This window comes from Bos mutus, chromosome 12 (assembly GCF_027580195.1).
Source record: "Bos mutus isolate GX-2022 chromosome 12, NWIPB_WYAK_1.1, whole genome shotgun sequence".
Taxonomy (NCBI): Eukaryota; Metazoa; Chordata; class Mammalia; order Artiodactyla; family Bovidae; genus Bos; species Bos mutus.
In genome coordinates this window covers 14,767,763-14,839,851 of record NC_091628.1, presented here as the reverse complement: position 1 = coordinate 14,839,851, position 72,089 = coordinate 14,767,763, and the positions used below count along the sequence as shown (strand labels likewise).

Genomic DNA, 72,089 nt, shown 5'->3' with positions numbered 1-72,089 from the left:
GTATAGCAGAGTGAGTCAGCTAAGGTATACCTAATCCCCCTCTCTTTTTTGGATATCCTTCCCATTTAGGTCACCACAGAGCACTGGGTAGAGTTCCCCATGGTATACAGTAGGTTGTTAATAGTTATCTATTTTACACATAGTAGTTTATGTATGTCTATAGCAGTCTCCCAATTCATCCCCTCCCTTCCCCACTTGGTATCCATAAGTTTGTTCTCTACATCTGTGTCTCTATTTCTGCTTTGCAAATAAGTTCATCTGTACTATTTTTCTAGAGTCCACATATCAGCATTAGTAGTAGTAGTATTTGATTCTTTGTGACCCCATAGACTGTAGCCTTCCAGGTTCCATGGGATTTCCCAGGAAAGAATACTGGAGTGGGTTGCCATTTCCTTCTCCAGGGGATCTTCCTGACTCAGGGATGGAACTCGTGTGAAAAAATGTTAGTGGGTATTAACAGGACTAACACATTTCCTCTTCCAGGTCACAGTTTTGAACTTTACCCGGGGTGCCCTGGGGAATTTTGTCTTCCTTTATTCCAAAAGGTTTGTTTCAATATCAATTGTATGTAAATGTTCAGGCAGGTCTGTGGGAGTGTATTATCTCAGGTGGTTCAGCCTTTAGTGGTCTTCAAGCCACCTTCATTTGCATCCATCACACTCCTGACTGTGAGGACCAGTAAGGGATTTGGGGATAGGAAAGTGAGAACGATCCGCTAAAGTAGCATCATTCTTGAGGCGCATGGGCTCCGTCTCATTCCAGAGGGGGACCAGTTGATGGAAAAATGAAAGACTGCAATTAACTGCCTGTGAGCCCCCTGCTCCACTGGCCTAAGAATAACCATCCTAGGGTCCTTTCCCAAGGATGAGGGTGCAGAGTCAAGGTAATTGGAAAGTCATTCCAGACATCACACGTGTATTCTAGCTCCCAGAGAGATCCTCCGGTCTCTGTGAAATCCAGAGGGATTTCTAAGCTCTTGAGAGGCTGCCAGCCTCAGCATCATGACATAAGAGGAAACACATCAAAAGCAAGGATTTGTAAGTCCCACCACCATCCTTCTCACTGCATCTCCTCAGCACAGGATGACTCCTGTGGCCTTTTAAAGGCTGGATTGTGGTGTCATTTCCAAACGTGCAAATAGTCTAGAGAGAAGCCCCATGGAGAAGAATGAGGAGGAAAACGTCACCCCACTCTCTCTCTTTCAAATGGGAGGTGGAATTGTAGACACTGAGCAGTGTCCTCAGGAAGAGAGAAGACATTTACCATCTCACTGGCTTTGAACTCTGGCGAGTCCAAGATCAGATAAAGTGTGCCTGAGAGGTAAGATAGATCACTTCAATATTCAGTTCTCTGAAATATCTACAACTTAATTAAGCAACAGGGTTGATCTTGGAGCTCCTTTTAATTAAACTTTGCATCTCTTCTCTCTGCTCTGTGGAGGCATTCCAGGGTAGCATTTGGCTTGGAATGAGCAGTCATTCTGGCCACCCACCATGGTTCAGAAAAGCCCCATTGCAGAGTTAACAGAATTCTTAAATGTGAATATCATCGACTTCATTTTCACTCATATTCAGAAACTTGCATTAGGGTTAATGAAACTCATGTGTTATTTCATTTATTCTTTTGTGGGCTGTCTGCATAAAATATCTGACTCTACATAGAAATCAGATGTTGATTAAGTTTCAGGTCAAATTTCAGTCCTTTCATCTATAAAATGGTGTCACAGTTCTCACTTTTAATACAAAATTATGTTACACTTTGGGTTAGGACATGACAAAAAGAAAAGTTTATGACCATGTGTGGCATGCTGTCTAAAGCATGGTAGCCAGAATTCATGACAGCTGGGACACCAATCGCCCTGAACAAAAGTGAGGGCTCTGCCACTGTAGAAATTGCTTGGGTCTAAAGTAGGTTTTACTTGTTTATTTATTTGGCCATGTTGTATGGCTTTCGGGATCTTAGTTCCCCAACCAGGAACTGAGCTTCTGTAGTCAAAGCGCCAAGTCCTAAGCACTGGACTGCCAGGGAATTCCCGGAAGTATCGATTTTAAAGGTGAGAGTGGAGAGAACCCCATGTAGGGTAAAAAGAACATCAAATTATTATGTGGATGTTATTCTCATAAACTACTCATGCTTTTAACTGGGAGAGGGCTTTGTACACATGTAGATTACTGATTGAATCCCTGGTGGCTCAGCTGTAGAGAATCTGCCAGCAGTGCACGAGACATTGGGTTCAATCTCTTGGCTGGGAAGATCCCCTGGAGAAGGAAATGGCAATCCACTCCAATATTCTTGCCTGGAAAATCCCATGTATAACCATTTTCTGCTCCATAAAAACATACTTCACCAAAACCCCATTTCAGTCAAATCCCCTACACATATATATGTAATTCAAATGCCTCTGTCTAAACTCTTAGGGAAAAAGTGAATCAGGACAGCATAGATTTCAGGTTGGAAACAAAAATACCTCATTAATTCAGATTATTAAACTACAAGATCAACCACAATGTGGTTAAAAATATTACTGTAACTTTTCCAACAGATTTTGTTATAGAATGTCCTTTCAGAGTGTGGCAAAGCAAACTCCTTAAAATTGATCACCAGAATTTAAAAAAAAAAATTTGCAACTTGGGAAGTCTGGCAAAACTCTTTTGCTCTACTGTATGTTGGGAAACTTCATTTATTTTACAGCTAATGCTAAATACATCAGAAGTAATTGCATTACTGTATATATATACACATATACCTCCCTGGTGGCTGAGACAGTAAAGAATCTGCCTGCATTCAGGAGACACAGACTTGATTCCCGGGCCAGGAAGATCCCCTGGAGAAGGGAGTGGCTACCCACTCCAGTAGTCTAGCCTGAGAAATCCCATAAACAGAGAAGCCCGGTGGACTATAGTCCATGGGGTCGCAAGTGTATATAAGAAATAAGAAATTTTAAGTTGGGAAGGAACCAGGAGGGTTTTCAAAGCTGAGTTTCTTCTTTCTGAATACAACCATATGATTCATTGTCTTTTTCCTTCTCCATACAAAAAAAGAGTAATTCTTGTTGCTCTGTGTTACTGTCCTTGAGAGTTTGCTTCTAATCACTTAGCCAGTCAGTTCAGTCGCTCAGTTGCGTCCGACTCTTTGTGACCCCATGAATCGCAGCACACCAGGCCTTCCTGTCCATCACCAACTCCTGGAGTTCACTCAGACTCACGTCCATCGAGTCAGTGATGCCATCCAGCCATCTCATCCTCTGTCGTCCCCTCTTCCTCCTGCCCCCAATCCCTCCCAGCATCAGAGTCTTTTCCAATGAGTCAACTCTTCACATGAGGTGGCCAAAATATTGGAGTTTCAGCTTTAGCATCATTCCTTCCAAAGTACACCCAGGGCTGATCTCCTTCAGAATGGACTGGTTGGATGTCCTTGCAGTCCAAGGGACTCTCAAGAGTCTTCTCCAGAACCACAGATCAAAAGCATCAATTCTTCAGCGCTCAGCTTTCTTCACAGTCCAACTCTCACATCCATACATGACCACTGGAGAAACCATTAGTCATAAGCAATTCAAAAAAAAATTTATTTTTATTTCTATGGGAAAACAATGGCCTCTCTAGAGTGTGTTTTGCTTCAAAACCAACTGTCAAGATTATCTACATCATTAATGAACACAAGTGGCTTGAAATGTTATACAGGGAAATCTGTTCTTCTTAAGAGCAAGATCAGGAACATAGCAACAAAGAAGATAAACCCTTTCATAATAATAAATGAACAACCACGGGAGAAAAAGGCTGAGATCTCTTTCTAGTGCAAAACAAGGAACTAAATTATTAAAGGAAAAGAGCTATTGTTAATCCTACAACCTGAAATGTAAAGTGGATCATTTTACTGAGCCTCACCTTCACGGTAATTTTCTAAACTTTTGGAAAATGGAGTTTCTAAGGAAGGCATTCTGAGTGCACAGATGTAACAGACTTTACTGAGTAGATGCAATCAATGTTAGGATTACTCATCAACATCTTTAGCTAGTGGAAGATTTGGGTAGCATAACTTTATGTAGGTCAAAAACCATTAAAAATGAACTCCAAAGTCAAATAACAAAACACAAGTGATAAACACTTTGAATATTAAAAATGCAATGTGAATGTAAGAAAGTATTGCTGCTACTGCTGCTAAATCACTTCAGTCGTGTCCGACTCTGTGCGACCCCACAGACGACAGCCCACCAGGCTCCCCCGTCCCTGGGATTCTCCAGGCAAGAACACTGGAGTGGGTTGCCATTTCCTTCTCCAATGCATGAAAGTGAAAAGTGAAAGTGAAGTCGCTCAGTCGTGTCTGACCCTCAGCAACCCCATGGACTGCAGCCCACCAGGCTCCTCCATCCATGGGATTTTCCAGGCAGGAGTACTGGAGCGGGGTGCCATTGCCTTCTCCAAAGAAAGTATTCAGATCAGATCAGTCGCTCAGTCGTGTCTGACTCTTTGTGACCCCATGAATCGCAGCACACCAGGCCTCCCTGTCCATCACCAACTCCCGGAGTTCACTCAGACTCACGTCCATCGAGTCAGTGATGCCATCCAGCCATCTCATCCTCTGTCGTCCCCTTCTCCTCCTGCCCCCAATCCCTCCCAGCATCAGAGTCTTTTCCAATGAGTCAACTCTTCACATGAGGTGGCCAAAATATTGGAGTTTCAGCTTTAGCATCATTCCTTCCAAAGTACACCCAGGGCTGATCTCCTTCAGAATGGACTGGTTGGATCTCCTTGCAGTCCAAGGGACTCTCAAGAGTCTTCTCCAACACCACAGTTTAAAAGCATCAATTCTTCGGCGCTCAGCTTTCTTTACAGTCCAACTCTCACATCCATACATGACCACTGGAAAACCCATAGCCTTGACTAGATGGACTTCTGTTGGCAAAGTAATGTCTCTGCTTTTGAATATGCTATCTAGGTTGGTCATAACTTTCCTTCCAAGGAGTAAGCGTCTTTTAATTTCATGGCTGCAGTCACCATCTGCAGTGATTTTGGAGCCCAGAATAATGAAGTCTGACACTGTTTCCACTGTTTCCCCATCTATTTCCCATGAAGTGGTGGGACCGGATGCCATGATCTTCGTTTTCTGAATGTTGAGCTTTAAGCCAACTTTTTCACTCTCCACTTTCACTTTCATCAAGAGGCTTTTGAGTTCCTCTTCACTTTCTGCCATAAGGGTGGTGTCATCTGCATATCTGAGGTTATTGATATTTCTCCCAGCAATCTTGATTCCAGCTTGTGCTTCCTCCAGCCCAGCGTTTCTCATGATGTACTCTGCATATAAGTTAAATAAACAGGGTGACAATATACAGCCTTGACAAACTTCTTTTCCTATTTGGAACCAGTCTGTTGTTGCATGTCCAGTTCTAACTGTTGCTTCCTGACCTGCATACAAATTTCTCAAGAGGCAGATCAGGTGGTCTGGTATTCCCATCTCTTTCAGAATTTTCCACAGTTTCTTGTGATCCACACAGTCAAAGGCTTTGGCATAGTCAATACAGCAGAAATAGATGTTTTTCTGGAACTCTCTTGCTTTTTCTATGATCCAGCGGATGTTGGCAATTTGGTCTCTGGTTCCTCTGCCTTTTCTAAAACCAGCTTGAATATCAGGAAGTTCATGGTTCACATATTGCTGAAGCCTGACTTGGAGAATTTTGAGCATTACTTTATTAGCATGTGAGATGAGTGCAATTGTGTGGTAGTTTGAGCATTCTTTGGAATTGCCTTTCTTTGGGATTGGAATGAAAACTGACCTTTTGCAGTCCTGTGGCCACTGCTGAGTTTTCCAAATTTGCTGGCATATTGAGTTCAGCACTTTCACAGCATCATCTTTCAGGATTTGGAATAGTTCAACTGGAATTCCATCACCTCCACTAGCTTTGTTCGTAGTGATGCTTTCTAAGGCCCACTTGACTTCACATTAGTATTATATCAAATATAGGGAGAATGAGAATGTACGGCCAGAGCTTGGGATTCATTTTTAGATGAAATTCCAAGGATATTTATTCTAAATGAAAATAACCAGCAAATTTGCCCCTTGCCATTGAGTTAGAAGAAAAAGAATGAGAGGAGAAAAGGAATTAAAATGTGTATGAGTTGGGACTCTATTTGCAGATAACAGTAATTCAACTCCAACTAACTCAAGCACAAGGGGAATTTATTGGCCCATGTCAAAGTGAAAGTCCAGGAGAGCTAGGCCCATGGACACAATCATGTATCATTTGGCCCCTCTCTCTCTCTTGAACTTCTTTTCCACTACCAATGCTCTTTCTTCAAGAGATAGAAAAATGGTGTGCTAGGGTTCTCCAGAGAAACAGAACTAATGAAATGTGTGTTCAGAATCTGAAGGATGGGCTGGTAGCCAATGTTGAAGTTCAAATTTCTCTTTCTTGAGGGAGCTCAGTCTTTTTTCTATTCAGCCTCTCAACTAATTGGATGAGTACCACCTACATTATGGGGGGTAATCTGCTTTACTCAAGTTCACCTATTTAAATGTTAATATCACCTGGAAATACTCTCACAGAAACTTCCAGAGTAATATTTGACCGTATATTTGCTCACTGTGGTCCCGCCAAATTAGCACCTAAAATTCACCATCACAGGTGGCTTTCAACAATTCTTAGCATTCCAAATTAGCAATTCAGGAAGATAAAGCATCTTCTCTCTCCTAGTATCCAGACCAATCTCAAGGAAAGACTCTGATTAGTCATGCTTTTATCCCAGGACCATCCTTGAGCCCAGAAATGCCCACTACTGTGATTGACAGTCCCAGCAGAACCTCATGGAATGGTAGAGGGGAATTGCAAGTATTTTGTAACTGTTCGGTCATATTACCCACTGAGCACATGATCATCAGGACATACTGAGCCGTCCTGTATGTGGACTGGTGCTATGTAAATTTCCATCCTGTGCAGAGGTCACATTTTGGGGAAAGGTATATGCGGCTAAGGTTGTAGGATAAGAGGAGACAGGTGGTAAGGAATAGGCAAGGAAGAGTACATCTTTAAGTAAGGAGGAAGAAAGTGTGTTGCAATTATAGAATCTATAACCCATATACTGCTCATCACTGAAACTCATCCTAATAGGAAAGTTTGACAATAATGGATGCCCTTCTCAAATTAGATAAAATTATTTGTATTCTTCTTTAGTCATAAATCCCCAGGTTGAAAAAAAAAAAAAAAAATAAATCCCCAGGTTGATTCTTCCCTGCTCGTCCAGTGGCTAAGACTCCATGCTTCACTACAGGGGCAGGGCTTCCATCCCTAGTTGGGGAACTGAGATCCCATATGCTTCATGATACAGACAAAAAATAAAAATAAAACGTTAAAAAATGGAGTCCCAAGTTTCAACATGTGGATATAATTTGGGCTATAATATAAATTATATGTTCTTATCTCACTAGCTATCAGTTCAGTTCAGTTCAGTTGCTCAGTCGTGTCCAACACTTTGTGACCCCATGAATTGCAGCATGCCAGGCCTCTTGGTATATCTGAAAAGTTGTTTAAATTTAGCTATTGATATCTATTTAAAAGTGATATAGAGATTGATGGTTTTGGAAAACTCAGCAGTGGCCACAGGACAGGAAAAGGTCAGTTTTCATTCCATTCCCAAAGAAAGGCAAAGAAAGGCCAAAGAATGTTCAAACTACCGCACAATTGCACTCGTTTCACACGCCAGCAAAGTAATGCTCAAGATTCTCCAAGCTAGGCTTCAATAGTACATGAACTGAGAATGTTCATATGTTCAAGCTGGATTTAGAAAAGGCAAAGGAACCAGGGATCAAATTGCCAACATTTGTTAGATCTAAGACAAAGCAAGAGAATTTCAGAAAAGCATCTACTTCTGCTTCATGGACTATGCTAAAGTCTTTGCTGTGGATCACAATCAACTGTGGAAAATTCTTAAAGAGATGGGAATACCGGACCACTTTGCCTGTCTCCTGAGAAATCTATATGCAGGTCAAGAAGCAACAGTTAGAACTGGACATGAAACAACAGACTGGTTCCAAATTGGGAAAGGAGTACATCAAGGCTGTATATTGTCACCCTGCTTATTTAACTTCTATGCAGAGTACATCATGGCATCCTGTCCCATCACTTCATGACAAATAGATGGGGAAACAATGGAAACAGTGACAGACTTTATTTTCTTGGGCTCCCAAATCACTGCAGATGGTGACTGCAGCCATGAAATTAAAAGATGCTTGCCCCTTGGAAGAAAAGCTATGACCAACCTAGACAGCATATTAAAAAGCAGAGATGTTACTTTACTTGTCTGTCTAGTCAAAGCTATGGTTTTTCCAGTAGTCATGTATAGATGTGAGAGTTAGACCATAAAAAAAAGCTGGAGGCCCAAGAATTGATGCTTTTGAACTGTGTTGTTGGAGAAGACTCTTGAGAGTCCCTTGGACAGAAAGGAGATCAAACCAGTCAATCCTAAAGGAAATCAGTTTTGAATATTCATTGGAAGGACTGATGCTGAAGCAGAAGCTCTAGTATTTTGGCCACCTGATGCAAAGGACTGACTCCTTAGAAAGACCCTGATGCTGGGCAAGATTGAAGGCAGGAGGAGAAGGGGACGACAGAGGATGAGATGGTTGGATGGCATCACCGACTTGATGGACATGAGTTTGAGCAAGCTCTGGGAGTTGGTGTTGGACAGGGAGGCTTGGTGTGCTGCAGTCCATGGGTTTGCAAAGAGTCAGACATGACTGAGCCACTGAACTGAACTGAACTGATAGTCATCCATGGAAAAAATCTTCCCTCTCAATTTCAGACATACATCTGCTGAACAATAGATATATTTCTATCTTGACAACTTATCTCATCTTTCTTTTGTGACCCACCTCTCTTATTCATTGATTCATTCATTAACTTATTGAATAAAAGGCTCTGTAAAAGATGCTAGGGATAAATGAGTAAAGACCACATGGTTCATACATATCCTATTAAGAAAGCCACATTGGAACAAGCTATTCTATGCATGTGTTAGGACCTCAGGGCACATATTTGTGTGCAGTGGCCTTCTATCCACAGGTTCCACATCTGCAGATTCAACTAACTACACATTGAAAATATTCTAAAAAAAAAGAAAAAGAAAATTTCAGAAAGTACCAAAAACAAACTGAAATTTGCCACTTTTTATAGCATTTACATTGTATCAAGTAATATTAGTAATACAGAAATGACTTAAACTATACAGGAGAATGTTGTAGGTTATATGCAAATCTACAGCATGGTACATAAAGGACTTGAGCAGCTACAGAATTTGTTATCCACAGGGGTCCTGGAAGCATCCCCCAGGACACTGAGAGAGGACTCAACCAACCTCAATCAGGCTCCCTCTGGCTCTTACACTCTCATTTTTTTTTTTGCTTTACTCTTCTCATCTATTTTACTTTTATCTTGCAACATTTTACCTACATTTGAAAACTTCCTAAATCCCTTTTGGAAGAAGACAGAACGTAAATGAAAGAACAGTTCTTATTTTAAAGGATGAGGTCAGCTATTATAGCCGATGCATTTTGTTCTCTTAATGAAATGCTCATCAAAGAACCTTGTAGGTAGATACACACACCAAGTAGAACCTGCCTCACTCTTCATTCTAGATGTTAGATTCTAGATCCCAGAATGGGCAAATCAGATAAACAGCTCTCTTATAGGAATGCTTTTCAAATTTAAATAATGGATGCCTCTCTTTTGAAAAGAAATCATTATCATAAACTTTTGTTACTGGTATTTTTATTATAATATTATCTAAATATGTAAAGTCATACAATGAGATAAAAGCTCTTTAGTTATATAGTTAGTATATAACAATAAAGCAAGAACAAATGTATTAATTAAATATAAGCAAAGTTACACACCTCAAATGTTAACAATTTTAATGTGATTGAAGAATGCCATTTGCAGAAATTAAATTTCAAGTGCAGTTTTATATCCAATTTATGTATCTTTTTGGTTTCCTTCCTGTGTCTTCTGTAGTGCTAATGTGGCTTCAATAACACTATTGTTAATAACTGTTCACCTAAGTGTATTTTTCATGACAGTATTAACATTTTCAAAACTTCAGTTTTTACTTCAATAAAATCTTATCTCATACAGAAGCAAAACTGTCAGTGAGAATCCCATGGATGTCAAATTTCATGTGCAACCGTGACTGATTCATGTCGATGTATGGTAAAAATCATATTGTAAAGTATGCTTTACACAATATTGTAAAGTAATTATTCTCCAGTTAAAATAATTAATTAAAAAAAAAAAGCAGTTCTGTAAAACAATCCACCTCTCTTGAAGATAAAATTACCATCACAGAGAAATTGGAATATGTGTCAAATGGGTAACAAAACCAGTTACTGCTTGACTAAGGAGCAGGAAAATGCTTCACTATATATTTAGTATTGTGCTGGCTACTAATGAATTTTTGCAAGTTGGTACATAGAATGAGGGGATCTGCTTACAAGAGGAGTATATACTGACTGCAGTGGAGCAGATTCTTTTGAATGTAAAACTTTGCCCATGGGATTAATGAATTGACTCTCTCAGCACTTTCCTCTTTTCAAACTCGTGCAGGGTTTTTGTCCGCATAGCATCCTCATTGGAAGTAGACATGCTGCATGGAGATGTTCGGAGTTCCATGTGATTCTGATAATGGTGATTTTTTTTTTTAAGATTATCAATGAAATTAAAATGTAATATTAAAAAAAAAAAAGACTCCAGACCCTAAAGAAACACGCGCAGGCTACAGCTGGAGAAGTACTGCCTTGCAGAATGCTTCTACATCAGACTGACTCCTGGGCGGCAGAACAGCAGCACCCCTGGGTTGAGACAGAAGAGCTATTCCAAGCGCTAAGTCCAGGCTTTTTCCCTTCTTTCCCTCTTCACTGTTTGTCCCCGTGTGTGGATGGGCCACCCACGGCCCATCAGCCCCTGCCCCGGATGCAGAGGGCTCCTTGGCCACCTTTCCTGGAGGATCTGACAGAGGGCTGAGGAACCCTTGGGCGGCGGTGCTCATGATTTAACACGCATGCAGATCCTATAGCTTGTGCTCAAAGGCAGACTCTGACTCCATAGGTCTGGAGTGGGGCCCGAAATTGCATTTCTTCTTCCTTTTTTGGCTATGCTGAGTCTTTGTTGCAGGACACAGGCTTCTCTAGTTGTAGCTCCTGGGCTTAGTTGCCCCAGGGCATGAGGGATCCTAGTTCCCCAAGCAGGGATCAAACCCATGTCCCCTGCATTGTCAGGCAGATTCGTAACCACTAGATCAGCAAGGAAGTCCCCTGAAATTGCAGTTCTAACAAGCTCCCAGGAGCCCTTTAATGCTCCTGACTTGTGGCCCACACTTCGAGAAGCCTGAGTCTAAGGCCTGCTGGCCCTTAGAGGATGTGAAATTTCCATCATTGACCCTAAGTTACTGGAAAGTTGTCTTAAACCTATGTTTTTGCTGTGACTATGGCATTTCGGCTTCTATAAATGGAGCAGAGACTTGCTAAGCAGATTACACAGATTACAACAGTCTCATTTCAACTGAGAGAAAGAACATTTCAGCCCACCCAAAGGATCTTTCTATTATAGGGATTTTTCATACCACTAGTTGGTATGAAGTTATGAGAAGATTAATTACCAAAGACTCAATATAGATAATTCTAGAAACTCTGAATTAATTTTAATTCTACTCAGTGGTAAAAATTGGAACAATTTAGAAGTGAATTGAGTGATTTTATTTTCCTTTCTTGTTGGATTTCAGTGACTGCTGGGTAGCCTTCATTTACTATTATATCAGCCTGCTCCCAGACTGATTGATATTCATGGTTAAGAAGTATTCTTATTTTTAATTAAATATTCTACAGTATTAGAAGAAACTCATGACAAGTTATCTCCCTTCTGTGAAGCCTATGAAAATCTCCTGTGTCAGTTATAAATGTTAGTTGGCTGTGAGTGACAGACAATTCAACCCATTGTGATTTGGATGGTAGCTTACTGTGGTTAGCAGATGGTAGATTACTTTTCTCACATGCCAAGAAGCCTGGATGTAGGTGGCTTAGCATCAGTTGAGCAACTCAGTGATGTCAGGGTCCTGTCTTGGCGATTCTCCTGGTCTTTTCCTCCTCATCACAAGATGACTGGCTCTGTTTTAGACATCAGATCTGCATTTAAGGAAGGAAGAAGGAAGATCTAAAAGCATCAGCCTTATACATTGATTAAACCACGAAAGTCAAACATTTCTCAAAAGCCCACTGCAGACTTTTGCTGACACACCATTGGCCAAAACTATGTCACGAGACCTCTCTCTCCCCAACTCCCAGTGACGAGGCAGAATTCTGAAAAGCAAAATGATGTTTATCTCTTTCTTAGGGTACCTCTCTGTTGGCAGAAGTTGTGATGATTTAAAAAGTATGACAGATACATGAACTTCCCAAAAGGAACCACAGAGTCCAGAGATTTCTGATGAATAAGAAAAGTGGAACATAAAAGAATTCCCTTACCTGACACGCCTTTTAAGAATGTGGGACCAACCCCTAAGGTCATTGGGTCATCATAAAATTCAAAGCATTCTTATGGTTTCATCCCCCTAAATCTTTCACCAAAACTACAGAATTGAGCAGAGAAGATTTTCTTTTTTTATTTAGAGCAGCGTTGGAGCTTCTAGAATGAGAATGTCCAGAAGTGAAATGGAGTGGAATGCAATAGTATAGAGCTCCCGTCTCTGGCTGCACGGTCCTTCCCTGGTCTCATCACAGCAAGTCCCTGCTCCCAGAGGGTTCACCTACTGCTGGAGACCTCAGTGCAGTGGCTTCCCCTCTTCCTGCCTGCCCATATTATTATGCAACCAAGAAAGAACATCGCAAAGATTCCAGGACCTGTTCAGTCTTTACTTTACCTCCTCTTTGTTTCGATGCGTTGATATGATATAGTAGTTTGTGACATTAAATTTTGCATATTTGATTAATTTCTTTGGAACTAGCCAGAGATTCTTGGCTTTAACTATCCTTAATTTCAATTTCTGTTTTTAAACACCAGGGTTCTTAGTGACTCTAAGGAAGGAGCAATGTGGGTGCTATGCATTTGTGTGTTAGGGGAGACTTCTGTTTTCCAGTTTTACTAGGAATTCTGCAATTCCTACCTTTTTTTGCAGAACTGAGATGTTGAATGGCTGCTCTTACGATGTGAGGCTGAACTATCGGTGGATTTCTTAGTTTACTTGTATCAGTACTTCAGGTGGTGCCATACAGGATGCTGGTGCTCTAGATTATAATTTTTAGCCTGGTGCCCACCACCTCCAGACGTCAGCCTCAAACAGGATGAGAAATAGGTAACCATATTTCCAACCTTATTTTCACTGTCTTTAAGGACCTTTGTTACTGAAGAAGTACTAGACTATAATCATGCAAAATTATAATTTGAATAAAAGAAACACATTAATATGTTAATATCAATATATATTAATTAATAAAAATTTACATAATATTTATTATTAACTATATTGCATTGTTTTAATATATTTAATATATAAATATATTTTTGAGATTTACTTGAATGAGTTATTCTTTTTTAAGATTTATTTATTATCTTTGGCTGCACTGTGTCTTTGTTGGGAAGAATACAGGAAATAGCTACCCACTCCAGTATTCTTGCCTAGGAAATCTCATGGACAGAGGAGCCTGGTGGGCTTACACAGTCCTTGAGGTCGAAAAGAGTCGGAGACAATTGAATGACTAAACGACGGCAAATATACAACATATCTTTGAGATTTACTTGAGTAAGTTCTTTTGAAGTATTTCTGTCTTTGAATCTCTGGCTGCTGGGTCTTCGTTGCTGTGTGAGTCTCTGCAGTTGTGGCGAGTGGGTCTGCTCTCCAGCTGTGGTGCGCAGGCTTCTCCCTGTGGCGGCTTCTCTGGTTGCGGGGCAGCCTCTAGAGCAGGCGGGCTTCAGTAGTTGTGCACAGGTTTAGCTGCCCTGAGGCACATGGGATCTTCCCGAACCAGGAATCAAACCCCTGTCCCCATGTCCCCTGCTTTGGAAGGTGGATTCATAACCACTGGACCACTAGGCAAGTCCAATGGGTTATTTGTTTAGAGGTATTTCAGAGAGGACAAGGGAAAAGAATCCAGAGATAGGACCCTGGCAGTAAAGGACTCAGGTCTTGGAGCATCTGTATTGAAAGAGTTGCAGGCAGGGAGTCTGATCTGGGCCACTTAAAGCATACAGTGTGGCTGGAGCTGAGTCTGCCTTCTTCACCAGTTTTTGGCAAGACATGGCAACACCCACATAGGATGAGCAAAAAAAATGCTGCCTGAGGGACCCTGTCATGGAGTAGCTAGAAACACCACAAGTGTCTGGGGTAGGAGGGAGGGGAGGAAGACAAGGGAATAGGGTGGAAGGAGGAGGTGAGGAGCTCCCAGAAAAACTGAATCTGCCCCTCTGTTTTCCTTGGAGGGAACCCCAATATCTTCTATCACTAACTACTTTCAGAGGAGGATTTCCCTGCTGGTCCAGTGGCTAAGACTCTGCACACCCAATGCAGGGGGCCTGGGTTTGATCCCTGGTCAAGAAACTAGATCCCACATGCCCTAAGACCTGATGCAGCTAAATAAAGTAAATAAATAGATATAAATAAATACTAAAAAAATACTTTCAGAAAGTAAAGATGATCATTTCTGTGGAAAGAAAATAAAATTATGAATAAAAAATCAGATTTTTCTGTTTTGTCAACTCTATTTCGATAAAAAAAAGAAAAAATGCATAAGAAAATCAGATTTTCTTTCAATTACCTGATGTAATAATTTTTCAAAAAGAGCAGATTTGGGGCCCAACCTTTCTGCTTTACTTAGCATCAGAAAATGTCCCCATTTAGTAAATGCTTATGATGGTGATAGCGGTGAAGACATCAGTACTTCTTTCTAAACAAAAAAAAAAACATTTCACTAGGAAAGCAATTGAAAAGAGTATGAACCAAATATTTAAAGACTGAAAGAAGCATTGAAAGGGTAGTGTCAGGAGATTTGGAAATGACAAAAATGGGATGACTGCCTAAATACATACAGTGGCAAAAATATACCCTTGTTCTTTAGAGCAGCAAAGATATGTCAGCTTATGGAACAAGGAAATGATGGGTCTCTAAACACTACTTTGATGAGACACAGCTGGTTGGTGACTGTTCTGTGGATAGTATCAGAGTATTTTTATGTGTATGTGTGCGAGCATGTGCTGAAGCGTTGGGAGCCGAATGTAACCACCTGCTAGGGCTTGGGGAATTTTCCCCCGAAATCCATCTGTGGCCCTCAGAACCCTTAGTTGTGAAATCACACTCTTTGCACTGGAAAAGACTTTAAATTTCTCCAGTGAAGTCTTTCCTGACCTTTTTTGAGAAACAGGACTCCTTTCAACCTTATAAGATAAAAATAAAAAAGCTTCAAGGACCTCCATGTACTAGCGGTGATACTTTTAATATCTGTTATTTGAGAAAATGCAGAGTGGCAAAAGACTGTATAGATTTATTGACAACTCATAGTCCACTGGTACTCTATTGACACGACTCAGTGCCTAAATAGCAACAACCCACCCCTGATCACAAGATCATCTGCAAAATTTGAAAAAGAATAGTATATTTACTTGCCAGACATATTTTTCATTCCATCTAAAGCAAAACTTGTCTCTGTGGCTTCAGGCTCTTATAATAACTCCACTGCTCACCAGCCTATCCCTGGAGGCCTTTCATTCACAAACTGGGAAATCCAGCTCCAAGAAAATTACCCTGTTGATGCTCTACAACAGTCTTGCCGCAGCCAGTTATTGTCCAGCCTGTACTTGAAACCCTTCGGTGGTGGGGAACTCACTACTTGAAAAAGTATCTCATCCTGTCTTCGAATCAAGACTGTTAGATGATTAGACTTCATTATCTTGAACTCAAATTCTTACTACTTACATTACTTGTTTCTAACTATTGGGTTGGCCAAAATGTTTGTTCAGGTTTTTCCATAAGATCTTACCAAAACACAAGTGAACTGTTTTGGCCAACTCGATACTTCCTTAGGTCATGCAGACAAATCTAGTCCCTCTTCCATACACAGCCCTTCAAAAACTATAGAAAGTGCTGCTACATTCTCTGAGCTGTCTCTTTTCCAAGCTAAATGTATCTGGTTCCATGGACTATTTCTGAGTTAGCGTTTTGTTTTTTTTTTTAATTTGTTAAATTTTAACATTTGAAATTGATATAGTGACGATACTACCTCTAAATCAAGTCATTGTCCCTTTCCACCATTTTTCATTTCACCCTATTGTAACAGCCCATTTGTTCTCTGGGTTACTGGGGACCACTCCAGATAGGGAAAAATTTAAATGTTGAAGGTAGGAAATAGATATGATTTTATTTTTCTGTGAACAAGAATTAAAAGGAAGAAAAGGGGGTTTGTTTGTTTTGGGTTTTTTTCACCTTGTACGTGTGTGCTTGCTAAGTTGCTTCAGTCGTGTCTGACTCTTAGCGACCATGTGGACTGATGCGTTTCAGGCTCCTCTGTCCATGGGATTCTCCAGGCAAGAAGACTGGAGTGGGTTGCCGTTCCCTCCTCCAGGGGATCAGGAACCAGCGATGGAACCAGAGATGGAATCTGCGTCTTTTATGCCTCCTGCAGGCAGGCAGGTTCTTACCCTGGTGCCAAAAATTTCATTTACTGATTGATGCATTGTGCAGAAGCGGATATGGTGGGAACATGGAGGCTGGAACCGGAAGGTCTGTGTTCAAGTCCAGCTGCTGCCTTGAGGACCTTGGATGATCTTGGGTGACCTTGGGGAAAGCTGTTAATTTCCCTGCAATCTGTTTCATTGTCTGTTAAAGTCAATGGACAGGGAGGCCTGGCATGCTGCGATTCATGGGGTCACAAAGAGTCGGACACAACTGAGCAACCGAACTGAACTGAAAGTCAATGGAGTAATTCAGATGCTTTTAACCCACCTAATGGTTTCGTATTATAACTTATTTCCCTATGAGCTCTCTTACCTAAGGCTTGGTTACCGCCCTGTGTCCCCCCTGAGCTGCTGGGAGGTGCAGGGAGATCCTGAAATTGTGCTACCTCTTCCCTGGCAACTCATTTCTTGACTCTGCTGGCTCCTCGATGCATGTTCTCCTGCTCTGTTTTCACATTCCCTGACACTTTGGTTTGCATTTTTTATCATTTTCTTTAAGTGTTCTACATCTCACTGCCTCCTTCCCAGAAATGAAAAACAAAACAAAACAGAGGTTGTTTTGTCAAAACTTCATCAATTTCCTTCCCCTTCATCATCAAAATGAATGATGTGTTTACCTATCCATCCCTCCTCCTTGTCTTGAAGGAGGTTACATCTTTAACTCCTTCCAGGCCAATCCATCTCCCGTGGTCTTGATCCTCCATTTATAACTCACCTCTTCTCTCTCCCCTTCTCTCTGTTGCTGGCATTTCTCTAATCCATGTACACACCACACACATTTCCACCAGCCCTAAATAGAACACGCCACCTTTTCATGGCCACTGCCGCTAGCCCCCACCTGTCACTGCTGCTGATCAGACCTGGATCCCCATGTCTCTGGGAAGCAGCTGATGCTGGGGCTGGATGCCCTGTGGCCTCACATACCTTTTTCAGACTTTCTCCCTTGACCTGGACCCTGCTTCTGTTTAATTCTGTTGGCAAAGGCCTGCTGCCTGAGGACAGATCCCTGACATAAGGTGGAAAATGATGGAAGAAAGAACAAGGGCTTTGAGGCTCCACAAGTGTAGGTTCAAATCTATTCTGACATTCTACTGGCTCCAGACAGGCACGTGACCTTTCTGAGCCTCAGTTTCCTCATTGTTAAGCAGTACCTTGGAAAGGTGTCCAAAAGATGAAAAAAGATAATGATACGAAACCACATAAAAAGCACATTACTTTTGTTAGTGATAACTTCTCTGGCATGCAGGATCTTAGTTCCTGGACCAGGGATCAAACCTGTGCCCCCTGCAATGGAAGTGTGGAGTCTTAACCACTGGACCACCACAAGGGAAGTCCTTCTTGTTCCCTTCCTTCCTTGTGTGTTCCCAAGCTCTGAGAATGGAACCACCACCCCGCCAGGGACACCCAAAACAGAAAATTCATATACCACGACCCTGTGGCCCCCTGCTCCCCTCCCAACTCTCACTCCATCTGACTCTACATTTTATCCATTTTACATCGTCCCTGTATTTTCACTATGCTTAGTTCAAATTCTCACATTGCTTCATCCAATTTTTATAACCTCCAAACTGATCTCTCTTGTAGCCACCCTCCCTCCTGGGCCAGAGATAATCTTTTTCAAATAGAGAATTCACATTGCTGCCTTGCTTAAGTCTCTGACAAATGTCTTTTGCCAAAATCATCAGTGAAAAATCCCACCTCCTTCACAATTTGTCCTTTGATGCTCACCCCTTACTGAATGTCTCTGGGACTTGGGTAAGGGCCTATATGGCTTCTTTTTAGTTTGCACTTCAGTCCATCAACTGACCACTTTCACTCACATGATCTCTCTTCCTCTAAACAGCCCAGCTTTGTTTGTATTGTCTAGCATATGTAGGTGATTCAACCCCAGGAAATTTTTTTTGGTGGATATTTTTAGTCATCAAATGGTATAAATACTGGAGTAGGAAATGGCAACCCATTTCAGGATTCTTGCCTGGGAAATCCCATGGACAGAGGAGCCTACTGGGCTACAGTCCATGGGGTTGAAAACGAATTGTACACAATTAAGCACACACACACACACACCCTAGTATACATGTAATGTATTTTTTTAGATGGATGGCTTCAAGTGGTCTGACTTGCAAATACACCCACTGTTTACTGTTTTCTGTAAAAATATAAATGCCAGATCAATGCTGTGTTTCTAAGGCACATAACAGTTTCTCTTTGTTCCTGCCCTTGATACTCTTTGTCTCTGTCTTCAACAAAGAGAGAAATACGAATTATGAGCATCACTCAATGTACCTAACTTGAAATTAAAGACTATGCTGTTGGTCACATTTTAAAAAAAGATATAAATATTCTACACATTAGTCATAGAGTTTACAAAATTTTAGAGCAAACTTGTAACTATCCGATGGCATCTCAGAAATATTTGAAAGGATCAAGGAATAATGATATTAGCAGAGCGATTCTGAACACTTATTCTAGTTAACATTGAACTCTTTTTTTTCCCCAGGTTAAGGGAAGAATATAGCACAAATAACTTAGAGCATCAAGTATAGAAATACACCTATTTTTGTTTTATATGTTATGTTTTTTCCCAAGTTGCAGATTAACTTTTCTAAGGAAGCTTTTGTTAAAGTTGGGTAAATAAAAAATTAATTCTTAATCTCAGATATCAAGCAGTTAATGCTAAATTGGGGAGTGACTCAAAAGTATGGAAATTTCAAGCATCAAGCTAACTGGGAGAACCACTTTAGTTGCAGATAAGTTTATAACTATAATTTGGATGGAGAATGTGTCTTTCTGTCCCCACTTGACTGTTGATTTACTTCTTTTATACAGTCACAGCTTATCTCTCAACAAAAAAATGATCATTAAGGTGACACCAGCAACTTGCTCCCTGATAGGTATACTATACAGCGAGGAGTGTAGAATGTGGGTGATTTGGGGGTTTTTTGATCCTTACATTTGGGTCAGATGTAAAAGCACATTCATAGACCAGAGTCTACAAAATATACTCATTGTTGAAATGAGAGGTCATTCTATTTTTACTCACTTTCACTTTAATTGCAAATTGTTAGTGCAGGAATTTCCACAAAAGGGTTATACAAGCATGCCCAAATTGCTTGAAATATTTTCCACTTCTCTGACTTCCCATGGGAAAAGCCACTAGGTTGCATTTGCGGCATCTCAGTGGGTTCAAGCAGCCTAATTGGGATTTAGAAGTTTTCAACTGTACGGGTTTACAAAGGGACATCCAGGATCGGAACTCCTGTCTCCATGCCCTCCCTGGAATCTGTAAATGTGTAAATTACCAGTGGAAAACACAACCTGAATGATGGTGGCTAACATCCAACTTTCGTTTGCTTGTTCACGATCTCATTTTTACATTTATTCCTTAAAATGATTTTTTTTTCAAAAGATCTGAACAGTCTGCCAGGAATTTCATCAGGAAGAAAAGTACACTGTTATGTTCTTTGAGAAAAAAACAAAAAAACAAAAACGAATTCACGTCTCATATGGGAGAAATATACTCTTGGGCACAGGTAACTTTCTTGTCTCTTGGGCAGAAACACCTAATCATTCTGTCCCATCTGTCAGAGCCACTTAATTGCAAACACAGGCCCTCTTGCAACACAGCAAACCAATGCAAAACAATTAATTAAAGCTCAGAGGAAAGTAGCTGTTTAAAGGTATATACTAACTCAAGAAGTAAAACTCTTGCTGCGATGTAGCTTTGACTCTCTCTTGTGCTTTCTTGTATCCCCCCCACTCCCATCCCTGTACCTATGAAATTTTATTTGTCCTGCTTGTCAATTTCTGCTAACACTCAGTGTGATTTAAACTAGTCAGGGAAAAGAGCCGGAGTAAGCGATCCATTGTTTGCCTCTCAAACTTCAGCCTGCGGATAAATCGCCAGGGGATCTCGTCAGAATGCAAGTTCTGATTCGGTGGGTCTGAGGAGGTGACCAGGAAGCTGCATTTCCAAGAAGCTCCCAGATGTTCTGATGCTGCTAGTTCCAGACCGCAATTTGAGTAAGAAGGATCTAGACCAGCGGTCTCCACCTTTTTGGTACCAGGGACTGGTTTCATGGAAGACGATTTTTCCATGGACCAGGGTCAGGGGTGGGAGAGAGTGGGGATAGTTTCAGGATGATTCAATTGTATCACACTTATTGTGCACTTTATTTCTATTATCATTACATCAGCTCCTCCTCGGATCATCAGGCATTAGATCCTGGAGGTTAGGGATCCCATGTCTAGACTATTAGATCCTCACTCTTCCTGTTGTGAATTTAGACTTCATCTGTTCAGGTTTGCTATGCAAGTTCATCTCCATCTTATCTGCTTCATACAGTAAGCACAGCTCAGATTTACCTTGCCTGCTTCACCTCTATTCAAACCCACACTTATCCTTGCACTTGTGGCTATTTCCTCGGGAATCCTTAAGGACACACATCAGTGTCTGTTGTTGTTCAGTCGCTCAGTCGTGTCCAACTCTTTACGACCCCATGGACTGCAGCACGCCAGGCTTCCCTGTCCTTCACCATCTCCTGGAGCTTGCTCAAACTCATGTCCATTGGGTCGGTGATGCCATCCAACCATCTCATCCTCTGTCATCCCCTTCTCCTCCTTCCTTCAGTCTTTCCCAGCATCAGGGTGTAGGACTCTGATAGATCACACAAGGAATACATTCATGATGTGGTCCCTCCAGGCAGTTTATAAACAAAGTGACACACGTCTATTTTTCCTTTCCTTTTATAATTGAACTGTCATGCAGCTGTGCACTGTTTGGAAAAATATGTTGGGCAGGTAGGAATCTGTCAAAAACTCCCTGTGGGTCTTAAGATCATGTGGCTCCATTTTCTTCACAGTGAAAAATGCCAAGGCTGAATCTGATGATCTCCAAAGCCTCTTCCTGCTCTCATTATTTATGATTCTAAGAGTTAGTCATTTAATCATCTGGAGGGATCTGTACTGGTTTAAACCAATGGATGCTCCTTTGGGGAGGTAGTCCTATTAATGTGGAACCCTGTTGAATTCACCAGGTTCTGCTGAGTTCATCCTTCTCTGTGCTCCCAAGAGCATATCACTTGACCCCTAAGAATAGGGCAATGGCACCACATCTTCATCAATTTACACCCACTTGTCTTTACGGCTGGACTCTGGATGTCTGGGTCTGGACCCTTTGGGTGGAAGGGAGGCAGCCAGGAAGATTGTGCCAAGTTGCTGAGACTGCAGGGCTTGGCTGGCCTGGGCAAGGCTTTCCCCAAGGTACATGAAATCAGCCTAACGCCAAACAGGAAGTAGGAAATGAACGTAAGAAGTGAAGCCAGAGATGAAAGCTGGAGTACTGTCAAGGAAGTGAGGTGGAACCATAGTCAAGAAAATGAGATGTGACCAGAAATCGGTAGGCTTAGGAAACAGAATTTGAAAGGATGTCAAGTGAATGGTTCTGGTTGAAGGCTGTCATCACTCATAGGAAGTGGAAAGTGTTAATCACTCAGTCGTGACCTACTCTGTGACCCCATGGATTGTAGCCCACCAGACTCCTCTGTCCATGGAATTCTCCAGGCAAGAATACTGGAGTGGATAGACATTCCCTTCTCCAGGGGATCTTCCCAACCCAGGAATCAAACGCAGGGTCTCCTGCATTGCAGGCAGATTCTTTACTGTCTGAACCACTAGGGAAGCCTATCACTCATAGGGGTGGGACTAATTTTTGAATTGCTAGATTAGAGGAGCTACTCAGGACTGGTCAGAGAGCTTTGTGAGCACAGACACTCTACATTACTCACCTTTTTGCTGAGTATCTCTAACAAGTGTCTGATACAATGAAAGAGATGAATTAAAGTAAGAAAGAACAAATGAATGAATGAATAAAACAAGTCTAATTGTAATTTATCCATTCTCTTTATTTTCTTTGCCACTCTACAAGTTCATATTCTCATTATTTCTCAAGCAAACCAAAAGGACTCCCCAGTTCGCCAGTCTTTCCCAATTTCAATTCATATTTTAGACCGCAGCAGTTTTAGTCCTCTTGTTTGTAGGTTAGTTATTTGCTTATTCTGTTCTATTAAGGAAAGTAAGTCCCTCGAGATGGTTAGAAATGGTGTCCTACCAAGTTTTCCATGTCCAAAATAGCTAGCTGTCAAGAAATACTTGTTGAAGTGAATCATTATAGTCATATGTCAAGTCACTATGAGGATTCAATGTCCTGAACATTTAAGACAAATACTTACTTTATTTTTTAGCTGTGCTGGGTCTTCGCTGATAGGCATGGGCTTCCCTGATTGTGGCGAGAGGGGGCTGCTCTCCAGCTGCAGTGTGCAGGCTTCTCACCGCAGGGGCTTCTCTTGTGGAGCACAGACTTTGGGCACAGGCTTCGGCAGCTGTGGTGCTCAGGCTCAGTAGTTGTGACACACGGGCTTAGTTGCCCCACGGCATGCGGAATCCTCCCAGACCAGGGATCAAATCCATGGCTCCTGCACTGGCAGGCAGAATCCCAACCACTGGACCACCAGGGGACTCCCCGAACACTTAAAGCAATCTCTTCCTTTCCATATTATTCTTTAATAATCAGACACTCAAGACTTACAGTCGACTAAAATGTCCTCATAAAGTCTATCTGATAGAAACTTTTGTGTTAATTATTACATCAGATTTATGACGTTAAGGTTAAATTCATACCTTTTAAGAGAACTTTTTATGAAGCAGTATTTTCATTTTTTTTTAGTAGCAGACTCTATGAGAGCTATTGAACCTCTTCCCCACAAATGCACATATGCATGCACGCACAATATGATTTCAAGAGATTTAGGAATTCCCTGAAGCCCCTAGGAGATCCCTAATATTGATGGAAGTCAAGCCTGGAATTTCTACTGGAGAAGAATAGAGGTTTTCTGCAGCTAAGAGAGAGGCTTCCCTGGTAGCTCAGATGGCAAAGAATCTGCCTGCAATGTGGGAGACCTGGGTTCAACCCCTGGGTCAAGAAGATCCCCTGGAGAAGGGAATGGAAACCCACTCCAGTATTCTTGCCTGGAGAATCCCATGAACAGAGGTGGAGGAACCTGGTGGATTACAGTCCATGGGGTTGCAAAGAGTCAGACACAAGATTCCACCCTATTCCTCCCTCTCACTTCTGCCCGCAGCCCTGTTACCTAGCCTTTAGGAACACGGATGAGCAGTCCATTAATACCCATTTTGAGATTGAAAACAGAAAACACACGGGAGGCAGGGCACCATGTATTCTGTGCTCTTGTCAACAAGGTCTTTATCCTGCGATTATGGAAGATGAGCGTGGATTGGCTGGATGGCCACTCTTGAAGCCAGGAGAAATAGACAAATGCTTTTGAAATTGCCAGCTGATGAAAGAGAAGACACAGGGTTACTTCCATTCAACGCCGTTGGCCCCTGGGAGTTCCTAGCTGTCCTTGGAGTATCTGTTGATAGCAAGGGCTGCTTTTGAGCCTGAGGAACCCTTTCTTCCTTTGAAGATTCCTTTCCCCATTCTTTTAGCTTCAAACTCGTGTGTGGATCCGACACCTGGGGAAGTTTGCTAGGAGAAGGGTGATTAGGGTCCTCAAAAATTAAAAAAAAAAAAAGAAAATAATCTGTCAAAGGTTGATTCTAGTTTAATTTCCTGGCAGCTTTATCCCAGAAATAAGGGCTTCCAAATTTCTGTTTCGAGAGATTTCAATATCCTCTGCAATTTTGAAATAAGAGATTTCTCTGATGTAGGTTGTCATGGCATGATGGAAGACGACAGAAAAATCTGTTGAGATCTCAGAACTCACACTTTCATGCTTTTTTCTTTTCACTCTTTTCATGGGTAATCTGCCATTTTAAAGTGATGGTTTCCCCAAGATCCAGCCAGTATTTGAAACAAGATCCTCGGTCCCTTTATAGAGTGGACATAACCTTTCCTGGGCTCCACCTGTTCAGCTCATGACTGATTTCTCAACCTGTTGAGAGACATCGAGTTGGATGAGCAGCATGTTATTGCATACAAAGCACAACCATTAATGATCAATTATATAATAAAATCATGGTTTAACAGACATCATCAGTTTTGACTTACGCCACCAGAATAGGTATAACTAGGGGGCAGGAAGAGAAAGCATTTCATCTGATAAACCTGGGAGGAAACCGAGCATTCTGATGCAGAATTCACACTATCATTTCAAAAGAAGAGGGAAACAATTTGCAATAAGAATCACAGGCATCAAGAGATGTACATAAGCTGAGGATTCTGCATTTGGGAGGCATATGGATTTAAAATTAATCCAAGCATCATCTAATAATAGCATGCAGAGAATATCTGTGCACACAAAGCAGAGATGTTCCAGTAGCCTCTTCATATATATTCTGCTCAATAATTAGTGCTCTTAATTATAATGTCGTTAACAAATAATTATACCATTCTTAAGCAAAGAAATTTAATTCTGTACCAAAAAAATTTAAAGAAAAGGAGAGATGGTTTACTTTAAGATATGGCTTAGTTACCTGTGGATGGAAAAAACTTCAGAGGTCCCACTCCTGAAATTCAAAGTCTCCACCTACAAAACAGCAGTAAGCAAAACAAACAAACAGAAACAAAGCACCACTAAATTAATGCCACCACCCTAACTGTTCTCCTAAGCAATGACAGGCAAGACATTGTATGCATAGGACTAGACATGAACTATCTGGGTTTGGGGCGGAAAGTTGTTGTTATTTAACCATGTGGGTTAGACAGGCACTTGTCATGTCTGGACCCAAGTTCCCCACTTGGAAAAGGAGAGGTTTATGATTATAAGACTTAATGCTTATTGGACACAGTGTCAGCCACTGCGCCTGACATTTTAATGTATCGTCTTTACTTCTTCAAGCAACTTTCCAAAATAAATGTTACTGTATCCATATTACTGAGGAGACAGTTGAAGCTCAGAAAGGTAAATTAACTTTCCAGAAGTGACATTAGTAACAAGTGATGGATCTGAATCTGGAACCCTACTCCAAGAGGCTCCAAGATAGGGTTCTTGTACCTAAGGTGCTTGTACTCATTTATTTAAGTCCGGCCATAGAAAGCATCACAGATGGACTGGCTTACATGACAGGAATTGATTTGTCTCACTGTTCTGGAAGCCAGAAGTCTGTGCTGGATCAATGTGCTGGCAAGGTTGGTTTCTTCTGAAACTATGAGAGAGATGGTTCCATGCCTCTCTCCTAGCTTCTGGTGGTTTCTGTTCATCTTTGACATTCCTTGGCTTATGGCAGGATAGCTATAATCTTTTTTAAAATGCTTTTCTCTTGTCTGTGCGGGGTCTTCGTTGCTGTACAAGCTTTTCTCTAGCTGTGGTGAGCAGGGGCTACTTCCTAGTGGCGGTGCGTGGGCTTCTTATTGTGATGGCTTCTCTTGTTGTGGGGCACAAGCTCTAGGGCATGCGGGCTCCAGCAGTAGTGGCTTCCAGGCTCTAGGGCACAGGTTCAGTAGCTGTGGCTCATGGGCTTTGTTGCTCCATGCCATGTGGGATCTTTCCAGACCAGGGATTGAACGCATGTCTCCTACACTGGCAGGAGGATTCTTTACCACTGAGCCACCAGGGAAGCCCAGGATAACTAGGGTCTTCATGTGGCATCCTTCCTGCATGTGTGTCTGGGTCTAAATTCTCCACCCCCCCCCACACACACACATTTTTTAATAAAGATACTAGTTGTATTGGATTTGGGGTCCACTCTAACTCTAGGATTGTTACTGAAAGTGGGGTCCCACTGTTCACCTCTTAGAAGCCAATAAAAATGTAAGGTTGGTGGAAAGGAAAATTTGCTTTATTTTGGGTGTCAGCAGCCAGGGAGGAGGGTGGACTCCTGTCCAAAGGCTGACTGCCCCCACTGGCAGCCAGTGGGTAAGAGCCTTTATAGATGGAGGAAGAGGGTTACACGTAGAAACAGCACTGTCAGCTCTGACCATCATCTTGAAATTAGTCATTGGTGGTTTGATCAACGTCATCTTGGCTGTTTTAAGTACAGTTAGTCTTTAGTCCCAGGGTCGGTATGTTCCCATTTCTTTGAGGTCAGTTCTTAGAATTGTGGCAGCTTATGTCATAACTATGGTCTGGTCATCATGTAACTTCTTCCACCTGGTGGGGGTTTCAGTATCTACAGTACAGCTCAAAGGATGTGGCTTAGAATCTTACCTAGAGCTCTTGAAGAGGAACTAAAGGTCCTTGACTTTGCCTGATGACTGAACTATCATTTAGTCTTATGGGGCTGTTTTCCTTTGTTTCTGCAGTTTCTTACTTCTCTCATTAAACTTATTCTTTGGCTAAAGTTTTTCTACAGACAAAAGGCAGGCTGAGGACATGGGGAGCAAGGACCATAGGGGCTGGCTCTGTTTCAGTACGACTTCAATTTCATTAACTTCATCTGCAACAACCTTATTTCCAAGTTAGGTCATATTTAGGGGGACTGGGGACTAGGACTTCAGCATATGAACTTGGTTGGGGGATGCAGTTCAATCCATCACAGTTGGGTGTTTAAATTTAATGTATTTATTTTTAATTGGAGGATCATTGCTTTACAATAGTCTGTTGGTTTCTTGCCATACATCAATGTAAGTCAGGCCTAGGTACACACATGTCCCCTCCTTCCGGTTGGGTTTTTAAACTTGTTAAAGCTCTAAGAAAGAAGTATACAAAGAAGTAATTAATAATCGGTCATGAGTAATAGTTTCAGATGAGACTAGATTTCAGAGTGCATGAGTGTTTTCTCTGGTGGATAATGAATGCTAGCCCTTTAGAAGCCTAAGGAAATCCCCTTTGGTATGGATGACCAGGGAATGTTTTATACCATGATGGGATTTTAACTGGCTGTGAAAAAATGAGGTATCCCTGGGGTCAGTGGAGACAAGAAGGAGGAGAGGGTGTGTCTTTGTGTAGGGATCTTGTCCCTGTTGTCAAGGAGCTTACAATCTAGCTCCGGAAACAATCAAACTTGTGAGAAGTTAACTATCAAGGCAGAAGTTTAAAACATGACCTTCACCAACACATGTGTGAGTAGTCATGCAATACAGCAAGCTGCAATGGCCACATGAGTGACAAAGTGAGCTCCGGCACTTTGGGGAATGTTCGTGGGTGATGGTGATGTGAATTGTTGTTGTTGATTTTTTTTTTTTAAAGAACCAGCTTTGGATAGAAGAAGAGCAGGGAGAGGGGTTCCCAGGGAGAGAAGGGGCTGTACACCAAGGTCATAAAGCCTGAGACCTAACTAAGAGCCATGAGATTGTGCCAGTTGGGTGGAAAAATCACATTCTTATACAGGAATGTTCCAGGGTAAGAGTGGAAAAGGCAGGAGAAGCCCCGGCAGAATTGAAGCTGCTTCTTTGAATTTGCAATTCAATGTGTAAATTCACCGTATTGGTCTCCCTTTATTAATTTTTTAAAATATTTATTTATTTGGCTGCATCATCAGGTCTTAGTTGCAGCACACGGGATCTTTCACTGCATGCGAAGGCTCAGTAGTCATGGCTCTCAGGCTTAGTCATTCCTTGGCATGTGGGATCCTAGTTCCCCAACCAGGGATTGAACCCAAGTCCCCTGCCTTGGAAAGCAGACTCTTAACCACTGGACCACCTGGAAGTCCCTAGCCTACCTTTATCTTTTCAGAATCCTGTACCAAAGCCCTTGCCTAGGAAGACATTTACCAAAGTATATGGTCAAAATCTGTGATTTGTCAGTCTTGCAGGTGTTCCTCAAATTAGGAAAAAAGTTATGGGTTTAATAAATTAGGAGGTAATGAATAATTAACAGTAATACTTCAGTCAGGTCCTCAGGTACTGGTGGGAAACAGACGACACACTCAAAATTAAGGCAGGTTTAGTAAATGACTGAGCAGTGCTTGAGGAAGCCATAAAGGAGAGGTGAGTAGTCCAGGGCTGGTACCGGTAGGAAGTCATTAACTATCCCTAGGCTTGGGGACTTCCCTGGTGGTCCAGTGGTTAAGAATCTGCCTTCCAATACAGGGGACACAGGTTTGATCCCTGGCCCGGGAACTAAGATCCCACGTGCCTCAGGGCAACTAAGCCTGTGCACCATCACTGCTGAGACTGAGTTCTCTAAAGCCCACACCACAACTAGAGAGAAGCCTGTGCAACAAAGAGCCTGGACGCCGCAATGAAGATCTCAGGTGCAGCAACTGAGACCCGAAGTAGCCAAATAAGTATTTTAAAAATAAATAAATAAAAACTACCTGTAGGCTTGAAGAGAAGGAGAGAGGAAGGTTACTGTACTAGGAGAGGGACACTGGACAGGACCTGGATCCTTGAATTGAGGAATACAGCAGCCCCCGGTCACTGGGCAGAGAGCAGGGGATAAAGGCTCCCACCTCACTCTCCTGCCTCCCCAGCTTCCTGTTCAACCCCAGCTAAGGCCAAACGCAAGGGAGTTCACCAATAGAGAAAGTCGAGTCTTCCTCCCAGGGCACACAGCAGGGTGGAGATAATACATGAGGCAGGGAGGGCCAATTGGGGGCAAATGGGAGCTTTCCTGTACAGTTACTTTGCAAGAGGACTTCTTTGAATACTTTATATGTTAATGTGTTAGTGACCCTACAAAGGAGGCTTTGGAAGGCAATATTCCTAAACTAGCTTTATCAAAAAATTCCATTTTCGAAGGCTTCCTAGGACCAGTGATCAAAGGAAACCAAATTGGGAGGCTTTGATCGGTGGGATGAAATCCAAACCTCTTCTATCAGTCAACCTTCTTTCAAATGAAAAGTGTCAGGAACCAATCTCAAGCTAAACGAAAGGAGAAAATTTGGCTTTCACAAAATTTGTGAGTCAGAAAGAGGCTTTTGATTCAGGCAAGGATGGACGCAGGAGTTCTCAGGATGGTGAGACCTCTGTCTGTCCCTTCAACATTTCACTCTGTCCATCACAGCTAAGCTTTATTCTGCATGCTGGCTCTCACCATGAGGTGGGCAGTACCCCTACTGACTGCCCCCTACTACATCCTCCCAGCTCAGCAATTCCAGTGAAGTAGGGACTTCTCTCCCCAAGTTCACATCCCAACCCCTTGATGATTCTAAGTGCTTCTGCCTGAGGTAGAGCGTCCATCCCTAAACAATATCGAATTATTCACTGAGGTCCTTTGATTGACACTGCTCAGCCCTTGGGAGTTGGGGAGGATACTGACCCTATTTTTAACAGACTCACAAGGACATATTTCCTGAGAGCTTAGGGAAGAAATAAGATAGAAGGTCATAAAAAGCATTAAAATTTACTACCATCTAAAACTATAGCTACCATGATCACCATATTTCTCTACTGGGTATTCATGGCTTCCCCCGAATTTGGCCTAAAACAGTAAGTTCCAATATCCACTGTTCTGCCATATAACCTCCCTGATTCAGTCAGACTGATTTACTTACTGTTTTTTTTTTAAGAAGAAGTGAAGTCGCTCAGTTGTGTCTGACTCTTTGTGACCCCACAGACTGTAACCTACCAGGCTCCTCCATCCATGGGATTTTCCAGGCAAGGATACTGGAATGGGTTGCCATTTCCTTCTCCAGGGGATCTCCCCAACCCAGGGATCGAACCTGGGTCTCCCGCACTGCAGGGAGACTCTTTACCATCTGAGCCACCGAGGAAGAACACACCATAAATTCCCATTGTTCCTCAGCCCTTTCGACTTGAATCCTGCTTCATGGGAATCAAGTCTCAAGGCTGCAATGAAATGTGTCCACAGTGTCCCAATCTCCTTATTCCAAGCTGTAGATTTGGTTTTCCATCCTCTTAACTCCTACTGCATTAGAATGTCTGCACCATCCATTTGATCTTTATGACCTGTTGCCCTTTCTTGTGTGTGTATGTGTATATCCCTGATCCCTGTAGACATAACTAAGTTGTAAACAACTTGAGTTCCATGACATCATTGCCATATCTTCATATACTTTGTATCTACCTTGCCTAGCACACTATAGATGTTAATCAAATGTATTTTGCTCACTATTTCAGAGGTTCAAGGTTAGCATCCCACCTCTTCTTGCTTGCTTGCATTTTCATCAATCCTTCACGTCCTCTATGCTAATATGTAGAGTGGTGTTGAAAAATGCTGTTACCTTAGTCAGGTCCCAGGTTCTTGTCAAGTGGGTCAACGATGTTGATATAGTGGAAAAGAATAGCCCAGTAATTCATTTATTCATTCATTTACCCCCTCATTCAACATTTAATTGAGAATCTTCTATGAACAACACACTGTGTTAGGTATTGTGGAGCACATGAAGATAAGTAAATAGATTGTGCCTTGAAGGTATTCAAAAAAATATGGGGAATATAAAATAAGAATAAAATTTCTAAAAGACAAGATAGACTATTGCATGTCAAAACATTTTACCAGTCCTTGTGGAAGGGAATTTGAGAACATCTAGCAATACCTTTACCCCCGACCCAGCAATGCCAATTCTAGGAATTCACCCTAAAAATGGGCCTCCATCTATATGAAACAACGTACGTACAACGGTTTTCAATGTGGCAATTCTGTAGAGGAAAAATTAGGGAACAACATAGCAATCCATCCTTAGAAGACTAGTAGAATAGATCATCTACCTAAAAAGACTGAAGAAGATCATGACAGGTTGAGTGAAGTGATTTCCAATATAATATTAAGAGAAAAAGGGAAGCAAGGAATAAAAGTATATATGTGGTCGCTTTTGTCTATAAAAGGAAAAAGATTTTAAATATGTTTTTCCCACGATGAAACACAGAAGGAATGAACTAGAAATTAATTAAAATGGCTACTAATAATGCCTCTCTCCCTCTCTTTTTTTTGAAAGAGATTTTCTGATTTGCCCTGTTCACTTAAGGGGCTAAAAACAATGACTTCCTGGTAGAAATGAGCAAATCTAACACTCGGATTTTTTTTTTCTAATTACCACTCTCCAATAAAAAGAACCAGGGTTTTTTGAGAAATGGCTCAAGTCTGTACAATAGAAGTTTAAGGTAAACATGGAACATCTAGTGGTTCCATAAAGCAAAGAAATACTCAAACTCGAATGGGGTTAAGGTCAAAATACCATAGGAATGAACTTCAGGGTTTCCTGAATACACTCATTAAGCACAGAGCACACAAATAAAGCGTAAAAAAGCAAATGGAATATAACATTTTGAATAAGAGGGTGGGACCAATTGAGAGATATAGCATTGACGTATATACAGCACCGTGTTCTTTTAAATAGTACATTGTTATTTTGAAATAGACTCATTAATGGTTGATTTTTTCCCTCTACACATTAAGAAATAGTAACTTCTATTCTGTCCATGTGTGAGTCGTTACTTCCAATTTCAGCACTTTATTATGTTGAATATTTACTGAGTTCTACAATAAATCATGGAGCTTGTAAATACTGTCACAAGAAAACAAATTTATAAACTCATGTTATCACAGAGATTCCTGGAGTGTTCTGCTGTGTGGAGAACCCATCTCATCAGTCACTCAGGAATGTTATATATAAGATTTACAGTCCTTGAAAATGGAGCTTTAGAGGTTTTCATATGTGACTGAAGTGTCCATCCATTATACCTGTTACTCAGTGAGTTCACACATGGTGCTGTTGGCTGAGTGGCAAGGTGAGTGGGGACCCAAAGGCACTCTCCTGGTGTCTGCAGAGGTCAACATGTGTGCTTGTGAACAGAGTAGGAGAAGAGAATGCAGCCAAATTTGAGGTCTGATGCTTCAATCAGCATGGATCCTGTTCACCAGAGGAGTTTGGCAATACACTATCTTCAAGGTTTTAGATTGATCAGTGCCCCTATGAGAACGTTAGCTGCACTGTGACCATGACCACTGTAACTGAGCCCACCCATTAGGTAAACTGCTCTAAGTTCTCTTGTAGCAGAGGTGGGTCATCCATCAGGGCTCTTCTAGATCCTTCCCATAGAAATATGGGCTTTCATCTCTGTGCTGTTTCCTCCCTGGGAAATGTAGGACAGCACTTGCAGGAGGAAATAGTAGCTTCTCCTTTTTCTGCTTCACTTTTAAAAACAGTCAGGGGCAAGGGCGGAGTATCAGTTCAGTTCAGTTCAGTTGCTCAGTCGTGTCCGACTCTTTGCCACCCCATGGACTGCAGCACGCCAGGCTTCCCTGTCCATCAACTCCCAGAGCTTACTCAAACTCATGTTCATCAAGTCGGTGATGCCATCCAACCATCTCATCCTCTGTCGTCTCCTTCTCCTCCTGCCTTCAATCTTGCCCAGCATCAGGGTCTTTTCCATTGAGTCAGTTCTTCGAATCAGGTGGCCAAAGTATTGGAGTTTCAGCTTCAGCATCAGTCCTTCCAATGAATATTCAGGACTGATCTCCTTTAGGATGGACTGGTTGGATCTCCTTGCAGTCCAAGGGACTCTCAAGAGTCTTCTCCAACACCACAGTTCAAAAGCATCAATTCTTCAGTGCTTAGCTTTCTTTATAAGTCCAAGTCTCACATCCATACATGACCACTGGAAAAAACCATAGCTTTGACTAGACGGACCTTTGTTGGCAAAGTAATGTCTCTGCTTTTTAATATGCTATCTAGGTTGGTCATAGCTTTACTTCCAAGGAGCAGGGGGTTGGGGGGAAGTATAGTTGCTTTAAAATGTTGTGTTAGTTTCTGCAATACAACGAAGTGATTCTGTTATATGTATACATATATCCCTTCCCTCTTGAGCCTCCTCCCAACCCACCTCCCCATCCTACCTCTCTAAAATTGTCACAGAGCGCCGAGCCAAGCTCCCTGTGCTATACAGCAGGTTCCCACCAGTGATCTATTTTACACATGGTAGTGTATATACGTCAATCTTAATCTCCCAATTCATCCCGCCCACACCTACCTTCTCTATGTCCAAATGTCTGTTCTGTATGTCTGTGTCTCTGTACTTGCCTGGCAAAAAGGTTCATCAGTACCGTTTTTCTAGCTTCCACATATATGCATTAATAGACAATATTTGTCTTTCTCTTTCTGACTTACTTCACTCTGTATGACAGACTCTAGGTCCATCCACATCTCAATGAATGGATGTGGTACATATATACAGAGGAATATAAAATGGAATGAAATTCAGTCATTTGCAGAGATCTGCTTCACTTCTTAACCCATCACTCTCTTTGATAAGATACACACTCCTCTCTCTTTCAGATTGTTATTGAACGACAGTGCACAAATCTAATCTTTAAAGTCTAGCTTATTTAAAGTCCCTGGGGAATACTTAGGATTGGAAGAAAGCAAGTGGCAAATCCTGGAAAAACATGAATAATTACAACATTATTGACTTATTCTGTAAACTTGCATCTTATTTCACTTAACATGAGGCTGGAGTGGACAGCTGTCTTTTTCATTTATTTTTCAAAAGCAGAGACTAGTTCATTCTTTTCCAGGACGGCAAGTTGTTGGTCAGGAGATGACTGTCGCCCTGACAAGTGAGCTGAGCTTTCCTCTTGTTGCCCTCTGTTGCCAGAATATCTCCTTTGGGTTTGGGGCAACCATCCCCAGCTTCCTTGTCTTTCACCTCTTCCTACATGACACAGTGACTTAACAACCTCCAAGGGGGAATTTGGGAGGAGTTGAGAGTGTTTAAATGGGGCTTTGTACTCATAATTCATATCCATTAGCCTTACATAGATGATGGATAGCACTAAATATATCCAATTTTTGTGGCTTGATATTTGCTAACTGTAACTATAGCCAAGGCCCTTTGGCTCTCACTGAAGGGGAAACTTAAGCTATTAACTGAGATTAAGTGACTCATTTTGAGGTCAAACAGTAAATCTGGGATAGACCGGGAATTAGAACCACAGCTCCAAAGAGCTACAAAAACAAAGACTTAAAGAGGCGGGGAAAAGGATACAATTTAGGAAGATGACCCTTTCTCCTCTGGCTACAGTGACAGACAACCCTGGCTCTGGATTATTCACAGGGCTCTTTTCGAACCTCAATAACGAATTCGAGTGTTCACTCACACATCTTTGTGAGACAGTTCTGCACCCTGCTCTAGAAGAAAACGGAAATGGATTCAAACGGCTTGCCGACCCCCTCCCACTCTGCTGTCTGTGGTGTGTGGATGTAGTTCAGTTTATTTCAGCAAGAATTTATTCAGCACACACTGAGTGCCAAGCGTGGTGTCCACCCTCTAAATGAATATCGGGGAATTGAAACAAGACCCACTTCCCACAGGAACTCGGAGTCCAGTGGTCTGTTCACTTACTGCCTTAAATGATTATTTGTACCCTTCTCTTCTGACTAGCAAAATTACAAGAAGAACACAAATTAGACTTTAACTGAAAAGTATCAAGCACACACAATGTTCTTGAAGACACAACTGGTTATTTTTCATTCAACCAGATGAAGCAGTGGATGCCAGCACAGTGACATCGGCGGCTGCCCTTGAGTTGTAGACTTGGAAAGCAGATCCTAAATCCTCCAGTGAAATGTTTTGGCAGGCATTTTCATCCAGATATTATTAACAACAAAATGAAAACAATCCACGCATCAATTCTGTGTCCCAGGGAGGTCCCTGATGGGAATGTTAGCAACTGCAGCTTCAAATGTTCCTGCCCCACGAAATCTCATTTCCCAATCAGTCATAATCTTTTAAGTAGCTTTTCTGTTTGAGGATAAATAAAGTATATGCATGTCCTTGTCCAGCCACTTCTTGCATTTTTCAGTAGTGTGACATTTTTGGGGGTTGAGACTGACCCATGACTCAACGCCATAAGGATAGTCTCAACAGTGAAAAGGCTGTTTGGCCAAAACATCACACAAGTACACAACCCATTGGAGATTAAAAAGAGCATGGTAAGGGCAGTCCATTCATTCAACAAATAATGAGTACTCCGCTAGACCTACATCTTAGACTAATGACTCCATCTCTTAGAGCCTCAGTTTTTCTCATCTGTGAAATGGGAATAATGATATCTACCTCAAAGGATGGTGGTGGGGATTCAGGACAGCAACCAAGTGAAAGTTCACAGCCCAGGGGAGGTGCTCAGTAAATTTGGATTTCCTTCACTGCTAGGGGAGAAGAGGAAAATGTATGTTTTCTTCAAGTTGCCTACTTCACCTCTGCCCTCTTCATCTTTAATAGCTGCAATCTTGGAGTCTTCGTTAGAGACAAAACAGATAGAGGGCATTGCTTGGGACTGCCTTTACGTTCCTGTCTTGTGACCACTCCTTGATGTATCCTCATCCTTACTTCAGTGGTCTCAAGAGTATCACCATCCTTTCTGTTGATTAACTCACCCTTCTGTGAGTTAACTCAAAAATCATTCAGCCCATTCTTTGACAGTTCCTGAAAACATCTTGCTATCCAAAACTTTCTCTTCCTGTCCTCGGGCATTGTACTTTCTGCATATAAACAAACTTGATTTTCTTCTTGGCCTCTTGAGCCCCCTGTGTCCATAGGTCTCTCTCTCTTTGACATCAAAGCCAAGCCAAGGATGGAAGATGGCTCCCTCTATTCACTTTCTCAACCACCATTCACTTCTCAAGCCCTCTTCCTCTGACTTCTGTCTTCCCCACACCACAGAGACCGCTCTTGTTAAAGTTATCAGTCATTTCCAAGCCTATTGAATATTTTTTCATCTTTTTTTTAATGGTTTCTTAAAAAAAAATATGTATCTTTGGCTGCACGCAGGCTTTCTTAGTTGTGACAAGAGGGGGGCTCCTCTCCAGTTGTAGTATGAGCCCTTCTCATTGCAGCGGCTTCTCTAGTTGTGGGACACAGGCTTAGCTGCCTCATGGCACATGGAATCTTCCCAGACCAGAGACCAAACCCACATCCTCTGCACTGGCAGGTAGATTCCTAACTAATGGACCACCAGGGAAGTCCAGTATTTTTTTTTTTCACTTTTATTCTTCATGGCTCTTTATGACTTTTGAAACTGTCTTCCTTCTTGAAACTGCTGCTCCCCCGACTTTGTGGTGCGAGATTCTGGTCCTCCTCTTCTTTTCCTGGATGCTACTGGGTACTCTAGGGTCTCCTTATCCATTATGCCTGATGATAATAGCCAGTTTTTTGTTTTTGTTTTTTTTTTACCTTTTATTGGAGTGTAGTTGATTTACAATATTGTGTTAGTTTCAGGCATACAGAATAGTGATTAAGTTATATATATTTTCATTTTTATTCAGATTCTTTTCCAATATAGGGTAACAACTTCTACAGAGACCTCAATATATAAAGGTAGTTTTCTAACTACTTTTACAACAAACCTTTAACAAGTATGAATATCCCCCCTCTCCTTTTACACACAAGGAAAGAGGAGCTTAGAAGGGCTAAGCAATCTGCCTAGAGGGTCATGCTAATAATAAGTGGTCACTGTTGTTTAGTCACTAAGTCATGTCCTATTCTTTGTGACCCCATGGACTGTAGCCTGCTAGTTTCCTCTGTCCATGGGATTTCCCAGGCGAGAATACTAGAGTGGGCTGCTATTTCCTAGCCTTATTCAAACCCAGGCAGCCTAGCCCCAGAGCCCCTCTTATCACTACCTAAAGGTTAGTATTCTCTGTAACCCTTTCCTTCATTTTAACATTTCAATGATTTTTTTTTACCCCTCATTCTGTAGGTTCTCCCAGATATGTCTAATTCACTCCCATTCTTTTAATAGAAGGAAATGGCAACTCACTCCAGTATTCTTGCCTGGAGAATTCCATGGACAGAGGAGCTTAGCAGGCTCTATATGGGGTCATAAAGAGTTGGACACAACTGAAGCGACTTAGCATGCACATATATTGATGACTCCTAGGTTGCTGCAGGATCTCCAAGAAGCACACATTCAGATGGAATTAAATGTGCAATAAATCTATTGGAAGATTGTTGTAAGGGTTAAGGGAGAGAGGGAGAGCCTTAGGCCTTTGTGCTGATGGACTTCAATGAAAGAATAAGAAGGAAGGAGGTTGGGTAGGAAGAGCCTCAGCTCCCAGTACAGCCCCGAGGAAGCCGTGTTAGAGAAGCCTGCAGGCCATGGCCAGGCTCGATCACTAGTGGCTGGGAGCCATCCCGGGAGAGTGGAGGGTGTGAACACTGTCCCTCCTGAAGGTGAAGGAGCAGAGGGCAGTCCGCCAGCCTAGGTTCCCATTCTCTTGGTGGGAAATCTGAGCAGTACAGATTTCCAGATCACTGCCAAGCCCCAGTCCCCAATTTCTGTCCTATTCTTGTTTCTTTTTATTTTATTTTTGGCCACACCATGCGGCATGTGGGATCTTAGTTCCCAGACCAGGGATCAAACCTGTGCCCCCTGTGTTGGAAGTGTGGAGTCTTAACCTCTGGACTTCCAGAGAAGTCCCCTAACCTGTCTTTGAACTTCAGTCTTAACCCCACCAGCTTGCCTTCTGTGTCCATCCTTCCCCCCACGGAACCTCAAACTGAGCACATCCAACACTGAACTCCTCTGAGGGCCTCGTCCTTTTCATATTCTCTACACCTCCTGCCTCAGTGTGGTCCTACTATCCACTCGTCATCCAAGTCACCCCCTTCCTTTCCCTCACGTCTGCATGTACAACCAGTAACCAAGTTCTGTTCATTTTAGGTCCTACATTTCTGTTAAATTGGTGGGTCAGTTCTCTCCATATCTACTACTGCTGCCTTTGTTTAGACCCTCAACCCTCTCTGTTATAAGAACTTTATATCTCCCTAGTCTCCTCGTCACTACTGTCTTCCCATGATGCTGCCAACAGAGCAAGCTTCCTCCACAAAACTGACCTCATGGGGAAAGGAGAGGGTGGGATGAATAGAGAGAGCAGCATGGAAACAAATACATGACCATGTGTAAAGTATATAGCCATGAGAATTTGCTGTGTGACACAGGGAGCTCAACCGAGTGCTCTGTGACAACCTAGAGGGGTGCGATGGGGTGGAAGATGGGAGGAGGGTTCACAAGGGAGGGGAGCTGTGGCTGATTCATGATGATGTATGGTGGAAATCAGCACAATACTGCAAAGCAATTATCCTCTGACAAAAAATTAAGAGAAAAAAACTGACCTCATGACCTGATCATCTCCACATGACATAGTGCAGTTTAAAGCTGAGCTCTGAGTACTTCAAGAGTTCAGACAGGTGATGATGGGCCTCTGTCGGGAATGCAAGGAAGCCTTTCTAGATGAAGCCACCTGAAAAAAAAAAATCACAGAGTAGATGGCCAGTCCCTGGTTTGGTTTTTTGAATATTTATCTATTTAGCTGTGCCAGGTCTTAGTTGTGGCACCCAGGGTCTTCACTGCACCGTGTGGAATCTTCCCTTGTGCCTACAGACTAGCTGTGGTGTGCAGGTGTGCAGGCTTGGTTGCTCCGGGGCATGTGGGATCTTTCTTCCCTGACCACGGATTGAACCCATGTCCTCCATACTGCAAGGCGGATTCTCAACCACTTCACCACCAAGGAAGTCCTCAGCAGTCCCTGTTTAACTAGATAATTATTCACTCAGTCATGGCTGATCACGGCCAAGAAAAGTTTAGTCAGAAAGAAGTTTCATGCTGCTATGAAAACAGTGATTTGTTGAAGACAAAGAAGGAACTCTTCATTTTCTCTGAAATGTGAGGATCTTAGGGTTTGGGATTTCTGTCTTTCAAGTACAGTTGACATTGACACGTATCTGTTGGCTGGCCTTCAAGTTCAGCCACGGCCTTTGCCCTGGTGCCCCCTGACCTCGCCTCACACCTCCCATCTCCTTTTAACTTGAGAGGCAGAGGCATTCTCACTTCTCTTCAGGGAGGGATTGTTTCTTGTCTCTTCAAAGAGAAACTTGAGAAGGCCAACAGTGTGGGCCTCTCCTGCAGGTACAGTGAATTCTAGATGAGTCTGAGAAACAGCGGAGTCGATTTCAGTTTTCAAGGATATCAAAGAACTTTAGGAAAGCACCCAAATTTGGGGTATTTTGAGTTCAATTTCTGGACATGTCGATAGAGATATGACTACAAAATGCTCTGAAGGACAGTAGATATTTTGCTCAGCAAACTGACTTGTGAAAGTTTAATCAGCGAATTTATTCTTCCTTCACCTCAGCCCATCCAGGATGTAGAAATGAACTTTCCTTCTTTCAGAAGAAATTTACTCCACATGCTCTGTGAGACAATGTAAGAGAAACTATAGTAGATCAGATAAACTGATCCATAAGAAGATGCTGTCAGCTACAAATGATACCAAATATCAACCTTTTAATTGTGATACCTAAACATAATTTCCCTAGAAGATATCATTTTACTTAAAAATTATTTATTTATATATTTGGCTGAAATATATATATTATATATATATATTTGGCTAAAATATAATATATATTTATATATTTAGTTGTGCCTGTGAACTCTTAGCTGCCGCATGTGGGATCCAGTTCCCCCTAGCAGGGACCAAACCCAGGCTTCCTGCACTGGGAGCGGGGAGTCTTAGCCACTGGACAACCAGCGAAGTCCCCAAGGATGTCATTTTAGTAACAGCTGTATACTTGCTTTGTATGAGTGTTTACTTTCTAAAGGAAATGATCCCATTGCCATCCTTTTGCCTGTAGGAGAGTAGGGGCAGTAGGGGAAAGACAACTTAAGGAAAAGGTTGTGGAAATGGATCTGATGGTTTGGGCAAATGATTAACTGCCTCTGCAGAGGCAGCCCTGAGGTCTACAAAAGCCCTTCCTCAATTTAAGACTTTCCCCGTTTCCCTCCTGATTGTTGAAATCTGATCTTTGTTTCATAGTCATACATCAGTAGCTTGATAACACTGATTAGTTGATTGTAATTTTCCTCACGTATTCAAAACTAGAGAAGCAGGCAAAAGCTCGATGCCAGGGTTGCCTCTTTTTGCCGGTCTTCATCTTCATGTATTACGGTGGAAAGAACAAGACCTGGGAAAGGATCCCCAGAGAGCTCAGACCACGGAGAGGAGAAGAGACGCAACTGCCTCCTTAGGGGGCTACTCGTCATCTTTTGGAGTACTGGATTAACCCTAGTACAAAGGGGCACTTTCCCAGTTAAACCAAACTCTCGGTTTTCTATTGGGTTGGCCCAAAAGTTCATTTGGACTTTTCCATAAGATGTTACAGGAACACCCGAACAGAGTTTTTGGTCAATTCAACATGATCCTGGGTGTCAGGATCAGTTGTGAAATGTGTGTCACAAACACATTGCTAGTAATAAAGTGGTAGAGTTTTCTTAGTAGCAATGGTTATTATTGCTCAAGAAATGTGAGTGGATTAAGGGTTAGCCTTTAAAAAATGTCTTCCTTACTCAGGTCCATTCTAACGCGTTTTCCTGGGGGAGAAGCTGAGGGAGGGGGATTACTAATGAGTTACTAATGAGACACAGGGGTCATTCTACGGCACATCCAGTGGTTCATGCCCAGGGACCTCCTTTGTTTTGGGTGCCATGATTAGATGAGGTTGAGAAATACTGGTCCCAGAACCATCTCTCAGGGAGACCTCTGGGCCTCTAAGTTGGTGCACAATTGTGCTTGCATGTGGCATCTTTCTCCCCTCTTCCTTCTCACCTTGCAGTTCAACCCCAGGTACTAACACAACACAGTGTTTGGTTAGTTCTTACTTGTCACATGGGCTTACTCTGAAACCTTTCATCGAGTTGTCGTGGACCAAGCTGCTGCCTCCAACTTGTCCAGCTCAGAAACAGAGAAAATTGGCTGTGTTTTTCTTTTTCTCAAGTCATCAGCATTTAAAGCCCACCTCTGCTGTTTAATTTCTGTGTGACCTTGGAAACTTTCTTAACCTCCCTAAGGCTCAGTTTCTCTCACCTGGAAAACGGGAATACAATAGGGTTGTTGTAAGTATTAAGTTGAGATGATGTTATTTGGAGGAAAAACTTCTTCTTCCAACTTGAGTTCAGCTTGTCAGGAGAAAACACAAAGCTTACTTACATTCAGTGGAGGTTTTAAATGAAATGACTCCCAAAGCAGGGAGAGATAGGGGTGTACGTATGAACTAAATGCGAGAGGGAGGGAAGAGAAAGAGGTTCTGTGGAAGAACAAAGGGAAGGCCTGACAGTTTCAGATAAAGTTTGTTAAGCAGTTACTCATCCCCGTGATAATGATTAGTCTCCTTTCCGGCTGTGAGTCTCCTGGACAGGGAATTGATGACAGCTGTATTTTTCAAGAGTGCTGGCTAAGTCCTGAAAAGAAGCTTAGGGAAGGTTGCTTTCTGTGGCTGCTATTTGTTTAGATGCTTTTAGTTTAAAATAATCTTTACACTATCGAGGCACATGTTGGATTCCTTCACTGAAAGACACAGGGTGCTGTCTAGGTGTTGTTACAGGAGAGGTGAATCTTTCAGAGTTCAGAGACATTAACCAAAAGGAACATCATCACTCTCGGGGGTCAATGGCTCCCTTCTGGGCACTGAGGAGGAGGTACCATAGAAATCCTAACAGCGACGGCAACAATGAAAAGAAGTGTTCTGCTTCTCTCAAGGGGAGAAAAGAAGTCCCCACTCTCCACTCTTAGACCACAAACACAGATGACGGGTTCCTGCCCCTACATGGGAACAGCCTCTTCTTTGATCCTCAGCACAAGAAAACTTAAGCTGAATAAAAATCATTTTCCTTCTGACATTTTTGCTCCTGGTGTCTGTTGTTGTTGTTCGGTCACTGTCATGTCCAGCTCTTTGCCACTCCATGGACTGCAACACTCCAGGCTTCCCTGTCCTTCACCATCTCCGGGAGCTTGCTTAAACTCATGTCCATTGAGTTGGTGATACCATCCAACCATCTTGCCCTCTGTCATCCCTTCTCCTCCTGCCTTCAATCCTTCCCAGCATCAGGGTCTTTTCCAATGATTCGGCTCTTTGCATCAGGTGGCCAAAGTATTGGAGCTTCAGTTTAACATCAGTTCTTCCAATGAATATACAGGATTGATTTCCTTTAGGATGGACTGGTTGGATCTCCTTGCAGTCTAAGGGACTCTCAAGAGTCTTCTCCAACACCACAGTTCAAAAGCATCAGTTCTTTGGTGCTCAGCTTTCTTTATGGTCTGATTCTCACATTCATACACGACTACTGGAAAAACCACAGATTCGACTAGATGGACCTTTGTTGGCAAAGTAATTTCTCTGTTTTTTAATATGTTGTCTAGGTTTGTAACAACTTTTCTTCCAAGGAATGTCTTTTAATTTCATGGCTGCAGTCACCAACTGCAGTGATTTTGGAGCCCAAGAAAATAAAGTCTGTCACTGTTTCCATTGTTTCCCCATCTATTTGTCATGAAGTGATGGAAGCAGATGCCATGATCTTAGTTTTTCGAATGTTGAGTTTTAAGCCAGCAATTTCACTCTCCTCTTTCACCTTCATCAAGAGCCTCTTTAGTTCCTCTTTGCTTTCTGTCATAAAGGTGGCATCATCTGCATATCTGAGGTTGTTGATATTTCTCCTGGCAATCTTGATTCCAGCTTGTGCTTCATCCAGCTTGGCATTTTACATGATGTACTCTGCATATAAGTTAAATAAGCAGAGTGACAATATACAGCTTTGACATACTCCTTTCCCAGTTGAGGACTTTTCTTGTGGCTCAGCTGGTAAAGAATCCACCTGCAATGTGGGAGACCTGGGTTCAATCCCTGGGTTGGGAAGATCTTCTGGAGAAGGGAAAGGCTACCCACTCCAGTATTCTGGCCTGGAGAATTTCATGGACTGTATAGTCCATGGGGTCGCAAAGAGTCAGACATGACTGAGTGACTTTCACTCTCTCTCACTCACTCACTCACTCGCTTACTTTCCCAATTTTGAAGCTGGTGTCTGAGAGATGGTCAAAATGAGGCAAGGGATGTGGGAGAGGGCTTATAGAGTCAAGGTAGAAATTACAATCACTTAATGAGGACCAGGGGCTTCCCTGGTGGCTCAGATGATAGAGAATCTGCCTGCAATTCAGGAGACACAGGTTCAATCCCTGGGTTGGGAAGATTCCCTAGAGAAGGAAATGGCAACCGATGCCAGTATTCTTGCCTGGAGAATCCCCATGGACAGAGGAGCCTGGCGGGCTACAGTCCATGGGGTCACAAAGAGTCGGACATGACTGAGTGACTAAACAACAACAGCGAGGAACAGGTGAAAATCTACATCTAGGTGTGTGTATTTTTAAGTCCAAGGACACAGACTGTGTCAAAGTAAATAGCTTTATATAAAGGTGTGATTTGGTCTCAAGGTATTTTAAGCCCTGATAAGAAAAATCTTTAAAAATAAGAGATAAACCTCTACTTGGCTTCTTAGAGAAAAGAATAGTGGAAAACTTCATATTGCATAGGTTTTCATGATTTTTAATTCCATTATTGGGGGGGGGTCTAATTCCATTCTATTTGTGGTACATGTAACTCTAGGAGTGAAAACTCATTAGAAAATTTTATGTAATACATAATTGCGTTGACAATGGCTATACCAAAAGAGACTGACTCCCAGTGAGAAATACTTTTAATTTTACTATTTATTTTATTAAGGATTTATTAATTGCATGTATTACAAAGGGGACTGCTCCAAGCCTATGAATATTATTCTTATATAATTGTGCAAATTATATAAATGATTTATGCAAAATAATTCAAAATGGCTAAATCTAAAAGTTTAATTTGGAATATATGACCAATATTTTCTTTGGTAAGGTATATTTTCCCTCCCCCAGGCCAAGTGGTAATTAAATAAGAAATAAGGGGAGCAAGGTACACTGGAGGTTAGAAAATGAAGTTCAATTTTCATTTTATTTATTTATTTACTAATTTTTAAAGTTTTGGCCATGCCCTGTGGCATGTAGGATCTTAGTGCCCCAGCCAGGGCACCCAGAGCAGCCCAAAATAAATAAAACAAATAATAAATAAATACATTTTTTTAAAATCTGAATTTTCAAAATTATTGAAAACCATATCTGTTTTCTATATCCATTCATTGTGTCATTCAGTGACTGTTCCATTACCTTTTACTATGGTCTTGTGGTGAAGGACACAATGAAACAGAATATCCAGCAGTGACTGAGTTCTTTAGCATTTGGCAAGAGCTTTACACACACTAGTTGAGGCCCACAAGAGTTCGCTGAAATGAATATTATCATTCCCATTTTACCAATGACAAATCTTAGGCTCAAAATGATTGTCCAAATGTCCATAACCTGATTCCAAGTCCAGGGTTCTTTCATCCAAAACATGAACTATATCTTACCCTTGTACCTTGCCTTTAGGTCTCAAGTCTGGGAGAGGAGGTATCCATACATTTAAAAGGAAAAAAACAAACAAGATTTAGACAGCAATGCGAAATAGGGATTTGGAAAATATTACGGGGTAGTAAGTGGTTAAATGCCTAATGTGCAAGGCAGAAAGCAAGGATCACTCAGGAGGAACATATCACTCCTGATGGAGAAAGCAGAGTGTATGTTTACGACAAGCGGAAAATAATCTTTACCACACAAGGACTAACAGTCTGTTTGTGGAATCTGATGTAATCATATAAAAACTATTGTTAACTTCAAACAAGCAAAAAATGCATAAATCAAATCCATGTTTCTTATCAGATCTGTGGTACCTACTTTTGGCACCTGTAAATAATTCTAAGTGTGAAAAGCTTTGATAAACCAACTTCGTTTGAAAAGCAAAAACATACAGATGGTGAGACTATCAGAGGAAAAAGATTTAGGGTAATCTTAATTTAACCCAATATCAACTGAAGTGAAGGAAATGGGTTAACAACAGATACTTACCTTTACTAATCCACAGAATTCATGATATCTACTCAGGCTCTTTAAAACTCTCTGTTTCAGTAGTAGTATCCACTAGATGTGACTATTTGAATTTTAAATCATTATAAATTAAATTTAAAATTCAGCTTCTCAGTTGCAGTAACCACCTCTGACATACTCAGCCGTATATGGTGATTGGCGGCCATACTGGACAGTGCAGACTCAGGACATGTTCATCTTTGTAGAAAGGTCTGCTAACACGGCTGCTCTAGACTCTGGCAAAGGATAGATTTTGATAAGGATGTAAAATTATTTTTTAAAAGAAAAAGGGGGAAAATAAGGAGTTCTTCTTATTATACTTTTGCCTTGTTTTATATAATGGTAGCATTAGAGTTGCTGTATTCATTCATTTTCGAACAAATATTTGTGCTTTGCTAGGCATTGTGTAATTGCACCATTTCAGTTCTGCTAGGGATGAGCAGTTGTTTCTCCCAGAACCTAGCACCTAGAGTTGTGCAGGAAAATAGTCCTACTCGGTAGTCATTTATTGCTGGAACAATGTAGACCTTTAAGCTCCTTCCTTTGTCCTTGTACAGGTCAGGAGTGAGACGAGCAACTCCAGTGCTGAAGATAAGGCAGATTCTTAATTACCTAGCCGGTATCTCTTCCCTTCTTCCTTGTGCACAGAATTCCAGTTTTATTACAGTCATGTCCCCAGCCAGGGTGATGGATCAAGACTTTTTTGTGGAGGTCGTGCACTGCACAAAGGTGTCAGGCCCAAAAGTTGAGTGATGGATGAAAAATAAGTCTTTTTTAACGTTTACATAAATGTTTTATTACCTACTGGCTGCCCTGCCTGAGGCAGCCAGTCTCTCAAATTTTTCAGTCTATCAGCTCTCTTTGCTGATATTTCATTGCATATTCAGTGTACAATGCTACCTTCACCCCATTTTCTTTTTTTTTTTCGTCTTTGATGCCTTAAATCATTGTGTCTAATCCAAGTCTTGAATCACTCTTCCCCCTCTTCCTCTTTTAATAGAGTCTTCTTTCCTGTCTCTCAACAGAAATAGCTTTTCCTCATTATATACAATAATTGCCTATTAAAAAATTAAACCATACATAAAAGTATAAAGGAGAAAGAAAAATACCTGAAATCTCATTTCTGGGATAACATTAACATTTTGGTGACTTTTTTTTTTCACGTTTGTATATACAAGGGATTTTCTGGATCATTTTGTCTGCTTCCTCCAGTCTTTTCCCCACATGATAAATTAAGAACCATCTCATTAGAGCCCACTACAAATTTAGTTGTCAGACTTTGCCTGGATGCTTACACTGCTTGGCAATGTTTTAAAATCTGTCACATTTCCTTTTTACTACATTGGGTTAATGGACATCTTCCCAGTTTTCCTCAAGCTCTACCTACTTGGCTGCAAAGAGTGAGTCCCTCCTCAACTCCCCTTCACCTTGTCAGACTTCTGTCATGGCCCATGCGTCAAAAAAAAAAAAAAAAAAAAGACGAAGAGGGGCAAGGAGAAAGGAGGCAAGTCACGGTTACTTTGGGATGGACAGTGGGCACGCTTAGGAAACAAAAGCTGGGAAGGCAAAACGTAAGAGACCAGCAAGCCATGTTCACCGAGAAAGGCCAAGTCTGGATGCAAGAGCCAAAAAGGAAGGTTGCAATGGAAGCCCAAGAAGAGCCTTAGAGATTAGTCACCTGAGTGTGGCTCCTGTTTTTGTTTTTGTTTTTAACTATTTCTCTATTTTTGGCCGCGCCGGGTCTTCACTGTTGCATGTGGGCTTTCTCTAGTTGTGGCGAGTGGGGGCCACTCTCTAGGTGTGGTGCACGGGCTTCTTATTGTAGTGGCTTCTCTTGTTACAGAGCACAGGCTCTAGGAGCCCAGGCTTAGTTGTTCTGTGGCACATGGGATCTTCCCAGACCGGGGATCAAACCCGGGTCTCCTGCACTGGCAGCCAGATGACTCCTGTTAACAGGGCGTTATGACAATCAACTCCAGGTACTAAAGTAGCTCGAGGTGTCATGTGGCTCCTGACAGATCGGCGTTCTGGCCCCCAAAGAACCAACTCCACATGCACCCTTGGCCATTTGGTCCACTCACTCCGCTTGCCCGACTGTGAACCTTGGAAGCAGCTCGTGCCCACATGAAGGTTAAGCCAGTGCCAGTTTATGTACAATGGCTTGTCTACAGAACTTCTCTTCCAGGCCGGAGTTGACCAGGGTCCTGCTCTGTCCTAATGAGTTGTTCCCTTGAAGCATTCTTCCTGATATTCCTAAAACCCTCGCCAAGCTCTGGTGAAAGATACTACATTTATTACCAGAAGCCATGTTCTAAGATGGGAACACATCCTATGTTTTGATGCTGTTGTGTAGAAAAGAGAGGGGAACAAAGCCTTTCAGTGTTCTGGCAAGATTGAAAGGCTGCTGGGATGGGTATAGAGGGGAGAGTCGGGGAGAGGATCTGAGGTTCTAGCGGCTTCTTATGTGGACTTTAAAGCAACTGGCTCATTTTTCAGCTGCATGTTCATTGTCAAAGCCCAGGGTGCTGTGATTCCAGTCCCTAGGCATTTCAGAGATATTATGCCGTAAGTCAGGTCACTTCTAGACTTCCTTCACTGCTGGTTTCAGGTTCAGTTCTCATGAATTTCCTGAGTCAGTTATGACTCATCCATCTGCTTAACGGTTTTTAAAATGTTGATGATGTTTGTCTTCGTAGACATATGCCTATCTTTTAAATTTATTTATTTTTAACCTTTTACTGTCAGTTTTGGGGCTGGGGAAAGTGATTGAAGTAAAATGCCCTTAACTCATCATCTTAAACCAGAAGTTAGCATGAGAGTATTTGCCAAGGAGAGCAATATTGTAAAAACAGTATTTTAAGGAAGCTCAGATCATCTGTAAAATGCAGGACAAACTAGATGGGCAGAAACTTAAGTCACGAAGTTAGGAGGGCCCCACAAAAATCCCAAAGGGAGAAAGTTAAAGGTCTAAAATGTGGTTGTGGCAAGGAGAATGAAAAGAGCCAAACCTTTGAAAAAAGAGAAAGGAATTTGTTGACCAATTGACTACAAGAAAGAAAGAGGAGTCCATGTACCTGGGAGAGGATGACTGAAAGAATCCATGGAATTTATGAGAAGGAATAAGGAAGAAGAAGCATGGAAGAAATTGGAGGGGCAGTTCCTGGCTTCTGTTTTTATAATGGTCTAAGTGTTGAGAATGAGGAGAAAGTGTGTTTTCTCAGAGCAACTAAAATGTATTTGCCAAAAGTCATCAAACTTGTTAAAGTAATTAGTTAATTTATTTGGTGCTGTGCTGGGTCTTTGTTCCTGTGTGCAGGGTTTCCCTAGTTGCGGCCAGAGGAGGCTACTCTCTAGTAGCTGGGGCACATGGACTTAGTTGTCCGGAATCTTCCCTGATCCAGGATCAAACCTGTATTGCCTGCACTGGCATTCAAATTCTTACCCACTGGACCACCAGGGAAGTCCTTAAATTATAGCTTGTTTAAAGATATTTGAAATAGATATTCAAGAACTTCTAAATGTAACATTGGAAGAGAATGACCTCAGAGGTTCAGGAGGTGATGTCCTCTCTCTCCATTGGAAGGTCACATCTTTTTAGGAAAAGGGTTTTTATTCTCTGGAGGGAGTAAATCAGAGGGATTCTGATTTGGGAGTTACTAGGCATAGTTTCCCTGGAGAAAGAAATGACAACCCACTCCAGTATTCTTGCCTGGAGAATCCCATGAAGCCTGGCAGGCTACAGTCTATGGGGTCGCAAGAGTTGACATGACTGAGCGACTAAGCACACACAGGCATAGTTAAGTTTGGGGGTACTACAAAGTTATTTTAGGAGAATAAGAAAAACTCTGCAGCCTTCTTACCTCACAGGTAGCCAGGCTGTCGTTTTTAGTCAAGAGACCACAAGAGGCTTTTTTTTTTTTTTTAATTAAAGAAATCTGAGGACCTCCCTGGTGGTCTAGTGGCTAAGACTCCCTGATCCCACTGCAGGAGTCCTGGGTTTGATCCCTGGTCAGAGAACTAGATCCCCTATGCCACAATGAAGACTGAAGATCAAGAGGGCTGCAACTAAGAACCAGTGCAGCCAAATAAATTTAAAAAAAAAAAAATTTTTTTTAAATAAATCTGACTAAGCTAGGAGGAAAAGTCTAAATATACAGACAACAAGAGCTCCCTGTGCCAGACAAGGATCTCCAGGGAAACAGAGAATCAACAGGATATAGGTATATTTGCATTAAGACATTTATATTAAGGGATTGGCTCATGCAATTATGGGGACCAGAAAATCCAACATCTATAGGGCAGGTCAACAGGCCAGAAAGTGAGGCAGGATTTCTTTGTTACAGTCTTGAGGAAGAATCACTTTTCTTGGGAAACCTGTTTTTTTGCTCTTAAGGGCTTCAACTGATTAGATGAGGTCCATCCACATGATTGAGAGTAATCTCCTTTAAAGTCAACTGACTGTAGGTGTTACTCACACCTACAAAATACCTTCACATCATGTCTAGAATAGTGCTTGATGAAACAACTGGGCAGTATAGGCTAGGCAAATGAAAGTGAAAGTGAAGTCCCTCAGTTGTGTCTGACTCTTTGCGACCCCATGGACGGTAGCCTACCAGGCTCTGTGGTCCATGGGATTTTCCTGGCAAGAGTACTGGAGTGGGCTGCCATTTCCTTCTCCAGGGGATCTCCCCAACCCAGGGATCGAACCCAGGTCTCCTGCATTGCAGACAGCCGCTTTACCGTCCGAGCCACTAGGGAAGCTAGGCTACACAAATTGACCCAGAAAACTCAGTCCTCACATTCCCTGAAGCAACTTTCCATCCAGATGGGCCCAATACCAAAGCCCACCATCAACAAGGCCCACTTATGGAAGAGGCCTCTTAGTCCCCTTTTCTAAATGCCCCATGCTAAAGAAAGAACAGTCAACCAAGAATCAGTAGACATCTGAGCAAAGTCATTTGTGGAAACAAAGATAATTCAGGCAGAAGGAAAAAACTGAAAAACTACCAGGGATATCTTTGGGGAGATAACAGAAGACAAGTCTATCATGAAACAAGAAAGAAGCTACTGGAGAAAAAATGACTTCAGAGATCAAAAAGAAGCTCTTAGAAATTACAAACATTATAACACAAATGAAAAACTTGGTAAGAGGATTATAAGATAAAGATAAGGAAATCTCTAAGAAAGTAAAACAAAATGACAGAAAGATGGAAAACAGATAAGGGAAAAAGAGACAGAGAGATCAGTTTGGGAGAACTGATACCTAAATGAGGTTTTCAGAAAGAGAGAACAGAGAAAATGGAGGAGGGGAAAATATCAAAGAAACAATTCAAAAAAGTTTCCAAGCATTAAAGGTCATGAGTTTCCAGATTGAAAAGGTTTACCCAGTTCAGCTCAGGGGTTAAATCTATATCTACATGAAGCTACCTCATCATGAAATTGAAGAAAACAGGGAGTAAAGCCTGGGTGAGAAGGAGGGACGGATTACATACACATGATCAAAAATCAGGCTGACTTCGGGCTTCTCAACAGCATCAGCAGAGAGCAATGGAACAATGCCTTCAAAACTCTAACAGGAAAATAATATTTTAACCTGGTATTCTAATCCCAACCAAACCTTGCAAACTTAAGGGTGCAAGGATATTTTCAGAAATTAAAGCTCTCCAAAAATTCACTTCCCAACCATTTTTTTCTCAGCAAAGAGTGAAGGATATATTCCTTCCAAATAAAGGAGTAAAGAAAGAAAGAGGAGGAAATGAAATTCAGGAATCAAGGCATCGCTCCAAATCTTTGTTGTGACGAGACAAAGAACCGAGGAACATACACTTGCATGACAAAGGGATGTAAGGAAAGAGAGAGGGGAAAAGAATACTCAGGGACATGGTGAGGGGAGATCTCAGAACACAGAGAGAGTAGTCAGTCCAAACCGAATAAGATCAAAGGGTTCTGGGAGAAATGTCTCCAAGAATAAATTGATTGGTGGGACTTCCCTGGTGGTCCAGTGTTTAAGAATCTGCCTTCCAATACAGGGATACAGGTTTGATCCCTGGTCTGGAAACTAAGGTCCCACGTATGTGTGTGTGTGCTTAGTCGGGTCCAACTCTTTGCAACCATGGGACAACTAAGCCCTCACACAGCAACGACTGAGCCTTAGCACTCTAGAGCCTATGCTCTGCAACAGAAGCCCACTAGATGCAGTGAAGACCCAGCATGGCAAAAATATTTTTTTAATTAAAAAAAAAAAAGAAATTGATTGGGCACTTGGCATGTTTGAACATATTAAAAGGAGAGTTACACCTCTTGGAACAATTTGGAGACAGAAAACTAAGCAATAAAATAAAAAACAAACCAAGAAATTACCAAATCCAGGAAAACCAAAAGGTTATTGAAGAAAGTAAAAGTAATCATGTCACTGAGAACTACTCAATTCAATTATAAACAGTATTTACCTAGTTAAAATAATGTAAATATTAAACATTGTTTAACCAAATGACATATTTGTTTAGAGGATTTATATTTGCAGTGCAGGCCAAGAAGTGGGGAAAGAGCTAAACCCTTATCTTGTATAATAAATAGAAACACAGATAATAAGCAACACTGAAAAATCAAGTAACGGTATTTATTTCCATAGCATCCCAGTAAGGTTATTTAAAGAGTTAAAGATAAATACATTAAAAAATACAATATTGTAAAGTTTACAAACACACACACAAACCAATGGACTTTAGAGCCAGATAGAACATAGTTGCAATCTGGGCATGCTACTTATAAAACATAAACATGTGGACAACTGGCTTAGCTTGATTGTGCCTCATGATTGATCTGCAAAATGGGAATAATAACAATGTCTCCTTCAGGGTTACTATCACTGTCACAAAATGTAACACATTTTATTTGCCTAATGTGTCTTATAGAGGATACTAAGACTCTGATGCTGGAAAAGATTGAAGGCAGGAGGAGAAGGGGACAACAGAGGATGAGATGGTTGGATGATATCACCAACTTGGACATGAATTTGAGTAAGTTCTGGGAGTTGGTGATAGACAGGGAAGCCTGGCATGCTGCAGTCCATGGGGTCGCAAAGAGCTGGACACGACTGAGCGACTGAACTGAACTGACTGATACTTATTTGGAAGCAATACTTGGATAAATCACTGTGAATAGAGGATGGGACCTCCCTCAAGGGCAACCTCAAGACAGTATGATTGATACACTGGATTGCTTGAAATAGGAGGACTCTTTAGCTCACAAGCAGGTTGGGGACTGGGAGGCGAAAGAGGAAGGACAAAGTGAAAGATAGCGGGTTGGTAGAGGGCTCTGCATTGCTTAATTAGGCATCCCCTGAATTCCTTTCCTCAACACCCCCGCCCACCCTGCCAGGGGAAATCAATACATTTTATCAAACTCACTGGATTGGTGTGGAAACAAAAAACAACAACAACAAAAAAGATAAATACATTAAAAATAAAAACCAAAAACAGAAAGCTAAAAGGCTTGTCTCTGGGAGGAAAAAAATTAATGGTGGAAACAAGGAAAAGATTATTGTTTTTCATTATAAGCTTTGTAGAACTGTTTGATTCTTGTCCTACACACACAATTTTAACAAAAACAAAAACTTAGGAAAACAATTTCCAGAATAGCATAAAACCCAAACTCCCGGCTATGGAGTCAGAATCCCGGATTCCCCTTGCGAGTTTTGCCACTCACCAGCTATGTGACCTTGGGTAAGTTTTCTAAGTTCTCCAGATTCTGTGACAAGGGGCTGGTAATAGTTCTCACGGGCCTCCCAGGCGGCTCTGTGGTAAAGAATCCACCTGCCAGGCAGGAGTTCGATCCCTGGGTCAGGAAGATCCCCTGGAAAAGGCAATGACAATCTGCTCCAATATTCTTGCCTGGGAAATCCCATGGACAGAGGAGCCTGGTGGGCTACAGTCCATGGGGTTGCAAAAGAGCTGGACACGACTTAGAGACTACACAACAACAACAATTGTTCTCATGGTAACGGTACATATTTACTGATTCACAGCCCTGCTTGTGAACTATGAATGAAATAACCCATGTGAAGTCTAAGCACTATGATTGCTACACTTAGTGTGTTGCATAAACTTTGGCTAATTTTATAGCCATTATCAGGCTGATATCAAAGGCTCTTTGTATGAATAATCTCTGCCATCTGCTTTTCCAACCTCAAGTTCTATCACTCTTCACGACAAACTCTATGCAACCTCTAAGTGTGGCCTGCAGTGTTCATCCTTTGGGAAATACACCACACTCCTTTCTGCCTCCTTGCTCTTGCTCGTGCAATTGTGTGTTTTCCTATTCCACAACCTATTTTGGTTGAAATAACAATGGGAAAGAAATGCGTTACACCCTGTAAATAACTGGACGATATTTGCATTCAGAGGGTGGAAATCCAAGATGTAAATATTTCCTCTAGGGGCTAAAAGCTGAAAGAAGGAGCTCCATTTTTGTTTGAGACATGTTAATCTTGTCATTGCTCAAGGTTGCCATGGTTCCTGTTTTGGTGCTTCCAGGACTTAAGCTTAAACCACTACATCTGAACAAGTGGAAATAACCCGATTCTATTGAGACAGGGAGTCAGGCAGGGTGAGACTCTTGGGAGATAAGTCAATGCTGTAACTAGAAATATAAGCCAGGATTTTTGTGTTTCTGTGACACACCAATCCTGGCTGCCCCTGACACTGCCTATTTCTAGCTTCATGTTTTCCAGGGAATCAAGGAGCAATTTATTTTGTAAACCAGAGAGATTCTTTTCCCTTTCTTGTGACACAATTTAAATGGAAAAAAAAAAATTAACCATTTGCTTCTAGTTTTCTAAACTAGTTGTCTAATTTATTAATATTAGAGTCAATTATTTCATTAGCGAGAGAGAGACTTCATTAAAAAAATAAAGATTAAGCCAATGAAAATAAAGCTATTTGACTTTGGTAAATCATACTCTTCTGTCCACTTCACAATCATTTCCAAATTCACAGTCATAGACAGAACTGTTCCTTGAACAGAAGTGAAAATTGCTTTTTTATGAGACTCACTAAGAAATGGCAACCCACTCCAGTAATCTTGCCTGGAGAATCCCAAGGACAGAGGAGACTGGCAGGCTATAGTCCATGGGGTCACAATGACTGAGCAACTAACACTAACACGAGAAGTCATTTCTAATGACATTTAAGTACTTTCTTTGAGACTTTTGGTTGCTGCTGTATACAGGAAATAACCAGCATTATAATATGGGAATATTGTTCATTGTTCTTCATTGCTTTCAATGGTCACAAGATTTCAAATTTTATGATTGCATAGATCATTTTATGAAGCTTTCTTTTGCAGATTTAAAGTAAGAAGATGCATAATATTATCTTCTTTCTAACCATCATTCTAAGTTGAATTCAGATAGACTATCCAGAAGCTTATGCAAATTCATCAGCATTTCATCATTTATTATCTTCACCAACAATATTTTATTGATATTTGCTGACACTTTATCAATGTCCCTAAGGCATATGAGGATAAATCAGGTGTACATTTGTATGGACTAGGAATATTCTCTGTTCTTAAAGGGTAAATAATTCGTGAAAGGTTGTTTCTTGCCAGCTGTATCAGGTTTTTAGGTAAGGAAGTGAGAGATGAGAATATTTTCATGTGAAATAGAAAATCTGAAACTCTCAGGTTAGGTTTTGAAAACTCTGATTCCCTTAGTTTGAAGGAAGGATAAAGTAGAAGACATTTAGATGAGCCAAGGACTTCCAAAATGTACACTTCAGTTTCACCTTCTCTGTATCATCCCTATGCCTTCTCTTCCAAGGCAAATACTATTGCTTAGGACACCCGAGGAACAATTAGGGCACCAATGAATCTCTATATTAGATAATTTCTTATAAACTGAGTTTTAACTCATGACCGCCCTTAATTTCTAAATACATTCTTGCTTATTAATATCTATGTTAACTTAAACATACATGGGGACTTCCCTGGTGGTCCTGTGGTTAAGAATCTGCCTTTCAATCTAGGGGATAAGGGTTCGATCTCTGGTCAGGAAACTAAGATCCTACATGCCATAGGGGACTAAGCCTGTGCACCGTAACTACTGAGCCTGCATGCTGCAATGCAGATCCAGTGCAGCCAAAAATAAATAAATAAAAATAAACATACATGCCTGCTAAATCTCATGGAAACAGAGTCTTAGACCATGGACAAGGTATGTTGCCAAGGCAAAGTTGCCAACTACAGGGTGGGACTGTTCTCAAAAGAAGGTCAAGTCCAGAAAAGTACCCATGAACCAAGTCTCTGGGACCCTCTAGTATGCGCTGGATACCAGTGATAAAACATGGAAGTAATAGCAACCCGTTACGCTTCCAAAATTTCATCAGATAATGACATCTTCCTTGGATTCAAAACTACAATGGCTTCAAACACTATGGTTGCCAACTTTTCAATTAACAGATTGATGGGTATATTGAAAAACTGGGCTGCTCTCAAGTGGTAATCTCACTAATGAATATTATGCTTGATAAATTAATTCTGAGGCTTAATTTCCAGTGTGGAATGGAAAACAATGAGAAAACAAAAATGAAATGACAATAGCACAAGATAGATTTCAAAGGAATAGTTTCTAGCCTCTCCTATAGAAGAGGGTAAGAAGAAATAGGTATTTCCAGAAATGTAGCAGGTGACATAAGAAGACGAGCTCATCAGTTTGCCTTGACTGGCATGGAATGTCGTCTCACACATGCACATGACTTGGGTGCAAAAGCTTTTTGTTCATGATGGTTTTACTGCTATCTCTGCATGACTCAGTCAATTACATGTGATGCTCCTGCTGCTGCTGCTAAGTCGCTTCAGTCGTGTCCGACTCTGTGTGACCCCATAGACGGCAGCCCACCAGGCTCCCCCATCCCTGGGATTCTCCAGGCAAGAACACTGGAGTGGGTTGCCATTTCCTTCTCCAATGCATGAAAGTGAAAAGTGAAAGTAAAGTCGCTCAGTCGTGCCCGACTCTCAGCGACCTCATGGACTGCAGCCCACCAGGTTCCTCCGTCCATGGGATTTTCCAGGCAAGAGTACTGGAGTGGGCTGCCATTGCCTTCTCCGTTAATGTGCTTTTTCCATAGAAATGTCTATAAGAATGTTTAATTTGAATTTTCCAGAACAATAGTCTAATGGCTAACAAGGCCTCACACCCTTTGAGTGGTGCCCAGGGAACGCCTATTCCTGATTGTGGTTGATAACTGACCACTAGGTTTAATATTTTCCCAATTTCTTTACTTTTCTTATTCTACTGCCCCCCACACCCCCACCTTTTTTCAATTTTATGTCATATACAGATTGGGGTAAAACACTTTACAAATTATTTCTGGTTTAATATTTCTCATTTTCAAATGTGCTTTTCAGACTTTAATTAAACCAAGTCTCCCTAGGGGGCTACTAGGAAGCACTGTTTTTTTCTGCTTTCCAGAAAGGGACAAAGAAAAAGGAATAATAACTTCAGACAGTAAAAGTGGACAGAGACAATAAAGAAGAAACTCTCCTGACTGTTTCTGAATTTAGAAGCTTTTCTGTGTTTCCTCAGAGCTCAATTCATACTATTATGCCTTTTAGGAAAATCTGATTCCTTGAAGAGGTTGATAGGTATTATATTCTATTTCATAATATGAGGGAAAATATCACTTACTTAACTTTTTATAGGTGTAATATCACATACAAAGTAAAATTAAAAAATATGTCTTCCTTCAGCATATTTGCTTAGACAAAAATTATTATTTATTATGAAGCAATAAGATCATTACTTTTCAGCTTTGGGCAAAATTCATTCATAATTAGGCCAAAAATAATTATAATTTTACATACTGTCTTTTAAGTCATATAATTTGATAATCTTGTATTAGAAAATTTTATTGAGACAATTTAAAATACAAGAATTTTGGGAACTTCTCTGGTTATCCAGTGGCTAATACTCTGCTCCCAGTGCAGGGGGCCTGGGTTCAATCCCTCGTCAGGGAAGCAGATAATCACATGCCACAACTGAGACTGCAAGTGTAACTAAAGATTCCATGTGCTGCAAAGAAGACCTGGCACACCAAATTAATAAAAAAAAATTTATTGTTGTACTTTACATATACATACACATATGTGTGTGTGTGTGTGTGTGTGTAACCAGTTTGTCTTTAAAATGCAGCCACTTAGTTTTGACTGCATTTACTGAGGCCAAAGAGAACATTTGCAATCAGCATATATTAAAAACAAATCTTAGAAAACTTGTGGAAGAATAATAAAGTAGATCTTTGAAGAAGCACTTATCCTTTTTTCCAAATTCCACAGCAAGGTAAAGAGAAGTTTATTTTTAAAGGCAGATGCTGTCGATTTTTTTTACAGAAAGTGCTAGAGTTCCCCCGCTTGAGGTGTTGTTATTGTTGTTCAGTCACTATGTCGTGTCTGACTCTTTACAACCCCACGGACTGCAGCATGCCTGGCATCCTCGTCCGTCACAATTTCTCAGAGTTTGCTCAAATACATGCTCATTGAGTCCATCAGGCAATCTAATCATCTCATCCTCTATTGTCCCCTTCTCTTGGCCTCAATTTTCCCCAGCATCAGGGTCTTTTCCCATGATTTGGCTCTTCGCATCAGGTGGCCAAAGCAGTGGAACATCAGCATCAGTCCTTCCAATGAAAATTCAGGACTGATTTCCTTTAGGATGGACTGGTTGGATCTTCTTGCAGTCCAAGGGACTCTCAAGAGTCTTCTCCAGTACCACAATTCAAAAGCATCTATTCTTTGGTACCCAGCCTTCTTTATGGTCCAGCTCTCACTATCTGTTCACGACTAGTGGAAAAAGCATAGCTTTGACTGTGCAGACTTTTGCTGGCAAAGTGATGTCTCTATTTTTAACACAGTATCTAGGTTTGTCAAAGCTTTTCTCCCAAGGAGTCTTAATTTCATGGCTGCAGTCACTGTCCACCATGATTTCGGAGCCCAAGAAAATAAAATCTGTCACTGCTCCCAATTTTTCTTCTTCTATTTGCTGTGAAGTGATGGGACTGGATGCCATCATCTTAGTGTTTTGAATGATGGCTTAGTTTTAAGCCAATTTTTTCACTCTCCTCTATCATCTCTTCAAGAGTCTCTTTAGTTGCTCTTCAATTTTGGCCATTAGAATAGTGTCATCTGCATATTTGAGGTTGTTGATAGTTCTCTTGGCAATCTTGATTCCAGCTTATGAGTATTCCAGTCCAAAATTTTGCATGATGTACTCTGCATATAAGTTAAATAAGCAGGGTGGCAATATAAAGCCTTGACGTATTCCTTTCCCAATTTGGAACCAGTCTGTTGTTCCATGTCTGGTTCTAACTGTTGCTTCTTGGCCGGCATACAGATTTCTCAGGAGACAGGTAAGGCGGTCTGGTATTCCCATCTCTTTAAGAATTTTCCATAGTTTGTTGTGATCCACACTGTCAATTTCCTTGCTTTTTCTTTGATCCAACGAATGTTGGCTATTTGATCTCTGGTTCTTCTGCTTTTTCTAAACCCAGCTTCTACATCAGGAAGTTCTCGGTTCATGCACTGCTGAAACTTATATTGAAGGATTTTGAGCATAACCTTATTAGCATGCGAAATGAGCACAATTGTTCAGTAGTTTGAGCATTCTTTGGCACTGCCCTTCTTTGGGATTGGAATGAAAACTGACCTTTTCTAGTCCTGTGGCCACTGCTGAGTTTTCCAAATTTGCTGACATATTGAATGAAGTACTTTAACGGCATCATCTTTTAGGATTTGAAATAGCTCAGCTGGAATTCCATCATCTCCTCTAGCTTTGTTTGTAATAATGCTTCCTAAAGTCCATTTGACTTCATACTCCAGGATGTCTGGCTCTAGGTGAGTGACCACACCATCATGGTTATCCAAGTCATTAGGATTTTCTTTTTTTTTTTGGTAGAGTTCTTCTGTGTATTCTTAATTTCATCTGCTTCTGTTAGGTCCTTACTGTTTCTGTCCTCTATCACGCCCATCCTTTTAATGTTCCCTTGATATGTCCAAGTATCTTGAAGGCATCTCTAGTCTTCCCATTCTTTTAACTCTACTTCTTTGCATTGTTCATTTAAGAAATCAAAAAAAGAGGGGATATATACATATACATGTATATGTATATTGGATTTCCTTCCCATTTAGGGGGGTGATATAATTTTTATGTTAGGGTCTCTGCTAAAGAAGCAGAGCAATGGCAAAAGTTCCAGCCAACATAACAAGTTTTAAAGGGCAAGGAAAAGGAAGAGACAAGAAAGACAGAGAAGATAAAGGAGAAATGAAGAGAGGAAAACATACAAAAGGAGAAGAAAAAGAATTGAATGGGAAGGGGAGGGAATGGTACTCATTGGTTTTGTTGTTGTTGTTGTTATTTTGGGTTTATTTCTTTTAGCTTTCAGTCCACGTTCTTTCAGTAATAGCATCCTCCATTTATCCTTTGCGATTACATCCTCCCATTCGGATACCATCTGGTGGGACTATTGTTCAGAAGGGGGGTGCCTTCCCCCAACCAAGGAAAGAAGAGTTGACCCTAGTTAAGCCAGTCAAACCCTCTCTCTTTGGAATCTGAACTATTGCTTCTAGATGCAGCTGTTGAGACTTTCATGCTGTGGAGACTCATGTGAGCTGCTTGGTTCAGTCCCTTCCAACACTGGATCTTCAGTCTTCTCTCTTCAATCCTTTGAGCTTCCCGACTTTGCCTGATAAATTTCTTTCTTTCTTTCCTTTTTTTTTTTGACCTTGCTACTCAGCATATGGAACTTCCCTGCCTAGGGATCGAACCATTGCCCCCTGCATTGGAAGCATGGAGTCTTAACCACTGGACCACGAAGGAATTCCCAATAAATTTCTTTCTTGCTTAGATTTACCAGAGGCAATTACTGTTGCTTGCAACCAAAGAACTCTACCTGGTACAGTCGAGGAAGAAGATAAGTGAAAATACATGTGGACAATAAGATCTGAGTGAGATCCACTGAGAATATATTTTCACATCCTGAATCCGTAGGTACTGGGGAAAACAATTTTAGCTTAAACCTGAAAAAGATGTGCAAATTTGTATTCAATCATCGCAGCTCTCTAGAAGCACATATAATCACACTGTAAAGTAGCAAAGGGTTTCTAAAAGGTGAGGGTAATATTCTCTTTCAAGGATAACCTACTGCAAGATTGACATCACAATTTTGAGCAATGAAAAGAGAATGTGCTTCCTGCAAGGCAGAGGTTTACCTCTGTTTTTACTGTGTAAGATCTTTGTGTCTTTGATGATTTCACATCTCTGGCATGACTAAAGGATTTTTCAATTCAAATCGAACTCCTTCAACTTAGCTAGTCCCTCCCACCTCCCCCACTTGCCCCCTGGGATTCTTTCTTTTCACTGCCAAGGATTAAATTCTCTGTGAAAGCCATGAAGGCAATAGAAATCTGTACGAGAAATGAGACACAAAACTGTCCGAAAAGAGAGATGCAAGCCCAAAGCTTGAGTGAGAAAAATAATAGAACTCTTATTCATACTGGAAAAAAGTCTAGTTTCAAACCGAGTTTTTTTATTGACTTTTTTTTGTCCAGAAAAGTATCATTATTTATGAATAAGAAATGGTTATTCTTCTGCTTTACCAAAGATGCTAAGTTTTGCATGTTTTAAACGCCAAACATATCCATAGAAAACGGCTTGCTGCCAGTTTCTGGTGAGCAGGCCAGACTTTCACAGAGCAGCCCAGATGTAGCAGCTCTGTGTTGACGGGTGAGCGATTCAAGACAGAAGGCTGAATTAGAACTGATCCTGCCTGAGATGCTGGTTTTATTGGGTCATAGCTTGGTGATCGGAACGCAACCTCCCATGCCTACAGCAGCACAGATCCATTGCTCCCTCCTCACACTACACGCATGAAAGACACAGTGCTGTTAGCAATGTGGAAACATCAGATGTGATGAGTACAGATGAAAACGACCAACGGTACACACTGTAGATCGGAACTATTACCTTGTTATTTCTTCAGTCCTTACTCTCTCCCCAGTGGCTCAGAAGGCAAAGAATCTGTCTGAAGTGCAGGAGACCAGGGTTTGATCCCTGGGTTGGGAAGATGCCCTGGAGAAGGAAAACAGCAACCCACTCCAGTATTCTTTCCTGGGAAATCCTATGGACAGAGGAGCCTGGTGAGCTATAGTCCATGGGGTCGCAAAGAGTCAGACACAACTGAGCAACTAACACTTTCACTTTTTTTTCACTCTCTCCACCTCACATATGAAATATATTCCATTAATTTTACATTTTTTTAATTAAAAAAATATATATGTATGTATTTGGCTGCACCGGGTCTTCGATCTTCCTTGTGGCAGGTGGGATCTTTAGGTGTGGCATGAAAACTCTTAGTTCCAACTTGTGGGATCTGGTTCCCTGGCCAGGAATTGCACCCAGGCCCCCTGCATTGGAAGCACAGAGTCTTAGCCACTGGACCACCAGGGAGGAACCATTACATTAATTTTATATCCTTGTAATTGGTGTGTGGAGCCATAAGTTGTGCCCAATTCAACTAAAGAGATTGCCAGTTTAGACATGATGATGAGGGGGTTCATACAAGAATGATATATTATCAGAACTGTATCATCTCATTTTCTGTCTGTTAACCCAAAAGCTCACCAAAAGCCTGAGGCTGAATAAAACGGAATATGATCAATTGACAAGAATTTCACTCTATATATTAACTCTCTTAAAATAGTCCCTTGAAAATGTCTTTCCTTTATGTTTATTTGATATGGGAATTTGTTGTTGTTTTATGTTCGCTCACACATTTTTGCTCTGTGTGACAAAAATGAGCTTGGGGGAAAAATCACAGATTATTATGTCAGGGCTCCCAAATGGTTAGATGACCCTACCCTCCCCCCCCCCCCAAAAAATAACCCTAAGAGTTCTTTGTTTTTCTTATAATTGCTCAGGCTTTAATTCTATTGAAAAATGACTAGAAAAGCCAATCTATGAAACAACTCTTTAGTATTTGATAAATGAGTCAGTCTGATGGGCCTCCACAGTCACATCAGTCATGCTTCTCAGTTAACACTGCATATTTTCACATGGGACAGTCATTAAACAAACCTTTCGACACGATAGGACTTCAGTCATTCTGTCTCATTTCCCAGAAGGAAGAATAATGGAATAAAGCCTGAAGAGGCAAAAGAAAAAGGAAAGTGTATTACACACACACACACACTTCTTTCTAACCTATATGTCTTTGCAACTTAATTTGTTACAAAGAGCTACTATGGCCTATGAAGTGGCCCAAAAAAGCATACAGGAGACATTTATTGCTAAATCCTCAGGACACTTTAATGAGATAGCAGGAGATATTCTGCTAAATAATAATATTATTATTTAGCCCTTAATGATTGGGAAAATTAAGCAAAGTGAGGCTGAAAAATATACCTGATATTACACTACCAATCTGATTTAAAAGGCCAGAACTTGCTTAAATAACCTTGTTTGGGAAAATGAGTCTAAGCAGAGAGTGACCTGGACCAGTAGCTGCCATGTGGATCCATATGTTATTTCCTTTCTATTCTAAATAGCACTGCTTTCAACCATAGACTAAGAGAGCTCTGGTACCTCCCAGGAGAAATCAGACTGTCAGGCCTCTCCCTTGGATTACTGTGCACCCTCCGGTGCCCCCCTGCACACACAAGCCCCCACACTCGTGCTCTCTACACAAACCTACCAGCTGCCCACCAGAAAACCAGAAAAAGGTGCTTCAAGACAGGGCTGGAAGGGAAGGCTTCTTGTGGATGGACAACCCTTAGCAGCCATACGAACCCTTCAACAAAATCATCCCTTTGGCTTCACTTCCAAGTTTTGGCTCTGATTCAGATAAATACATAAAACATATATGTTTTGCAGAAAACATAAAAAATACACAGAAATCTTTTTTTTTTAATTATTCATAATCTCACTACCCAGAGTGATATCTGTCAATATTTTGGGATAGTGTAAAACAAAAAATGTTTAAATAGTCATTTGGGTTCCCACTGTACTTAGAATTCTTCTTAATATTTTATTTATTTATTTGGCTACATTGGGACTTAGTTGCTGCACACAGGATCTTCCTAGTGGCTCGAGCTCACTAGCTGTGGCACTCAGGCTTAGTTTCTCTGCATCCATGTGAGATCTTAGTTCCCCAACCAGGAATTGAACCCACATAGCACTGGCAACCCACTCCAGTACTCTTGCCTGGAAAATCCCATGGACAGAGGAGCCTGGTGGGCTGCAGTCCACGGGGTTGCTAAGAGTCAGACACGACTGAATGACTTCACTTTCACTTTTCACTTTCATGCATTGGAGAAGGAAATGGCAACCCACTCCAGTGTTCTTGCCTAGAGAATCCCAGGGATGGGGGAGCCCGGCGGGCTGCTGTCTACGGGGTCGCACAGAGTCGGACACGACTGAAGCGACTTAGCAGCAGCAGCAGCAGCAGCCCTGCACTGCAAGGCAGATTCTTAACCAGGAAGCCCCTGTACTTGCAATTTTGAGTTCTGCTTTATTTTATCTTATTTTTTTGAAACTTTATATTGTGAGCATTCTTGTATCATAAAGCATTCTTTGTAATCACCACACACATCTAGTGCATAAAAAATAATGATTATAGAGATCAAGGAGATACCACAAAGCCAAAGGGGGGAAAAATAAACAATCTTAAAGTTGAAGATGAAAGAATGATTGTTCCTATTACTAATTTTCAAATCCTAAAGGGGAAAAATGTTCAAGAAAAAAATTAGAAACTAGTAAAATAAGAATGACATTACTTTGATCAACATATAAAATAATGAAAAGATAGCAAAGGCATAATATATAAATATTGAAACTGAGCAGGGCCCTGTGGGGCTCCCAGGCACCGAAGCTTTTCCGTTTCCCATTTCTTGTGGGCAAGACTCTAGCCTCCATGGCTTTCCCTAAGTTCCAAAGGGCAGATTGTAACAGTTGCTAATCAGGGGAGGAGCAGCCAAGAAGCCACCTGAGGCAAGATTTAAGGGACTAGAGAAGTTCATCAAGATTGGGAGACCCCCGATCTGAGACAAGATTAAGGGAGTGCAAGCCCTTGTTGTTGTTCAGTCGCTCAGTCATGTCCAACTCCTGGCAACCTCGTGGACTGCATGCAGCACAACAGGCTTCCCTGTCCATCACCATCTCCTGGAGCTTGCTCAAATTCACGTCCATTGAGTCAGTGATGCCATCAAACCCTCTCATCCTCTGTTGTCCTCTTCTCCTCCTGCCTTCAACCTTTTCCAGCATCAGGGTCTTTTCTACTGAGTCGGGTCTTCGTATTAGGTGGCCGTATTGGAGCTTCAGCTTCAGCCTTGCTCACACACTAATCTTGTCAGAGGCCCCACTTATGAATCATTGTTATAAAGTTCAGTTCAGTGCAGTTGCTCAGTCGTGTCTGACTCTTTGCGACCCCATGAATTGCAGCATGCCAGGCCTCCCTGTCCATCACTAACTCCCGGAGTTCACTCAAGCTCATGTCCATTGAGTCGGTGATGACATCTAGCCATTTCATCCTCTGTCGTCCCCTTCTCCTCCTGCCCCCAATCCCTCCCAGCATCAGAGTCTTTTCCAATGAGTCAACTCTTCGCATGAGGTGGCCAAAATATTGGAGTTTCAGCTTTAGCATCAGTCCTTCTAAAGAACACCCAGGGCTGATCTCCTTTAGAATGGACTGGTTGGATCTCCTTGCAGTCCAAGGGACTCTCAAGAGTCTTCTCCAACACCACAGTTCAAAAGCATCAATTCTTCGGTGCTCAGCTTTCTTTCCAGTCCAACTCTCACATCCATACATGACCACTGGAAAAACCATAACCTTGACTAGATGGACCTTTGTTGGCAAAGTAATGTCTCTGCTTTTGAATATGCTATCTAGGTTAATTCTAACGCTCCCAAGGAGTAAGTGTCTTTTAATTTTATGGCTGCAATCACCATCTGCAGTGATTTTGGATCCCCAAAAAATGAATTCTGACACTGTTTTCACTGTTTCCCCATCTATTTCCCATGAAGTGATGGGACCAGATGCCATGATCTTCATTTTCTGAATGTTTAGCTTTAAGCCAACTTTTTCACTCTCCACTTTCACTTTCATCAAGAGGCTTTTTAGTTCCTCTTCACTTTGTGCCATAAGGGTGGTGTCATCAAGAGTTGTTACGTTGTTATAAAACCCATCCTCAAATCCTCCCAGGTTGAGACACATAGTTTTTTGAGGCAGGAGCCTGATGTATCTCCCTTTGCCTGGTGAAGTAGTAAAGCTATTCTTTTCTACTTCATCCAAAACTCTGTCTCCAGGAATTGATTTGCTCTGATGTACAAAGAGGCTGAGCTTTCAGTAACACTATTGTTAGGGGAGGCACACTGACTGAAATGGCCCACCCTGGCCAGGCATCCTAGTAACCATTTGCATGAGTCATTTTATGACAGAAAGTCCTGGTAAGGAACACGGAACTAATAAGCCATCACCAACAGGGAGAGTTCAGTTCAGTTCAGTTCAGTCACTCAGTTGTGTCTGACTCTTTGCGACCCCATGGATTGCAGCACGCCAGGCCTCCATGTCCATCACCAACTCCCAGAGCTTACTCAAACTCATGTCCATTGAGTCAGTGATGCCATCCAACCATCTCCTCTGCTGTCCCCTTCTCCTCCCGTCTTCAATCTTTCCCAGCATCAGAATCTTTTCCAATAAGTCAGTTCTTCACATCAGGTGACCACAGTATTGGAGTTTCAGCTTCAGTCCTTCCAATGAATATTCAGGACAGATTTCCTTTAGGATGGACTGGTTGGGTCTCCTTGCAGTCCAAGTGACTGTCAACAGTCTTCTCCAACACTACAGTTCAAACGCATCAATTCTTCAGCGCTCAGCTTTCTTTACAGTCCAACTCTCACATCCATACATGACTATTGGAAAAACCACATCTTAGACTAGACGGATCTTTGTTGGCCACGTAGTGTCTCTGCTTTTTAATGGGCTGTCTAGGTTGGTCATAACTTTTCTTCCAAGGAGCAAGTGCTCAGAGATGCTCGGAGGGCTCAAACTTTGTGTGCACCAGGACCCAGAGACGCCACAGAGACTGAGACAGAACTGTGTTTGAGTGTTTCCTGCAGAGTTACGGGTCAGCAGTGGACTGCTGCAGGGGTAGGGGCTTTGGGTGCAGTGGCCTCGGTATGGCATAAGCCCTCTTGGAGGAGGTCACCGTTAACCCCACCACAGAGCCGCCAGAACTTACACAGGCCTGGGGAGACAGACTCTTGGAGGGCACAGAGAGAACCTTGTGCACCAGGCCCCAGGAGAAAGGAGCAGTGACCCCACAAGCGACTGACCCAGACTTGCCTGTGAGCATCCAGGAGTCTCTGGCAGAGGCATGGGTCAGTGGTGGCATGCTGTGGGGTTGGGGGCACCGAGTGTAGCAGTGCAGGCATGGGACCTTTTGAAGGAGGTCACCATTATCTTCATTACCTCCACCATAATTTGGCCCCAGGTATTTTCCAGGCAAGAATACTGGAGTGGGTGGCCATTTCCTTCTCCAGAAATATCAGGGAGGGAACACAGCCCCACTCATTAACAGATAATTGGATTAAAATTTACTGAGCATGGCCTCACCCATCAGAACAAGACCCAGTTTCCCCTCAATCAGTCTCTCCTATCAGGAAGCTTCCATAAGCCTCTTATACTTCCCCATCAGAGGGCAGACAGACTGAAAACCACAATCACAGAAAACTAACCAATCTGATCACATGTACCACAGCCTTGTCTAACTCAATGGAACTATGAGCCATGCCATGTAGGCCCACCCAAGACGGACAGGTCTTGGTGGAGAGTTCTGACAAAACGTGGTCCACTGGAGAAGGGAATGGCAAACCACTTCAGTATTCTTGCCTTGAGAACCCCATGAACAGTATGAAAAGGCAAAAAGATAGGATACTGAAAGATGAACTCCCCAGGTCAGTAGGTACCCAATATGCTACTGGAGAAGAGTGGAGAAAAAACTCCAGAAAGAATGAAGAGACAGAGCCAAAGCAACAACACCTAGTTGTGGATGTAACTGGTGATGGAAGTAAAGTCTGATGCTGTAAAGAGCAATATTGCATAGGAAGCTGGAATATTAGGTCCATGAATGAAGGTAAATTGGAAGTGGTCAAACAGGAGATGGCAAGAGTGAACATCAACATTTTAGGAATCAGCGAACTAAAATGGACTGAAATGAGTGAATTTAACTCAGATGACCATTATATCTACTACTGTGGGCAAGAATCCTTTAGAAGAAATGGAGTAGTCATCATAGTCAACAAAAGAGTCTGAAATGCAGTACTTGGATGCAATCTCAAAAACGACAGAATGATCTCTGCTCATTTCCAAGGCAAACCATTCAATGTCATGATAATCCAAGTCTATGCCCTGACCAGCAATGCCGAAGAAACTGAAGTTGAACAGTTATATGAAGACCTACAGGACCTTCTAGAACTAACACCTGAAAGAGACGTCCTTTTCATTACAGGGGACTGGAATGCAAAGGTAGGAAGTCAAGAAATACCTGGAGTAACAGGCAAATTTGGCCTTGGAGTACAGAATGAAGCAAGGCAAAAGCTAATAGAGTTTTGCCAAGAGAACACACTGGTCATAGGGAGAGATCAGGATCAAAAGGAGAAACCATGTGTCCAATCACCTCCCAGAATCCTTCTCTCTGGCATCCATCTTGGCTGAGTGATGCATGCCCCACCAGGAAGGACTCTAAGTCAGAATGATTGGCTAAAGACCACCTGGAAACTAATCCCATCACCATAAGACCCGAGACTGCAAGCCAGGACTGTGGCAGAGTAGTCCTCCTTGGTTCCCTTACCCTACTGCTCTCCATCTGGGCGCCCCTTCCCAATAAATCTCTTGCTTCGTCAGCACAAGTGCCTCCTCGGACAATACATTTCTAAGTGCTAGACAAGAGCCCACTTCTGGGCCCTGGCAGGTGTCCCCCTTCCTGCAACACTATCAAGAAAATAATTATTATTGTGCAGCACCAAATTATATTGGTAAGGTTAATTAAGGTAGTTTTATTAAATAATAAAGGCTTTCCAGGTGGTGCTAGTGGTAAAGAACCTGTCTGCCAATGGAGAGACATCAGAGGCATGGGTTTAATCCCTGGGTTGGGAGGATCTCCTGGAGGAGGGCATGGCATCCACTCCAGGATTCTTGCCTGGAGAATCCCAAGGACAGAGGAGCCTGGTGGCCTACAGGCCACAGGGTCACAAAGAGTTGGACAGAATTCAAGTGACTTAGCACGCACACATTAAATAATGAAAGGGAAAGGCCTACATTTTAAAAAGATGCCTAGAGAAAATATGCATAAAGGATCTCATTATTTGTGAGTATGGTATTATTATTATTTTTAATTGACTAGTATATTTGTTTATTTTTGGCTGTGCTGGGTCTTTGTTGCTGCGTGGGCTTTCTGTAGTTGTGGTGAGCAGGGGCCACTCTCGCTGCGGTTCACAGACTTCTCATTGCAGTGGCTTTTCTTGTTGTGGACAATGGCTGCAGGCTCATGCGCTTCAATAGTTGTGGTGCACGGGCTTAGTAGCTCCACACCTGTGGGATCTTCAGGGACTAGGCATCAAACCCATGTCTCCAGCATTGGCAGGTGGATTCTTAATCACTGGACCACCAGGGAAGTCCTGAGTATGATATTTTTAACAGAGCACTGCAACTTCTGACATGAGATTTCCTACGTGCGCTTTATGAGGACTTAGGAAAAAAAGGTGGACAGTATGTTAATCAGATCAGATCAGATCAGTCGTTCAGTCCTGTCCGACTCTTTGCGACCCCATGAATTGCAGCACACCAGGCCTCCCTGTCCATCACCAACTCCCAGAGTTCACTCAGACTCACCTCCATCGAGTCAGTGATGCCATCCAGCCATCTCATCCCCTTCTCCTCCTGCCCTCAATTCCTCCCAGCATCAGTCTTTTCCAATGAGCCAACTCTTCGCATGAGGTGGCCAAAGTACTGGAGTTTCAGCTTTAGCACCATTCCTTCCAAAGAAATCCCAGGACTGATCTCCTTCAGAATGGACTGGTTGGATCTCCTTGCAGTCCAAGGGACTCTCAAGAGTCTTCTCCAACACCACAGTTCAAAAGCATCAGTTCTTCGGCGCTCAGCCTTCTTCACAGTCCAACTCTCACATCCATACATGACCACAGGAAAAACCATAGCCTTGACTAGACGAACCTTTGTTGGCAAAGTAATGTCTCTGCTTTTGAATATGCTATCTAGGTTGGTCATAACTTTCCTTCCAAGGAGCAAGCGTCTTTTAATTTCATGGCTGCAGTCACCATCTGCAGTGATTTTGGAGCCCAGAAAAATAAAGTCTGACACTGTTTCCACTGTTTCCCGATCTATTTCCCATGAAGTGGTGGGACTGGATGCCATGATCTTCGTTTTCTGAATGTTGAGCTTTAAGCCAACTTTTTCACTCTCCACTTTCACTTTCATCAAGAGGCTTCTGAGTTCCTCTTCACTTTCTGCCATAAGGGTGGTGTCATCTGCATATCTGAGGTTATTGATATTTCTCCCGGCAATCTTGATTCCAGCTTGTGTTTCTTCCAGTCCAGCATTTCTCATGATGTACTCTGCATAGAAGTTAAATAAACAGGGTGACAATATACAGCCTTGACGAACTCCTTTTCCTATTTGGAACCAGTCTGCTGTTCCATGTCCAGTTCTAACTGTTGCTTCCTGACCTGCAAACAGATTTCTCAAGAGGCAGATCAGGTGGTCTGGTATTCCCATCTCTTTCAGAATTTTCCACAGTTTCTTGTGATCCACACAGTCAAAGGCTTTGGCATAGTCAATACAGCAGAAATAGATGTTTTTCTGGAACTCTCTTGCTTTTTCCATGATCCAGCGGATGTTGGCAATTTGATCTCTGGTTCCTCTGCCTTTTCTAAAACGAGCTTGAACATCAGGAAGTTCATGGTTCACATATTGCTGAAGCCTGGCTTGGAGAATTTTGAGCATTACTTTACTAGCATGTGAGACGAGTTAATTGTGCGGTAGTTTGAGCATTCTTTGGCATTGCCTTTCTTTGGGATTGGAATGAAAACTGACCTTTTCCAGTCCTGTGGCCACTGCTGAGTCTTCCAAATTTGCTGGCATATTGAGTGCAGCACTTTCACAGCATCATCTTTCAGGATTTGAAATAGCTCAACTAGAATTTCATCACCTCCACTAGCTTTGTTCATAGTGATGCTTTCTAAGGCCCACTTGACTTCACATTCCAGGATGTCTGGCTCTAGGTGAGTGATCACACCATCGTGATTATCTTGGCCATGAAGATCTTTTTTGTACAGTTCTTCTGTGTATTCTTGCCATCTCTTCTTAATATCTTCTGCTTCTGTTAGGTCCATACCATTTCTGTCCTTTATCGAGCTCATCTTTGCACGAAATTTTCCTTTGGTATCTCTGCTTTCCTTGAAGAGATACCTAGTCTTTCCCATTCTGTTGTTTTCCTCTATTTCTTTGCACTGATCACTGAAGAAGGCTTTCTTATCTCTTCTTGCTATTCTTTGGAACTCTGCATTCAGATGTTTATATCTTTCCTTTTCTCCTTTGCTTTTTGCTTCTCTTCTTTTCACAGCTATTTGTAAGGCCTCCCCAGACAGCCATTTTGCTTTTTTGCATTTCTTTTCTATGGGAATGGTCTTGATCCCTTTCTCCTGTACAATGTCATGAACCTCAGTCCATAGTTTATCAGGCACTCTATCTATCAGATCTAGGCCCTTAAATCTATTTCTCACTTCCACTGTATAATCATAAGGGATTTGATTTAGGTCATACCTGAATGGTCTAGTGGTTTTCCCTACTTTCTTCAATTTAAGTCTGAATTTGGCAATAAGGAGTTCATGGTCTGAGCCACAGTCAGCTCCTGGTCTTGTTTTTGCTGACTGTATAGAGCTTCTCCATCTTTGGCTGCAAAGAATATAATCAATCTGATTTCAGTGTTGACTATCTGGTGATGTCCATGTATAGAGTCTTCTCTTGTGTTGTTGGAAGAGGGTGTTTGTTATGAGTAGTGCATTTTCTTGGCAAAACTCTATTAGTCTTTGCCCTGCTTCATTCCGTATTCCAAGGCCAAATTTGCCTGTTACTCCAGGTGTTTCTTGATTTCCTACTTTTGCATTCCAGTCCCCTATAATGAAAAGGACATCTTTTTTGGGTGTTAGTTCTAAAAGGTCTTGTAGGTCTTAATAGAACCATTCAACTTCAGCTTCTTCAGCATTACTGGTTGGGGCATAGACTTGGATTACTGTGATATTGAATGGTTTGCCTTGGAAACGAACAGAGATCATTCTTTTTGAGATTGCATCCAAGTACTGCATTTCAGACTCTTTTGTTGACCACCATGGCCACTCCATTTCTTCTGAGGGATTCCTGCCCGCAGTAGTGGATCTAATGGTCATCTGAGTTAAATTCACCCATTCCAGTCCATTTCAGTTTGCTGATTCCTAGAATGTCGACATTCACTCTTGCCATCTCTTGACCACTTCCAATTTGCCTTGATTCGTGGACCTGACATTCCAGGTTCCTATGCAATATTGCTCTTTACAGCATCAGACCTTGCTTCTATCACCAGTCACTTCCACAGCTGGGTATTCTTTTTGCTTTGG

At 41.8% G+C, this 72,089-nt stretch overlaps 1 long non-coding RNA gene across 2 annotated transcripts; it reads right to left on the bottom strand.

The window, feature by feature from the left end:
* Positions 1-22,614: 22,614 nt before the first annotated feature.
* LOC138990249 (uncharacterized) lies at positions 22,615-62,570 on the bottom strand. 2 transcript variants are annotated; one of them, XR_011466367.1, is made up of 6 exons: positions 62,502-62,570; positions 61,392-61,545; positions 53,084-53,230; positions 38,676-38,803; positions 25,193-25,245; positions 22,615-24,651 (listed from the first exon to the last, which is right to left on the bottom strand). It is a non-coding gene; the product is annotated as an uncharacterized lncRNA (long non-coding RNA). The 2 variants fall into 2 exon arrangements; XR_011466368.1 differs by lacking the exon at positions 53,084-53,230.
* Positions 62,571-72,089: the final 9,519 nt, after the last annotated feature.